The following is a 72,089-nucleotide window of genomic DNA, read 5'->3' as shown; positions in this document are numbered from 1 at the left end:
TTGTGGAGCACAGGCTCTAGGTGTGCGGGCTTCAGTAGTTGTGACGCACAGGCTTAGTTGCTCTGCAGCATGTCGGATCTTCCCGGACCGGGGATCAAACCCGTGTCCCCTGCATTGGCAGGTGGATTCTTATCCACTGTGCCGCCAGGGAAGTCCCAGTCAATAGATATTTTTTAAAATTGCTTTTAAGGGTTCTTTCCATGCCCTTAGTGGGTAGGGAAGGGATTACCAGGCTTGCAACCATGAGTGAAGTGTCATGAGAATTGGGAAGGCCTTTGCACACCAATTTGCACTCTGACTTCCCTCATAATAATAACAGCTACATTGAGTGATACTTATGTATAGAACACACAATGTACATCTCTATCCTTACAAAAATTTAGCAAGGTAGCCATCATTACCCTTGTTTTACAAATGAGAAAACTCAGAGTCAGGAATAGTTATTCCTTTTGGACAAGTTTGTCCAAATTCACACAACTAGTAAGTGACAGAGACAGGTTGTGCATCTAGTTTGATTTGCTTCCCAAAACAGAGCCATCTCCACTTCAAATGTCTCCCTGTGTTGTCCACCACTGGTTTCCTGAGGTTAGGTTTGTGTTCCTCAAGCAAGCTGCATATCATAGTTTGTATATATCAAAACTATACATAACAGGAAATTTTGAACATAGCAGTCTAGTTTTTTCTGGCCATTTTGGTCCCAAGGTCTTATGTCCCACTTATTTCTTTTGTAGTTGTTGGGTTAAAAACTAGATAAAAGGGGGCAAAAGAGGAAGATGCACACTTAACACTAGGGTCTTAGTGTTGGATCGTTTGCTGACAATAAATTTCATTACAAAAATCTCATGGCTATCTTGGAGATCCAAATGCAGAATCTTTTTATAGATGAGGAAAAGAAAGCCAACAAATTCACATATTTGTCTAATAACCAATGACCTCATCAAAGCAGAATTTCATTGCAATGTAAACAGACTCCTAATACTTTGTAAGTTTGAAGTGCGAATTAACTCCAAATTTATTTTGATCATCCAAACGTCACATTGTAAATTTTCCATTACTGTCTCCATTATTCTTCTCTTCTCCTTTTATGTAGGGATATATGAAACATACTCTGTAAGGGCAAACCCAAACCCTACTTTTTACTTTGAGAAGGGGAGAAATTTTAAATAGCATTTTTCAGTTGTGGTGATTTTGAGATCCCATGATCAGAATATTAACTGTCCTTGAAGTAGTAATTCCATTCCACAAAACCAAACCCCAAACATTCACACAAGTTCCTGTCAAGTCACATATTTAAACAAATTATTCTAAATAAATGAATGCTACAGAACCCCCGAAACAATGTGGTTTGCTCCTTTGATTTTCTGGAACATCTTTTTGCTATACTGTGCCGCTACATACTTATTTGCCTTCATGGTGGACTTGTTACGGCATGTTTAAGAATATTCATTACTCTTGGCAGTTATAAACAAAATAAATGCCAAATGGAGATGCTAATATGCAGGCAAAAAAAAAAAAAGTTCAGAGTGTAGCTACACCGTAGCTACGCTCACGCCCTTCTATACCAATACCCTTCCCCGAAAGAATTTCTAAATACTCTAGGCCCAGGCGCAAAGGACAAAAAAAGGAGAAGCCCCACCTTTGAGCCCAGTAAGGAGGTGATCCGCCCACCCACCAACCAATCCGAAGTCGTGTTCTCCACCTGCCCACGGCTTGAGCGACCATTTCCTTCCCGTCCGCTGTCCCCTTTTACGACAGTTTTCCGGCCTAGTTTACGGCCGTCCCTGCCGTATTTCCTAGGGCTCCCGCGTCTGAGCGGTTTGTACGTGCTGGGGGTGGCCGCGTCGCTTTGTGGTAGAGGCGTAGAGTTGGTGGGGTGGGAAGAACCGCGCTCCCGGTGGAAGCAGAGGAGCCGAGCGGGAACCATGGTGAGTTCCGCCTTCCGGCCTCTTGGGCGATCTCAGGCCGAGGCCTTAACCTCTGCTCAAGGTCTGGGAGGAGAGGAGCCGCAGATGTCTCCCTAATGCGACTCAGAGCTGGGGGTGTAGCGCCCCGGAGAGTCACCCTCTAGGACACAGAGCTGTTGCCTCACCCCTCTCGGGCCTTTGTGCCTGCCGTCCGTGGGGCTCGGAGGTTAGTGGAAACGCATTTGATTATACCTGCTGTTCCCCTAACACATCCTCGCAGTCCTTTCTCTACATTGCTCTGTCTTTCCCCTTTTCTCTTGCTGACACACCTCTTCTCTATTCCTGAACGTATTTGGCCGAAGGTGCTATGAGAAGCTAGTCTCTTAGTTAAGCCTACGTTTAACGGTGAATCAGAATTTACAGGAAACCTCTGTAAACAGTTCTCCCTTCTCTGGCAGAAACTTTATTTCCGTTGCTCTTGATTGAATTTTAATGTGACTTCACTTGCCCGGAGGTGAAAGAGAAGTTTTCAAGGGGAGGGGAATTATCCTTTTCACTGTTGTATATAAGTAAATAAGCAAATCGACTTGCCTTTTTTTTTCCTGAGTGAAAAATCCCATACCTTTTCAATGCATTGGATATAAAATTTGCAGGATCATTGGGCAGAATATTTTCATCCTAAAAGTTATTTCTCCCGTTGAAATAAAACTTGTAATAAATTGGAATGGGAGAATGGGCATGATAGGGAAGGGTGAGAATGAGAGAAATGAATATTTACTCTGCTTCCCTTTACCAGGCCAGTACAGTGGTAGCAGTTGGACTCACCATTGCTGCTGCAGGATTTGCAGGTTTGTTTATGGTTTGGGGGTGGAACTGAAGTAGAGGAGATTGCGGACTTTTTAATTATTTTATTGCTTTTGTTTTTAGGCCGTTACGCTTTGCAAGCCGTGAAGCATATGGAGCCTCAAGTAAAACAAGTTTTTCAAAGTCTACCAAAATCTGTAAGGCTTCTTATTCAACATTTTTGCCAATTCTTTGCTGTCTGTGTATGAAGCCTAGAGCCAGACATCCATGAAGTTCTAAGTGATTGCTTTGGACCCCTTCTCTTGCTTCCCACAAAGAAGGTTTAGAAGTTCTGAGCTTTGTAATGGTGCTACCCTAAAGAATCAAATGTTACATGTGACAGATTTGGGGAAGAGGTGTTAACAGTTTTAGTATCATGAAAGTTAATATCACTTTATTGCTCATACACCATTACCTTCAGTATCATCTGCTCTGCATCACAAACACAGAGGGATCTAGGGGTCTGAAGTGATCCATTTTTACTGTGTGGCTCTGGCACTCCCTAACAGAGATTACTTGGGTAACACTTCAGTTAATTAGGCTCTAGAGTATGACTGAATGTGATGATCATACCTTCTGTGGTCTAAATTCAGAACGAATATGATTTTGACAGCCTGTAGAGTATTGCTTTTTATTGTTATGATTGAATGTGACAGAGTAGGGTAATGGTAGGTTTTACCAATATAATTTCTGACATACCAAGGTCAGTGGATCTAATAGCCTGATTTTCTCAATATATATCTTAAAGTCTTGTTTTAGTAGTTGCCTTGAACCTCAAAATGTCCTTGAACCACTTGTCTCAAAAGATCTCTGAATCCTCTAAAGCACTTGTTCTAAAACATGTAGTCATATTCTGAGATCAAATTTTTATCTAGAACATGGCTAGCTTGGAATAATCTTCCCTTCACTCCCAGAAGAACTGGCTTTGAGGCACTGTTATTTTGTCTTGTCAAGACAGTTTAGATTGTCTGGGGGGGAAAAATATGGATGTTTAATGATCATTAAAATATTTGTTGCTATTTATAAAGTTAAAATACCATAGGAACTGCACTTAGTTTTCTGAAGTGTCTTAGTTTTTCTGCTGGTTCTGTGAACATTTATAGACATTTTTTAGCAGCTTTCAGTTTATTTTGATAATCTTTTCTTACAAATGTATTTCCGCTTTCAGGCCTTCAGTGGTGGCTATTACAGAGGTGGGTTTGAACCCAAAATGACAAAACGGGAAGCAGCATTAATACTAGGTGTAAGGTAAAATAATTCCTCACATTTTTAATATTTTTCTTCCAAATTTAGAGCTATAAGCAAGTGTAAGAAAGACCTTCTCTCTTTTATTAGGAGAGAGTTATTCTATTATGTACATTTTTATTTAATTTTTATTATTTTTTTTGGCTACACTGTGCGGCATGCGGGATCTTAGGTCCCTGACCAGGGATCTAATCCACACCCCCTGCAGTAGAAGCATGGAGTTTTAACCACTGGACTGCCAGGGAAGTTCCATCTATTACATTTTTAAGATCTAAAGATTCCCTACAAAAGTCCAATGAGAAGGTCTAATGACGCATGAGTACTTTTTAACTCATTGAAGGTAGATTTTTCAACAGATAATCACAGTGCTCAATATTGTTCTCTGTAACGGAGTAACAAAATTTTTTGTGATGAAATTCTGCCTTCATTTCCAAATACTTAAACATATTTAAACATACTTTTCAATAAAAGGATTGTTGTAATGAATAGTTAAAAGTTCAACTAAATTTTTAAGAATGCCTTATTTTTCTAAGGAGCTCTTTTTAGTTCTGTGATTCAGAATATTAATCTTCCTAGTGTGTTAGAGAAGAGGTTCCCAAATAGCTTTTCATACTGTTGTGTTGACTTACTCGTTTCACAATTTTTTTTCAGTTTCACAATTTTTAATTGACCTTTATATAGTTTTTTAATGTGACTCAGAACTACTCTGAAGTATACAATACCTTTTCCTTTTTAAATTAGCCCTACTGCCAATAAGGGAAAAATAAGAGATGCTCATCGACGAATTATGCTTTTAAATCACCCAGACAAGGGTAAGTATCATTAAACTATTGTTAACACATTTTGTTGGAGTAACTAATTGTTATTAATAGGATAATTTTGTATCTAATTCTTGGCTATTATAAGGGAAATGCCTAGATCTGTTTGTGAGCAATGTCTCCCAGGCTGGATCCATTTGTTGTTTAGGTATCTTAAAAGAGTAAGTTCTGAGTGAAAAATTTATAGACTAATCAGCAGATCTAGTAACTACTATAATTTGGAAGTAGTGATAAGCATTAACCGTGTTTTGAGATCTGCAGTTGTGATGTGACTTACAATAGTGAGTCTCAAATACTGCTACTACTACTGTTCGGGTTGGGGGGTGTCTACATTCTTACCTAAGGAAAACGTTGAATTTCAGTTAATGAAACTAATAAAACTTTTAACTTTTTTCCTATCCATTTAGACCTTTTAACTAGTGGTTACCTACTTAGAAACCTATAGGATGTACTTATTAGTTTCTGATACACTTCTAAGCAGCCTAGGCTGTGTTGAAAGATCAAATGGAATACCAAAATGTAGACCACAAAATCCATGTTCCAGTGTTTAAGTCCTTTTACTTTACAGGAGAAGCCTCTCATTAAGAAAGAGGGTTTTGAGCTTAAACAGGGTTGTAATTGGTTGGTATCTGACTGCATAACCTTTTACAAAACTTAGCTTATACTAACTGGAAGGCTCTTGATTGTGTAGGTCTAGGGTGGAGCCCATAAATTTGCATCCTAACTAAGCTTTTTACTGATTGCTGGTGCTTGCTGGTCTGAGGCCCACACTTTTTTGAGAATCACTCAAATCACTGCTGCAGTTTAGTAGGAAAGCAGATGTAGGGGACATCGTGAAGGGACTGTTGATAACAGGAAAAGGATATAAAGCAAAGTGGGGTCTTCCCAACTAAGCTCAGCACCTCTGAAAATTTCATGGTTTTAAAATAACACAGTACAATAAATCGGTGTTTATGACTTGTGATCATCATGAAAAGTTAACTTACACTATTTCAAAGTCACATAAGTATGAGAATTTTTTTTAATCTTATTTCTATCAATATAAGCTTTTTCAAAAGGTGCCATTTTTTGTGGAAATCTCCCTCCCATTGGTCAAATATATTAACCATGTTTTTGGTCATCCAGTTCCAGTGCCACAGTTATTTAAAAAAGTCAAAATTTCATTTCTGCTCATTTCACCTCTTAGATAAGCATAGGAATTCTTGAAGCAAGAGAATAGCTTTTCATGAAGCAGAAATTGGAGAGTCCATATTATAACTATTCCTTTTTTTTCTTCCTGTAGGAGGATCTCCTTATATAGCAGCCAAAATCAATGAAGCTAAAGATTTACTAGAAGGTCAAGCTAAAAAATGAAGTAAATGTATGATGAATTTTAAGTTCTTAACTCATTTATGTATATGAGTACCAGCTTTTTATAATAAAATGCCTCAAAGCTACACATTTTAAAAATTAGCATAAGCTAAATGAAAGCCTTGGTATAAATTTGAGGATTTAAAATCGGATTATAGAATATTTGTAGGTTAATACTCAATAATTATGGATAAATGCATGCCATTTGAAGTGTTCATTACTCATTTGTCAAATAATTTGGTACCTATTTCAAGACAAGGTGAACAAGATAGTCTCTCCCTGAAGGAATCCCCAGTCTGATGGGAGACTGATAAACTGATAATTAAAATACAATGTGAAAATAATTAAAATACAGTGTAATAAATATGATGGAATTAGCACAGGTTGTTATATGTTATAGTAGGGGCTCATATCATTAAGACAGGCGGCTGTTCAAGGTACAGAGGACTCCCCCAACCACTTAGAACCTTGAACTTAAAAGTGAATTTAGCCACAACTTAACCTAAGAAATTGATCTAGGTATGTATTTATCACTTTGTCAGTGATAAATCTGAATTGTTTCAGATTTCATACATTAAAAACTGTAACAGTATGATAAAGATTTGAGAATACAAGTCTTGTTTTTAATCGAGAAAGTATGTACATTTTATTTAGCTAACCCCTTAAAAGAGACTGACCATTTATAAACTACTTTAATTGGTTATTTTTTTACATAATCAAGTTTCACATTTGTTAAAACACAATTAGTGAAACTGAAAAGCTCTCCGTTATCAAAATATAACTAAGGACTCGAGAATTCATACACTGATATATTTAAATGACATTTCAGGGTAAATGGCTATTGGTCTAACAAAAAATATGTAAGGATCATAACCAGAGGACCTACCTAAAACACCGAGGTTAAAATAGCTATTTTGTGGTCAGCCAGAATACTTAATTTTCAGTTCTAAGATGATAAGTACTACTACCTACAATCTAAACTTTCTTAAATCATCCTAAAGTTCTTATTAATGGGGAACACAAAGATTTTCAAGGTCAAAATAATGGAGGTGGTCATATTTAGCACTGGAATGTGTTTAGGGACATGTCAAAATGGAGGTATATCTGCTTTTATTTTCCATCCCATTTCCTCATTCAAAATCTGATCAAGTTCATTTGTCATATTTAGAGTATGACAAAGCACTTGGCTGTTTCCAGGGACAAGGGGGTATGAAGGTACAGTTGATTCTTGTTGTTCAAAGTAGTTGTGTTCTATAAAGTCACTGAGAATACTAAATTAGTGAATCCTGAACCACGGTTCCTAGGGGTTTCCTGTGAGCCTCTGGTCACAACACTTTTGTCAACCAGTGAATATATAACCTTGTTTACAAGTGTTTCTGTTTAAAGACATCTTATTTAATATATGTTGATTCATTAACATTAAATTCACAGCCAATAACATTGTAACTCATGCCAATCCATCACAGCCTTCTTGCATTTAGGAACCCTAGGCAGCAGCACTTCACTATGCTTGGGGGCCATCTTAAACAGTGAAATCACCAATAAAAAGGACAAAAATGCAAACAACTTGGCATTAAATGGACCACGAAAAGGATGCTTATTTACGGTAGGAAAACTGAAACAAGGCAGAGCATTACTTTGTAGGTACCGGGTGACTCATTTTCACACTTTTCATGTCCACAACCGACCAGGAAATCACCGTGATTGTTGACTTTGGAGGTACGAACTTGAAAATAAGGAATCCGCTAATGAGGATCAACTGTATTCTGGCATACTAGCCTTTTATTTCAGTCCTTTGGACTAGTCAAAAAAAATGTTTATGAACAAGAGCTTTAATTAAGGAGAAGAGATATTATCAACTAAAAAGCAAATTTTTCAAATAGAAAATATGCCCAAAGGCATTCAAGCATTAACTTTAAAAAGGAAAACTTCATGTTGAAGGTGTACTTTTGAGTGTTTAATGCAAAAAACAGCATACCTGTTTCTAAGATAAGTATTGAGACAATGGAAACCACTTTAAAATAATACTAAGGAGCACAGCAGACCACATTTTTCTTTCATAGTAATGTTTTATTTTCTCTAGGCTTACCTTTTTCAAGTAGAAGAATCCATATTTCATTGAAAGCTGTTAGGCAAACCTACCATTTTTCTTGGGTAAAAAAGTCATCTTTTTTATGAGGGCTGTAGATCATGGTAATTGATGCAAGTATGATGATCTATAAGAGAGCCTTCATCTTTTAATGGTATTTTCTTACAAAATGCTTGTGTATTATTAACATTTATTGACTATTTACAATGTGCTAGCGTTGTGCTAAGCATTTCCCCCTTACCCAGTAGTAGTTACTATTACATTTTACAAGTAATGAAATTGAAGTTCAGTGAGGTCAAGATACTTGCCCAAAGCAACATGCTGGCTGAGAAAACTGATCTTTCTCAAACCCAAAGTTCTACGCTGTTAACCTCTACACTGTGGTACCTTTCACAAATCTGATAACCCAGGGATGTTTTCCTTGATGGTACTGAGATGTGTGTCTGGTACTTGTCATTACACTTCTACCTTGGGCCCTTTTTATCCACTGGTCCTTTCAGATATAGACTTCTTTAAAAGGGAGGAAGATAATGGTTGAATATAGGACTAGGGAATAGGAGGTACAGGTTTCAAGTGAAACTTCTGCTATAATAGCCAGGCAACTTTGAGCAAGGTATCTATGCACTTAGGGCTCTGCTTCCTCATCTGTTAAGAGGGGGGGAAAAAAATAACAGCCAACTTAAATTGTGAAGATTTCTCCACATTTTATGGATAGGAAATTGAAAAACTAGAGCAAATGCTTTCTGAAGTTGCACAGCTACTGAAACTATAAGCTCTGAATATTTCTCCACATTTTATGGATAGGAAATTGAAAAACTAGAGCAAATGCTTTCTGAAGTTGCACAGCTACTGAAACTATAAGCCCTGAATATCTTCTCCAATTTACTAGGTTCATTTATAATTTGGTTCTCTATGTATTAGTCCTTAATACATGCCTATTCACAGCCTTAATGTTTAGAACTGGCATACCAGAGCTTTAGTTTCCTTACTTAGCCTCTTCCCTTTTGCCTTCACTGGGCCTCTAGGTTGACAATAGATGAGTCCTATGCTACTTAATAAACTTTATAAACCTGCTTTGCTGGTGATGAAAGTAGGCTGTAATGGGTGGTCCTGAAGTTGAATCTTTTCCCACCCTTATTTTTAAGCAAATTCTCTTGCCTTCAGCTGTTTTACAAATGATGGGAATATCTATAGAAGCATTTAACAAGTCATACAGACCCAAACCATTCAAGAAATAATTGAGCACATGTATGAAAATAGATGGAACACAAGCCCATTTTCTGATTCTAGAAGCTTGGTTATATAGTTTTCTCTGCTATCCTTAATTTCCTGTGCTCTAAATCACAACAAACCGAAGCAAGAAGGGTAAAAGGCAGCTAGATGTAAAATGAGAAGTGGAAGAAACTGGATAACTAGTATCTTAACACAGGGTAAAAACCTAAACATGTTGGACCATGCCACACTAAAAAGCTATGTAGTATTCGGCACACTGAAAATTTATGTTCTACCTTAAAGAAAACCTTGTATCAGAAGTAATTTAAATTAACCCAGGCAGAATGCTTCATTTAAGAGTTAACCGAGCTTAAGTTTAAACACTTCAGGCTAAAATACTGAGTTCTACTGTTTCAGTGAGAATTTATAAGGCATCTTTGTTGTTAACAACCTATAAAAGTTGTTTTGCATTTCTGAAGTGTGTGATGGGGTCATATTTTGTTCAGCATAAATGATCTCCCAAACATGTTAATTACAATGAAAATTTAGAAACTGGCTCCAAAACTTAAAAGGACAGAATATGGTAGAAAGAAATCTATAAATCTGAGGTAAAGTAAAAGCACTTACTTAGAATGCTAGAATAGGTTTTTGGTTAAAGAACCCTGGACTGAGAGTAACCTTGAGTACCAGGAAACTTAAATGACTTAAGCTCTGCTTTTTGTTGCTGGCACTGTCGTTCAGTGTTGTGTATCTGCTTAGAGCCAACTGTTGCTTTAGCAATAGGATAGAGAAAGAGCTTCTATCCAGTGTTATCCTATTCTTCCTGACCCAATGACAAGGTTGTAGTCCAATGTTAGGGTATAATCTGGAACAAGTTAACACTTGCTGTGACCTTAGTGCTGTTTCAGTTAATGGAATTTCAAGTGAAGTATTTACGTGACATTTTCCTTCACAACCTGAAAACAGCAAGGTGAAAAATGAAGTTCAAAGAGGTTGAGGTATGAGCTCCAGGGAACAATTAAGCACAGATTAGTTCATCTAGAAAAACTATGGGAAAATTTCTGTAATGAAAACAGTCTCTAACCTAGAAAATGAGTAGCTACATTTGACAATCCATCAAGTAAAAAGGGTACGAAACATTCAGAAAATATCCCTGTGGTTTCACCCTAATTTGAGAAACTGCTAACTAGTATACTTAATAGTGGGGCTTTGAAATTGAGAATGTTAGTGAAAAATAATTCTGCCCTTTTTTTATCTTTAGATTGCATACAATATAGCTGGAAATGTCTGGGACAGATATAAACAGAAAACACACACCATTTTAATTCAGCATACTCCTTGAGAGTACATAAGGCTATGGTTAAGTATCACACAGTGTCTAACATATGATTACACTCAAGTTATATTATATTGAAAGGCCTTTATGGGATCACCTAATCTAGGCCTCTCTAGTTAGATGAAACGGAATATAGAAAAAGTTTGTACAACAAAGATAGTAACTCCCTTCTGTGCTTCAGTACCCTGAAATAGTAATATAGAAGATAGATGAATCTGAATCTAAAGTGACCCACTGATAAACCATTTTAAAAAACAAAATTAATATTTTCCTTATAGAGTATGCACCTCCCTCATCCAATAATTAGGGGTTTTCTGGATGATTAGACCCTTGCTTGGATTTCTGGAGTAAATGATTATACCTTAAAATGTATTATTAAGTTGAACCATAAGAAATTGTCTCTTCTGTGGGTCAAAACTGGTCAGCTCCCAGCAATTTCCTATGGTTCAACATAACTGACGTTTTCAACCAGCAGTTGAGTGCAGTTTCAAATTACCACCACTTGCCAAAAGTTTTACTATAGCAGATTGCAATTATTGCTTTATTGCAACAGTTCCCTGAAATAAAACCCAAATGCTGTCATAGGTTAATCATGGGTTATAAGTGAATATTATCCATTCAAGCATCCTAGTAAAAAACTAAAATTTTAAAATAAGCGATCAGCAAATTCACTATATCAGATATCCTTATAAAGGGTACAGGGGATCCAAATTGTAAATAGCAAAGATAGGGAGACTGAGACTCTACAATGAACACCCTACTTGTTGCCTTTTGGAATTTTGCTAAACCCACAGATCCAGTTCAAATCCAAGTTCCTTGAAGCCTTAGAAAATCTAAGTATGAAAGTAATTTTCCTTTATTCATTTCCAATAACTGCCAATCATCTGCTTACGGCACAAGCTCACTGTAGGCACAGCCTATGAGAATATTAACTAGTTGGTTTCAATCTGAAAAAAGTCAATCTGTTTGCAGAGGACACAAATGGTAGGTACTATTTCCCAATCTACCAGCAATATTCAGCTAACATACCAACTCTGCAGAGACCCTTCTGAGGTTAAACACGACTCATAGCAAACAGTAGCTACAAAAATACTTCCAAAGGTGATGGATCCCAGCCACAAAAGAACGGCTGACATGAATGGAGATCCAAAACAAATAGTAAAACACCAGCTTAGTGTTTTCCTGTTCTTTGGTTATTTTGCTTGTCTGTATATACCTGGACTTGCTTTTTAAAGAATATTTACTTAAGCTACTACCTCCCTCACCTTGTCCTAAGCAACGTCTCAGTTTTCATGAACTCACTGGTTTGATATGCTGTTACCTCCACATTAAAATAGAGTTACTTAAAATTAAGACTTTTATGTATCCCTATTATAATTTTAACAGTGGTGACTGACCTGTCAACAGAAACCCATACCATTTTGCGGAAGTTTTAGGCCCGTGGAAGGCTTAAAAGAGTGATGCCAAACCCAAGAATCCTAGGCTTCCCAAGGCTTCAGGAAAAGACCATTTTTACCCCCATGTAATCTCAGCTCTTAATTCATGATTTAGTTCAGATATCATACACGATTTCATATATGTATGCTGAAACAATAAGCTGCACAAAACCTTTTGGGGGGGGGCGGGTCTGGGGTACTGGCAAGCTTTCCCATAGCAACATTCCATGTAACTAGTAGCCAAAAAAAATTCTCCCCTCTCAAACTAAGTTTGGAAGGCTACCTCTATCAAGAATATTTACCTTTGGGGAGTGGGCTTTTCACTTCTGAATCTGAGCATGTGCTATTAAAAAAAAAAAAAAAAAGATAAAAGGCCTATCATGATTCTGCAGTACATATTTTTAAAGGACATTGGGATTAGTCATTTGTAAATAATGAAATCTTAATACTTATTTCTTAGAATCTGGTTATTCTAAAAAAACTCAGTGGGCTAAACCCACTTAAGATGATTTTGTGTTTCTTCCGTTCCCATTGAAACAGTCTTTACAGGAGGATTTTAGTGAATATTCTACCTGGAAGAACATGAAAAATCATATTTTCTTTATGCCATATTTACTGATTTGGGGATTAATGAAAATTCTTCTCATACCTTATAGTTAATTTGTAACTCTACTATTGAAGAGAAGAATAAAAAGGCCAACAATTTTACGTGTTTCTGACTTTGGTGGATTAAAAAAAAGACATTTGTGGGTAATTTTATTAGGATATGAAATTACTTGATATTATTATTCAATGTTCAAGGACTGCACTATTCACACTACACCTTAAAATTTTCAGTTATCAGGGTTTTAGGAAAAAGCATGTAATACCACATCTTTAACCTCAACAGTAATAAATTTCAGGACTAGGGTTTTATATACACTGACCTGGCAAATATTTTTAACTATAACCTGAATTGTCCTTCAGCCATAAATTAAAATCACTTAGCTTTTTTATGCACATAACAAATTAACACAAATTATGCACATAAAAAATACTTTTCAGATGCCAAGTGAAAGAGCTGTCTTTCTTCTTGCTCAGTAGTTTTATATAATATTGTAGAGCAACTCCCATAAACCCACAATTACTTGATATCACCTTGCAACACACTTCGTGTAAGTTTGTATCTTCCTAAAATTAAGACATCTGGCTAAAATATTTACAAAAAATCCATTCGTTAGTATGAGAACCTTTAAAATTATTTCCTTGAGAACCAAAAATCAAATTAGTGACATTTCTTATTTAAAAACTGCTCATTGTACTTCTTTATAAAAATAACTTTAATAAAGAATCAAAGGCAAAAGTAAAATTCTGGATTTTACCCCAGTGCCTTCCAGAAGTTGCCTTTGATTAGAATTTTGTTACAAAGACTTTCTTAATATCAAATCTCTGATCAATACCCTAAACCATTCTATTCTAACACACTAAATTTTTTTAAGTACTAAGATTTCAGAGGATTCATTACAAAATGATAAATTGACCAGCTAATATTTTACTACTACTTATGAGCAAGTATAAATGCATCTTAAAAAGCAATCAGAATACTACTCTAGGCCTTTAAGTAGGTCCAACTACTTTTCAACAGTTGGTATAAAAAGTAGAAAGTTAAAAATCAGCAAATGGAAGATCAAAGTTTATTTACTACCTGCATACAAAAACATATTGCACATCAAACAACCAAAATCCAAAAAAAAAAGGAAAAAGGGAATAAAAAAGAAAAAAGGGGGAAAAAAGAAAAGGAAAAGATACTCTACTGAAGACTAACATGTAGTTTATACAGAATAAACCTTCTGGAAATTGATCTTTTCAGTAGTTCAGGTTATGTCTGAATGGACATGACTAATTCAGCTTAGTGTTTTAACTAAAGCTATGTTTGATTTTTTAAATACTGTACACTTTAATAAATAAACCAAACAAAGCCTCAATGTAGAACAGTCACTGCCAATATCACCCAGTATCCCTGCAGATGAGAATTTAACAAATGTATTCCAGTGGCCTGCAGATTTTCCTCTACATACAGCATTTTCAAAACACATTAAAACAGACCAGTTTCCAGACTAAACTAATGAAGAAATTACAATTCAGTGCAAAATATCGTAGACTGCATTTCACTCTAGTTTTCCTCAGGTGAAGAAGTGGTTGCATATTATTAAAAATGTAACAAAAGCAGCTAATGCTTTCATAAAGAATATTCCCTTAGGGATCCCACCCCCCACCCACCTCCCCCCATCTCTGCCATATTTTGAAAACAAAATAACATTTCCTATAGCCAGCAACTTTTTTTAATGTTACATATACTATTCTCAAGGCACATCTGATGATATATTTTATAACACAGTAGGTGTCAAAGTATGTTTAACATATGATTTCTTCAGGATCCCTCCCCTTTCTGAATTCCAAATGGAGGAACTGAAAGTGCGATGTAAAGACTGGCGATCCATATTCTATCTTTGGCAAGCTTGTACAAGCACTATTGTAAAATGTAATGTAAAAGAACTGTAAACTAGGAACTTCTTCAGTTTATGAAACACCATTCAGGACTGCTGCTTCTTGAGTATTTTCTTCTTTTAAGGTATTAATCTTTTCTTCTCCTGGAGTACGCTGTAGCTTAGAAATTTCATCGCCAGAAGCACTAGTTGGGCCATTTATTGCCTTTTCTGAAGGACCATGCTCTTCAATCACATCTTTTGCCTGCCAAAGGGAGACAACTTTTTCAACTTCTTTATAAATGAAATCTATAGCTGAGGAGGAAAATAGCTACATAAACATTAATTAGCTAATAAATAATTTTAGTTTCACATACCACAATGGATCAAAGAATTAAAACATTCTTAAAATTCAAAACAAATACCAATGTACTCCACCTCTCTGGGCTTTTCAACTCTTTATCTCTAGTATCTAGCGGTGCATAAACCACAGGAAGAATCTGTACCTGTTTACTGAAAACTTGCACCTAATTTCATTTTAACCACTGGAAAGCTCACCATATAAAAGATATAAACATTAATACCCTAAGTAATGCAAATAACCACCTACTTACTCACCTTTTCTTTGGAACTCACATTTACATATCAAATCCCTTAAAATATTTAAAAGAATTGAAACTTAAAGGTCTTTATCCACCACTGAGAAGAGGTATATTCAGCCTATTGCTCCCCAAATTAAGGCAACAGTCTCTATGCCCAGTATCTTTGGGCAGACTGAATTTTACGAATGCTATTTAGAGTTCTAAATGAAAAGTATTTCAGGCTCAAGCATGCATATTTTCAGTTACCTGGGGCCAAAAACAAAATCAAGAGTAGTATTTAACTAAAATATTACTGGTCTAACTGGGGAAACAAGTGATCATACAAGTAAGTTAAGAAGTGAAAATAAAACTAAACCATACCAAAAACAAAAATAAAAACACCAAAACCTACAGGTTAAATTCTCCTTACCATTTCTTTCTTGTTTTTAGCCAAAGTTTCCCTTGGGAGGTTTCTTTGTCTGCTCTGAGACTCAGCTCTAGAAATATAATCTGCAACTGTGACTGTTGAAGATGAGAAAAAAATTACAGGTGTTGAAAAAGTACTTCTAAAGTTTATTTATGGATAAAGAGTAATTTTACTTTTAAAATAAATTAATGGTGGGTTACCCAATTTCAAAATTTTCTTAAGCTGGGTACCACCTCCAACCAAAAACTAACCCTGAAAAATGTGCCTGTGGTTTAGTGCTGACTACAGAAGATTTCAAGCTGGAGAGCGAGGAAGCCTAGATTAAAGTCCTCTTCAACAAGAGTCCAGCCATTTGCTTCTGGTTAGTCTACAGTTGTGGGGTAAGTCTGACATAGAAGTCCACAACCAAGAATAGGGAATGCAGCATTCTAAGCCCAGACAGTGTTTGCACTTATCAGTGGGGGAAAAAATGGGGCAAACTGGGTCAAATCGTGGTGTAGCATGCTTCAATTTGAAATTTTCATCAAAGATGTATGTAAAAGATTTACTCAGAAATTAGTTGTTCTGGTTTTGTTTTTTTTTTAACATTTTTTTTTAAAGCACAGTAAGATATCCAAGTGTATTTTATGGTTCCTTTTTCACATTTCACACTAGAAACCATTCTGAGTAATCTAAAAAAACTGCAAGCAAACTAAAGATGACAGAACACCAACCTAAAAATGTGGCCATTGATCATGGTGGGAAAAGGTCCACCATTAATTCAGTAACCACTCCCTTTCCCCATCTTGCCAATCTTTCAAGGGACTGACTGAAAAGGTATTTGTGTTTGCAATGGCAGTAGGGATACGGGGAAAAAACTAACCCAAACTAACACCCTACTGCCAACCCAACTGCAACAAACTACCTCTGGTCTGCCAGTACACTGGACTGGCCTCACTTTATACTGCAGAACTTTCTCTTCAAGGACTTACAACTTAGAATTCACTGATTTGAAGAAATATCAAAATAATCAGCCTCTTCCTTTCAAAGCATTTACTTTCCCTCAGAAACTGGTGAAGAAAAATCCCTGATTATGTGGAATACGGTGTACTTTAAATTATGGGAGCAAGTAAATTACGAAAAGAATTAAAACTCGGGTAAATTTAAAATTTAAAGTCACTACGTACGGGAAGAACTAGTCCATCAGGTTCAAATTATATGAAAATAAATCATTTTAATATAATAAAAAGCTGGACTGTATTTACAATTCATTTTTCTTAATCATGAATTAACATGCTGACACCTTTCTTTATAAGATCCAAGAACTTTCTAGAACTATTAAAATGAATCTTTTTACATCTCAAGGAAACAACTTAATTCAGAATACACATCTTTAGAAACACCGCTAAATAAAGATGTTTCATGTCTAAAACTGTCTCTTTTCCTCCAAATTATAAGAAACTCAGTGTGCTCATTTTGGAGCTTTATAAATGGTCATTTAAATTCACTGTAAATGAATTTATAAATACATTTAATAATAGTTTCCAAAATTGGGGAGAGGGATACTATCAAATCCACTTCATCATTATATCTACATACACAGAAGCAAAAGCATCCTAGGAAGTATTCTAGTTTGGAGAGCACCTTAATGAATTCATTGTTTCCATGGTTGAGCCCTCAGTGACACCTGGAAGAACTCAGCTACTTGGAAACCCTGATGCATAGACACACATACTACTAAATTTGAACACGTGACAATTCTTAGAACTCTTCATCCACTATGTACAGAGAATAGTATACTTTGATACAGTTTATCAATTAATTAATAGGCACTTAGCTGGAAAGGTAAAAATTTATCAGTGCCCCTCCCCTACCAAAGGGAGGTAAAACTAAAAATAACCTCAGTTAATTCAAAAAAAAACCTGTTTATAGCCAGTCTTTATAATACAAGACACTTAAAAGTTCAAAACAGATTAATAAGTACTTACAATATCTAGAAAAAAATTAAGGCAATTTGTGCAGCATAATTTGGACTCTAGAATTTAAGGGCTCCAAAGTTAATCCACTGGACACCAGTATACTGTCATACTTTTCTTAGTAAAGAATACTCACTGCTTAATTTATACCAAGGGCAACAAGAAATTCTGAGCAAATAAGAACAAATTAAATAATTGTTTATTTCAGAGAATGTTAACATTAACTTTGGATAGAAGCTGCCTTCGTAGAACTCCTTCCAGGGGCAAAGGAGAAAATGATGTGCTTTTTCCACCTATCCTATCTTGTGGGCGTGGGTGTGTGTGTGTGTGTGTGTTGGTTTGGGGGGCAGAGGGCATGCTGAGAAAGGCAATGAGTTCTAAAGAGGAAATCAGTACTTCCAAAGAACAGAGTAAAACAGGAATAAATGCAGTAAAGAACACAAATCATTGCGAAATTATTTAAAACTCTAAATTACTCAAGTTTCGATTAATACCATGCAGAAATCGCTTCCTCTTCTTTATCAAAGGCTTTTACGTTATTCCCTTTATGTCCTTTGACTTAGTAATGAACCACCATCCACCTAGTTAATAAATTATGTTGTAATTTATTCTATCTCAAGCCATACTACTAATAGCTTAAATTTCCTTATTTATAAAGTACAGCCAAAAACGGTATGCACTGCTATGCCAGCTTCAAAAAACAAAATAAATACAATCTCTTCATCTAAAAGATATTTCTAACACTAAAGAGAGAGAAAAGAAGAGAAAACTAACATTTCCTGGAACCTTCTATTTTGACAATATTTAATTCCTTTTAAATTTACAACTATCTTTAGAACATGAACTTTCTTTTTCCCAAGAATGGAAATAATACCCTTAACCAGTTTTCCCAAATGTCTCTACAACCACTAAACTTAAAATTCTAAATAAAGATACTGGAATTTACATTCTTTATTTGGGGAAAACACAAGAATTTGCTTTGGAAAGAATGCAAAATTGATTAGTTTAAAAGGGGTTTATTTCTGGTGCACACAGTTTCTTCATTGTAAATATACATGTGATTCTCCGTACAAAGGAAATGGAATTATGTTCAAGATAGTATAGACACAGCAAACAAGTTTCTTTGAAGTTACTAAAAATTATATCTACTTAAATTAACATTCTAAAACTAAGTAAGTACTATTAATTTGAATAGTTAGTAGGTGTAAGGGAAAAGGCATCACACTACAATAAACAAAAACATAACATGCATTCCTCTTACTAGGAAAAAGACACTTTCAAGTATTTTTTTCATTTATACTTTTTTTTTAAACTGTGGGTATGAGAAACCCCACAAAAATGAGGTGCTGAACCCAGATATAGTAAGCAGGCACCATGCAAAAGCTGCCCAGTTTTGCCAATCAACCTCAATCACAATCTACAACATAGTTCCTGGGATGGCAGGCCCCAACTCAAGAATGCAGAATCTGCCAAGTGGACAAAATAGCGGTCTTCTCAACAGTATTTCCATGTAAAAAAATTGAGACACAACATTAGTTCAATTAGACGGGTTTACTACACATTTACGGTGTGAAGGAAGAATGCATTTTCTTAAGAGTAGTAGTCGTATTAGTTGAGTAAACAATTTATGCAATGCACATCTTGAATGTATATGCACAGGTGTACATGTAAGTATAATATATTTAGAAAGCAGACACATGACATTTTTTTTTCATGCTTGTAACCTGGTGTTGTCAACAGGTCCACGCAAGTTACCTGGCTGTCTATCTTCTGCCTGACCCCTGAAACGACGCCTGCGGCTACGATTGCGTCGCTGGGGTTTTTTTTCACTATCATCTGTAATTGCAAAGTTCACCATGAACTATTCTGACAAAAACAAAGCAAAAAACAAAGCAAAAAAAATAAAAAAACAAAAAACTTCTTTCCTTCAAAGATTTAAAGAAGGGGAAAGAACCTTTTAATTAAACAGGAAAGATAAAACAATACACATTACTCACAGGAAAAATACTTTTGTAGTTTGAAACATTCCTACTACATAAAAAATGGAATTATCATCCAGAAATTAAGAGGGTTTTAACTCTTGATTAAACTCTAAGACTTAATTTAAATTATCATCATTCAGGAATAAAGTTTTCCTTTTTTTACCAAAGTTAATGACATTTTAGCCCTCTGGAAATCAATGCCTACTCAGTATACACACCTTCATTAGTGTCATTTATAATAACATTTAAAGAGGCAAACTGAAAGCCCAATTTTGGTTTAGAACAGTAAGAGTATTAAGTGCCTTGCAGTTTGAATATTTGTATTGTTTTAATGGCATCAAAGGGTACTTTAATAAACCCTCCCAGTTTCAAATTATTTGGCTATACAACTCTGAGAACTAGACATTTAAGACAAGACACAAAGCCATCTACCTCGTCTGAAGTAAACACTAGGAAAAATTCAATTTGTGAATTGCATATGTTTGGGATTTTTTTTTAAAAAAAGCTTCATACATTAACAATATTATACAATAATATATATCTTTTCCCTAAGTGCTTACATACCTAGCCCATTTTCATTAACTGAAGCTGTATCAGATTCAGTCATCCCATCCATCAGAACAGCATCTTCATCAGTCCTTCGTCTACGAGACCGCCTACGACGGTTAGTACTGTGATGAGATTCGCTGGCATCAGTGTCTGCAGTCTGATCTGATTCTGTATTATCAAGTAAGCTGTATGGATTGCTGTCTGGATCTTTGAGCACTATATGCATGTCAGAGGCAAGAAATATTTGTTTAAGAGAGCTGCAGTTATTAGGAATATTCTGACCTATATTGAACTATATCAATTAATGATAAGAAACTTCAATTTTCCCCCGATAAAAATATACCCTCTCTGTCTTCAGACAAAATGTTTTCTGTATCACTATTTTACCTGAAAAACAACAAATATAAAAACCTTTAAATGGCAATGAAAAATTAAAACAGAAGATGGGCAGACAACTTGGCTTTCTACCATTTCTTTTTGACTTGTTTTGAAAACGTATTAGGAACTAGTATATTATTACATGCTACTTTTTACATTCACATTCCTAGCTAATCCTGCCCAGAGGCTAGAGAAATAAAAATGAAAACAAATATTCAGCTAATATGAATCAATTCCACGAAACAGCTTTTTGTCTCCATAACTGAGTTCAATGTGGTTGCTGCTTCTTTGTGCCAATGTTAATGAACTATTTCCAAATAATACTCAACACCTGCACTCCATGACATAATAGAACTCTCTTACTATGAACTGAAGCAAGCAAAACAAGTCTACACAAAAAAGCATACTAAAAAATTTGAAATTCTAACTGGTTATAGGAAAATGTGGAAATGAATGTTGACTAGTACTCCCATCTCCAGAAAGAAAGAGGGAAGGTGGAGTAAGGTGGGGTGAGGGTGGGAAAAGAAAGGTTTTAAGATATAATTTATAAGAAAAAAAAAAATACCCATCTTACCTATGTGCATTTATTGCTTCCACCAATCAAATTATAGAAGAAATTCACCTAATCACGATTTTTCCTTTCTAAGTTTCCTTTGGTAACAGCTAGCAAGCTAGCATCTTTGCAAAAGACACTAAGTTTATCCATTAATCATAAACACTAGGTAAAGTACATTTACTTTGTAATTCAGCATACTATAATTTTACAAACCTTGGTAATAGTGAACAATGTACTAAAATATAAAAAACTATTTCCCTGGAAGTCTGTAAACTGAACTTAGGACTTGAAGAATATCACTAGAACTAGAGAGTACTTTAAAGTCCCATAAAAAGTATGATTTGATCCAGCCTTTTTTTAAAATTTATTAAGAGTGGTTTTATTAAAAGTTGCCATACAATAATACGTTATGGTTGTATCCCTGACAATTCTCAATTCTCCCCCCAGCCCATTATACTAAGCAAGAACATTCTGAATATTCTAGCTAAACTTTCACTGAGAAACACTCTATAGTGCTTTTCCTTATGTTGCTATGTGTATGTGTGTATATATATATATATATATATATATATTCATTCCACTATTTTCCTCAGACAGTTAAAAGAGAAACTTCCAAAAATGAGTGGCCCTGGTAAATGAATTAACGTATATGAAATTATACTGTTTACCAAGAAAGGATTCTGACATAGTATATAAAAGACTACCAGAACTGATGGAAGATTTGCCACCACGTGGTCCACCACGACCTCGACCCCCTGAAACACTTCTGCCTCTTCCTCCTGGGCGTCTCCTGCTGTCACGCTGATGCCGGCTCTCTCGGTCATCTTCTCCCGCCAATGACCAATCACTCAGCTCGTCTTTACGCTCAGATTCAGTTTCAGATGGGTTAGACAGCTCAGAGTTTGTACCTTGGGAAAGAAGAAAACGTAAGCCAACTATATTTCTATTAAAGAAAAAAGTGAAATTTTTCAACATTTCCTGCTTATCATCGTTTAAATAACCCTACTGATTAGCTGCTCCAAAGAAAGAGAAATAAAAATGTTAATGAATTTGAAATTTATTAAGAAATAATTAAATGTTAATATTGTATACTAGTAATAAAGTATTTACCTAGTCAGATAGATTAAAAATTGAACTGTTTGGATGCGCAGAAACATAGCCAATAGAATTTTGCAGAAAACATACAAAACATTACACATATACAGTATGAAAATGCACTTAATATAGGGAAATATTTTTTAAATTTTGCCCATTTTTAGGTTTTTAACAAATTGTTAGTATTGGGTTGGCCAAACAGTTCATTTGGTTTTAAGTAAAAATAAAAGACACATTTTTCATTTTCACCAAGAATTTTATTGCACAATGTATTCACTCACCAAGCGAACTGTTTGGCCAACCCAATATAATAAGAAATAACCACTATCCAATATTTAAAAGCAAATTTAATCATATTTAGAAGAATGAGTATTTTAACTGCATACTGTATTCTACCATTATTTCACTGATTCTAGGTGGCACCTTTTTTTCACATTTAACATCTCTGAAATAAGAATATTTCTTATAATTGATGGTCTCATGAACTGGGAGTGTATTTTTAGTAGCTCTACATAAAATTATGTTTTTCACACAATAATGTCTTAAGTTAGAAGAATACAGCATTTGAAATCACTGAACAAATTTTAGGTTACTCTGAGAAAAGACAGCTTCAACCTGACAATCAATGGAGTTGAAGCCATTATCAGTGAGACAAAAACTTCAGCATGACTTTAAAAGTTTACAGACTTTTTCTAACATCCCAATGACCAAATTCAATAGTGACCTTTTAAAAATGCAAACACTGTAAAGATTCTATGAAAGCCTACAATATCATTATTATTATAACACAATTAATGTGTCAGATTTATATGACCCAATCACTATCATACTCATTCCCACTTCTATTCTTTGCTAGTTCTGGGATGGCATTTTTTCATCCATTCCTCTTAGCACAGAGGTATCCTATGCTTTTCAAAAGTTCATTTTACACCTTTTTTTTTTTTTCCTGGCTGCATTAGGTCTTTGTTGCTGTGCGCGGGCTTTCTCTGGTTGCAGCGAGCGGGGACTACTCTTCATTGCGGTGCGCGGACTTCTCATTACAGTGGCTTCTCTTGTTGCAGAGTACAGGCTCTAGGCACGCGGGCTTCAGTAGTTGTGGCACGCGAGCTTCATTGCTCCACGGCACGCGGGATCTCTCCGGGCCAGGGCTCAAACCCATGTCCCCTGCATTGGCAGGCGGATTCTTAACCACTGCGCCACCAGGGAAGCCCATTTTACATCATTTTGCTTTTACAAAAGACCTACACAAATACCTGTTTTCGCTAGCCAAAAGAAATCAAAGAGGATTTCTGCTTTAGGGGAAAAAAAGGCACGAAGAGAAAATAGCCTTCAGCATTTGCTTTGCAGCAAGCCATTACAGAGGCAGCAAGCACCCCAAACAGTGACAGCAGCACCCCCCAGCTCCTTCCCTCAGGAACTAAACTCAACATCAAGCCAACATAGTTTTGAACTGTGTCAGTGAGCATCTGTGCTTTATCTCACGTTATTTTGTGCATCTATTAGCAAGATGTGTCCTAAGGTAATTGCTTCTTCACTTTATGCCATTTCAGCTTACAAAAGGTTTCACAGGAAAACTCTACTTTCTGATAGTGTGGGAAACCTATACATGCAAATCTATCTCCTTAAGAGCCCAGTTCAATGTCTGTAGCTTCCAACCAATTTAACTAAAAACTAAAAACAGACCTCTCCCCTTATTTCCTTAAAATTAATGTGTATCTATCATGAAGTATTGTCATGTATTGTTTTCTATTTTCTCCAATGTGGATTTACTTCCCACTTGGTCTACAATATAATAAAGGGGAGAGCTCTGTCTTATACCTCTAAATGCCCCCAGAAGCCTAGCAACATGCATATCAATTTTCTCTTGAGATGTGAATTTGCTGCATGATTTTAAAGTTCTTATGCTGAACTCCCAAATAAGAAAGATAAACTAAAAATACACTATATTAACTCCATAGTCATTTAATGATAAAAGCAAAACACAAGAGCTCTTCAGATGCACAAAATGCTAAGTACTAAAGTACAGGGATTAAAAAGTAAAGTTTAAAAACAAGCTTACCAACTTCCTTTCTCCTTTAAAAATAAGTCATCTATCCATCTTTTTTTCTCCATATGCCATTAAATATAGATGCAGCTAGTCATTATATAAGAATGGGTAAATTAGACATACATTTTAAGAAAAATATAGCAAGCTTCTAGTACTGACATTCGAATCTTTGTTAAGAAATGAGTCTCATAGTAGAGAATGAATCAAAACACTTATTTTTCCAAATGACAAAAAAGAACTTTGTTAACTGATATCATGGTCTGGTGGAATAAGGGTAGTTTACCATTTCATGAGTAGCTAAAAAACAAAACAAAACAACCAAAAAAACCTTGGAATGTATCAGAACTTTGGGATTTATTTACAAAGCTATATACCCTGCCTGAAAACATTACCAAGATTTGAAGTTAGATGAGTATCTCATTTTTTAACAGAAGTTCCTTTCGAATTATCTTTAGAAATACAGTGTAGTATTTAACTCAGTATCATAAGCAAAACAATTTTCTTAAGTTTAACCTAAATCTAATACTCAAGATAAGATACTCAAAGAGGGTGTCTAAATCATAGATAGATTTCAGTAGATAAAGACAGCTATTAAGGTCAAGAACAAAAAAAGCTAATGAACTGGCTAGTGTTCCACTTCCTTCATATTAAACATCTCTGAGATGGCACAAGAAACTCTGCAGATGTAATTAAGGTTAAGGATATTGAGGTGGGAGGATCATCCTAGATTATCCAGGTAAGGCCAAATTAATCACATGGATCTTTAAAAAGTAGAGAACCATTCTCAACTACAGAGAACCAGAGATGGCAGCACAAGGACTCTCTGTAATTACTGGCTTTATCAGACGGAGGAAGCGGGCAATAAGCCAAGGAACAGAGATTGTCTCTAGAAGCTGGAAGTGTCAAAGGAACAAATTTTTCCCTATAGCCTCCAAAAGGAAATACAGACATGCCAACACTTAGATTTTAGCCCAGTGACACTCATGTCAGATTTCTGACCTACAGAACTGTAAGATAATAGTATTGTAAAAGCCTCTGAAATTATGATTTGTTGCATAATCAACAGAAAACAAATACTCTGTTAAAATCATTGCAATCATTCCAATCTCAATTTTGTAAAATATAAGTTCATGAATCCAAAAAGTCAGGGTGGGGGGAGGCTTTATAAATGATCCATGAAACCGATTCAATTTGTAATGGCTCCAACAAATAAAAAGACCTGTTTTTAACAGAATTTTAACTCAGATTTTCCCCTAAAACTTCTAAAATCACCTTATGAAGATGGTTCACATCCTTTTAAATGAACACGTATGCTGAATTTAATATTAACAGCTAAAGCCCCACATTTTATCAAATCCAACATTAGGTCATATTTTGTGTGCCATTTAAAGAAAATGCTGCCAATTAAAGTTGTAAGACATCATCCATTACAATGGATGTATATAACTTCAGAGACGTTAAATTCTTATACAGCTTATATATATATATATATATATATATATATTCACCACCTAAGAAACCTGCTATTAAGCGGACAAGAACATCTACAACCAAATTCAAATAATTTTTATTTCTCTGGAGCCCACTTTAAGTTCAACAGCTATTTCAAGAAACACAATGTTACTAGTTTGCAAAGATTCAGAGGTAAGAGTGCCATCTACTGAACAATTTGCATAGCTTTCTTCAATCCAAATGATATTCCTCTACCATTCTCATTTAAATTTATTTCTACTGTCAACAAAAGCATTTTGCTGAAGAGTGACCTCTCGTTAATAAGTGGACTTCCCAGAGGCTTATAAAATTGTTCAATGAATTCGTCAACCAAAAAACCAAATCTCATTATTTGTACTAGTAATCTGTACCTCTAAAATCATTCAGTATGTACTTCATTTCTATTTAACTACTGATTGTCTTTTGTATTAAATGTGCTTTCAGGATTGTAAATAGTTCTCAATTCTCAGTCCTTCACATACTGAACACAGTAACTGGAATTTTTCTTTTCAGGCTTCAATACAGGGTTAACTTTAAAGTAATGAAAAAAGGGAAGGAAAACTTGACCATCCAACTCTACAACAAATGAAAGACAGTACAAATCTAATATAACTCTGGCATCATTAGATGATCCTTTGGTCAAACATGAAATGTGGAAGTGGAATCTGCACACTGTAAAGCTTTCATGTATTTGTTTTCCCTAAATGCCTTCTACTCTGGAAAAGGCTTACGGAATTTTTTCCCAAAGCAGTTAGGATGAGCATAGGGGAGTAGAGAAGAGAGAAGAGAAGAGAGAAGGAAAGATAGAAGGGAAGAAAAAAATCAGGTCACTGCTAAGATCCAAGTCCAAATGCAGAAAAATGGAACAACTCCAAAGCTGAAGACGAACTGAGAAATTCAGGATTAGAGAATTGTTGACAATCACCATCCACTGGTCCCTTCCTACATAGGTTAAGCCCCACCCTCTCAGTGAAACACATTTTAGAAAAATGTTCATTTATAAAATGTTAACTAGGTTCTAACTTTTAAAGCCCTCATATTATTGAAATGCTGTATTTCACAAAATAATTCCAGATGTGAGATATTAATATTCAAAACTGCCAAATGAACCAATATAGTATATTTTAAAAACCAGTACAGATTTGCTATATGTAATCGTGGCACAGTGATTAGTGTATTTTTTCATTTTTACTTTTCCTAGAGGGTAGGCAAAAGATAAATCCTAGTAGTATCACCACCATCACTAGGTTTTTATTGGAAAATGTATACAATTGTACAGGGAAAATACCTGAGAAAACAAGTTGCATATATATTTATTCTAAATATTTAGAACAAACATGATCATGAGCTATAAACTTAACAAAAACATGTTTCATTTCATTACACACAAACCTTTTACTTGAACACTACAAACCTTTTACTGTCATTAATATAAAGCATGCTGTCACTATTAAAACATGTACCTCAGAACTATCTCCTGCCCTCAAAGCCAAGATAAAGTGATGAACTAAACAATAATTAGCAGGACTTCCCTGGTGGCACAGTGGTTAAGAATCCGCCTGCCAATGCAGGGACACAGGTACAAGCCCTGGTCCGGGAAGATCTCACATGCCGCGGAGCATCTAACCCCGCGCACCAAAACTACTGAGCCTGCGCTCTAGGGACCGCGAGCCACAAGTACTGAGCCCATGTGCCACAACTACTGAAGCCCACACGCCTAGAGCCCATGCTCCGCAACAAGAAAAGCCACCGCAACGAGAAGCCCGCGCACCACAACAAAGAGCAGCCCCTGCTCGCTGCAACTAGAAAAAAGCCCACGCACAGCAATGAAGACCCAACGCAGCCATTAATTAATTAATTAATTAAATAAATAAAAAATGAATCCTAAAAAAACCCAAAAACAATAATAAGCAAAACGTATTGGAGCACCGAAACCACTACCGAAAAAAAAAAATTTTTTTTTTACCATAACCGGAGGTGTAATTAGGGCCCCGACGACCTCTGCCTCTTCCACTATAAGACCTAGAACCTTGTACAGAAGAGACGGTACTTTCATCAGTGGCATATCCTTTCTCTTTTTCAGGCCCTCTGGTGGAAGAAGGTCTGAAACCCATACCAATCTGTCGTAGCTGTTCATCAATCTGCAGGCGTTCCATTCTTAGCTGTTCTACTTCCTATAACCAAAACAAAAAAGGATAAATCTTACATGTATTCTTTTGTCTTCTTAAAGCCCAGAGCTTGAGCTATACTCCAGTCCTACGAATGAAAAAAGCTGTGATCTTGGGCAGTTATTCAGCAAAGTATAACTGTATTCCTAATGAACACAATTTACAAGGTCATTTGCTAATTCAATTCACCAAGCATTTACTAAATGCCTGAGCATCATGTGCCAACCATGCTAAGTGCTACAGGTATTCAAAATAAAGACAATGACTCTTCTCCTTCAAGGGAATGTTTACACACAAGCATTAGAATAACCTAGGGGATGTTCAACAGACAAGTGCTGAAATAACCTATTTAAACAGCTAATAATTACACAAAATTACCAGATCTAGCCTTCAAGGAGTAAAAACTCTGCTAAATGAGGTAAGGTACCATTTATGACAGGTACTATTAATAACCTACTTTCCTATCAAAATAATGACACTTGAGTTCTGACCTAGATGAACTGGCAGACATGGTCATTCAGAGAATGAGGCCATTACAGGATGTGAAGGTAAGGTGTCTAGAGAAAGCTCTTGGCTAAAAGGCAGTAGAGTATTGGAAAGATGAGTTTTAAAAAAAGGAATGACATTATCAGGGGTGCTTTCAAAATATTAACACAGCAGCCAATGATATGAGTGACTAAAAGGAAAACATAACTAGAGACAGAGCAGTTGAGATACTATAAACAAGAAAAAAACAGCAGGAATAAGAAGAGTAGAAAATGACAATCCAACTTATAGGGAATTTCTTTTCTAAAACCTTTTCGCTTTATTCATCAACCCAGACAGACTATATTAAAAACAATGGTTAAGAATTATCAACTGATATCTATGGGGGTAGTACATGTGATTCAGAGAATATCAGTTACCAAGAAAGCCCACCTTCATTCCTGGTTCTGTGTCCTATCTGCATCAAACACAAGAGTGACCATGTCTTAAACAGTACAGAAAGAAATGTAGAAGTACAGCGGGAAAGAGAAAAAATGTACATGAGGCCAATCATTTTACTACAGCAAAAGACTTTTAATATTCTCACGCAGAAAGAAAGGGCAAATATGAAGCTGAATTAACAAAAATATTTAAAGACTTAAAATTTACTACAAATATAAAATTAAAGTTTAATGTGTAGAGCAACATGATATGAACACTATACAAACCTTTAGATAAGCAATATGATACTCTAAAAGAACTTGCACATTTCCAATGCTTTCTTTAGTGCCAACAAATACAAATGGAACCATCCCCTGTAAGAAAACACAACATCCTCAGTATTTAATATTTATGTTTTCTAATTTCTAATTCAATCTAATCTTTTAAGTATATAAACCAACTTTTAAAGAAATTTTCCATCAAACTGGCATGAATTTTCAGACTAGATATATCACTTCAGTAGTGCTTTCCTTAAAAACATAATAAAACCCATTAGCCAGGTTATCCCTATAATATGTGCTCAGATAGCAAAACTTTCAACATGTGTGTAATGGAAGGAGTACTTCGTGACCATTAATAGAATTACCATCTACAGACTCTCAATATTCACGCAATGTAAAGAAATTACTGATATGGGCAAGTAGTCACCAGTTATTAAAGCAAATGAAAGGATTAACCCAGACCTGGTTTACTTAGCTGAATTTCAAAAGAGGAAGGTTTAAAAAAGTGAGGAGGAGGAGAATATGATGATGATTTTTTTTTCCTTTAAAGAAGTAAACTTACAGCTTCCTACTGGCTAAGGGCAATGAACAGATCCTAAGTAAACTCACCCAGTCACAGTGTCTTTCCTCATTTTCTTGATTTTACAGAATAGTTCCTAACAGTTATCTAAACAAACTGGCTTAACTTTGGATTCTAAATATGGAATTAAGTGTGGCTTAACTTTTTATTCTACGTAAGAAACTACTATGTGACTTATTTTCAAAATAATTTTTTAAAAATTTAATTGAATTTTAGTATGGGAGATCAAAAAGAAGAAATGCACCAGGACAGTTGCTAAGGCTACAGTACAGAGCACAGCTATCATGGAGCTTAAAGCTGTAGTGACTATAAGGAAGTAATTACAACTAGGAAGGCATGAAACAAGGGACTCTAACTTAAGCTTATTAGGAAGTGAGAAAGTCTTGACAGTGTCCTCAAAAATTCACATGCAGAAAACAGAGGATACAAAGTGAATAAAAGACAGGGGAGGGGAAGAAAAGAGATCTAAAAAGTTTTAATCACATACTGTATTTCTGGGACTATATTATTTACGTTCATTATTTAATGTTCATTAAAAATTCACTTTAAGAAATATCCCAATTCTACAGCTGAGAAAACAATTTGCTCACCAGCCAATTTCATATCCAGTTACTTAATTCCAAATAACATCCACTTGTTAACTGCCAGAATCTATGCTAAGGAATAGGATAAAGTCCCTGTTCTAAAGGTAATCATAATCTCAGAAAAGATAATAAACCTTCCGATAATAATCTCATTGTACAGCATTAGTGATATGAATTTAAAAAGCACAGGAATATTAGGTAGAATGTGAATTATGCCATCCCAGATGTGGAAATTTAGGGGAATTCATAAGAATATTATTGTCATTTAAAGTCAATATTAAAAATAAATAAGACTTTTACAAAGTAGATAAAAAAGGTAAAGTCTTTCCAAACAGCTGATCTGCAAGGATTAAGAGAAACAGAATGCCTTGACCCCCAACTGGAGATAGTAACCAATAGTTACCTCCAAAGAAAAGGAGCAGTAAAAAGGCATCCTTAACTGCACGTATTTTACAGACTATTTTAATAGGTATTATAAACCATTAAAAAAAAAAAAACTGGAGTAAAGAGTAAATGATTATTACTGAATATATGAGTTTACATCTAAGTTATTTCAGTGAAATTTCTAGATTTAAAAATATTTTTTAAACTGATTATTTACAGTTAATAGGTGACATTGAGACAAACTAGCACTCAGAAGAAAACAAAGCTGATCCTGCTCCTGATAACATTACACCCAAAAAACAAAACAAACAAAAAAAAAAACTGGAGGGAAAAAACTAGAAATGCACTTCTGAACAATCTATGACCTGCCAAACATGACACAAAATTGCAGAAGTCAGAAGGCAAAAATATTTGCCACATACATAAAAAGACTAACTTACTCAAAATGTAAAAGCTTACACACTTCAGTAATAAAAAATGACAAAAAATATGCAAAGGACAATCTGTTTATAGAAAATGTCTTTCAAGCAAATGGAAAGATAACATGTACATCTTCTGGAATGGCACTAATTAAACTGTGATAAAACTCAGTATTGGCAAATATGTGGAAAACAGACATTTTCTATACTGGTGGAGGAATGTGTGGGAAAACTAACAAGATCTAAAAATTTAAATGCCATATACCCTTTGATCTAACAAATGCACTTCCAGGAATTTACCATTCAGTCACAAGGGATCTTTGTTGCAGCATTATTTTTAAGAGCAGAAGACACAAAAAGGCAACCTGACAAGTCTAAAATCTATGAGACATGATGGAAGAGAAAGACATGGACAGGACATAAATATAATTTATTTTTTACACCATACCTTTCTGTGCTATTCTAACCTTTACATAAACCGTGTTTCTTTTACAAGTAAAAACTCAAATCTAATCTTAAAAAACCTTAATTAACTGACTTCAAATATTTACCAGGTGCCTACTCTATACAGTTCATTATGCTAGGGAAGAAGGGAGAATATGAGAATTTGATTTCTTGACTTCAAGGAGCTCCGTAACCTGGTTTGGAGACATAAGATAAACCAGAAAACAAAATTTAAGACTTAAAGAAAATCATTAAATACACAATTACATAGACAATAAAAGCTACGGTATACAGGTGGAAAGGTCGTATCGGGCTAGAGATGAGTCACCAAAGACTTCAGAGTAAACAAGTTATAAACTGAGTCTCCAGGGGATTTAGACAGCTTTTTTTTCCTTTCTTTTTGGCCATGACACACAGCTTGTGAGATCTTAGTTCCCCAACCAGGGATTGAACCCAGGCCCACAGCAGTGAAGGTGCAGAGTCCTAAACACTGGACCGCCAGGGAATGCCCCTAGACAGCTTAAATTGTGAAATGGTGGCCCCAAATAAGCCAATATCAACCTTCAGATTTGTTTTCACATGCAATGTTTTGAAAATTGAAAAATTTTGTGTACTGTTTACGTTTCCAGCTTCTTTAAAATATGGGAAGAAACAGCAACACATAATACATGCATTCCTACACAGCAACCAGATTAAACGTGAGAAGCACATTTCTTTCCTCCCTTTCCTATCTTGTACATCCCAACGTGCTTCGTAATTTACATAATGTGCTTGGTATCTTTTAGCATTTAAATTTCTTAACTCTGGCACAGAAATGGAGGTAACAATGACCAAAACTACAAACAAAGGAAAGTACAATAACTTCTTAATTTATGAAGGAGGGCCTAGAAGAATTAGCTTGCAACAAGATGGTAAATACTGGAAAGCAACTGGGAATAAGTCAAGCTAAGGGAAGACTTAGATATTAGTATCAAGTTAAGAAATTTATAATTGAGTCATTAATGACCTTGCCCAGTAAACACCTTGATCTTCAGATCAATTTTAGGCAGTGGTTGTATGCCAAATGGATCACCATTATTTTATATATTAAGTATAAATGGGGACAGTGCCAATTATAACAGTATGACACCCTCGATTTTAATCCTCATCTTAAAGTCAAGAAAAAATGGGATTCCCCCCCCCCATTTGGGGCATGGTGCTTGCTTAAGAATAAGTTAAAATTACTTGAGGTTCACAGCAGTTTTTGAAGCAGTGTAGGATGAAATCAATCCACAAGTACTCATTTGTATAATAGTAAATCATTTCTTTTCTCTCATTTGTTTTTAAGTGTGTATTTACCTCCACATTCTAACTAATTAAAAGGAATAAAGGAAATGGTATCTTTCATAGGCATCTTTACAACATCGAATACCAGCTGTGAGGCTATTTATCTGAGCCAAAATCTACAATTTTCTCTGTGTCTCTCTCTCTTTTTTTTTTTTTGAAAAAAACTTACTCTGTCCGATAGGCAAACAAACTCTCTAGTTATCTATCATGCAAAACTGAGGAAGCTGTGAATGTACTGCTTTCTGGGAGATAATCTGGGGGAAAATCCTTGCCTTATGTTCAGACATGCAACTTATACAGAGTTGACCACTGGAGCCACAAAGATGAGAGATGCTTACAGTGGTGGATGAGAAGGAAAAAAACAGCACTGTGGACAAGACATCAACATGTAAGAAAAAGACTGAAAAAGAAATTTCAGAAAGTTGGCATCAGAATTACTAGCAACATAAAGCTTAAAGATTTCAATTAAAAAATGGTTAGGGCTTACAAATTCTAAAAAAAAAGGTCAAGAAGTGTTACTTATCAAGAATTCCTTCACAGCTGACTGTTTTGTTTAGAATATCAAATTCTTTACACTCTAAGTACAAAAAAAAGAACTGTTAGGATTATCAGTCTTTTTTTTTTTTTCCCCCCAAAAATTGGCTTTTTTACTGACGTACTGAGAAACCAACCAAGAGCCCAAGGCCAACAACTGAAAGATGATTTGTTTTCTAAGTGTGTTAAGCAACATTATAAGGAACAGAACTTTTTAAAAAAGAAAAATCTGCTGCAGAGCATAAGCAGTTCACCGGATATAACTTTCCTAAAACAATTTTCAAAATATAAAAAATAGTACTGTAAGTCAACCAGAAAACAAATGGGGGGCGGGGGGGGAGGGAGACACAAAACACAGGCAAATTATGTTTTAAATACTTACATCTTCTCTAGGTAGTTTATTTTCATTGTCTCCTTCAATTCTCACCCGAACCACACCAGATTTGTCTACTATTTCTTGAATAACTTTGCCATTCTTCCCAATTACTTTTCCTTTAATAAGAGAAAACATATATAATGGTAAGTTAAAAACCAACACTGCTTATCATGTCAACACCAGCCCAAATAATTTGACTTACTATCAAATTATAAAAACCAAGCAAAACTTCATCTTCTTACTCTCAATTAACTCACCCTAAAGACCACTGAGGAACTTTATCCTTGGTATGAAACCTCCTTCTCTTCGGTACGCCTAAGGCAACTACTATTAACTGAGATTGACAGTGCCACTCACATGTAAGCCATTTTCAATGTCTAAATATTTTTTAATATGTTCTATATCATTTTTCTATTTTTAAAATATCAAGTCCAACCCATTTATTTCAAAAACTTAGATATATAAATGAAGGCAAAAAGAAAACTTTTATTTTGGCATTAAACACATCAATTTGTTTACATTTATGACATATTACATATATTATTATTCAAACAACTAACAAAGTCATCAATCTGGCTTTTATTTTCAAGTTCCTATTTGTTCAAAAGACACCTGTGACTTCAAGATTCTTTTAAAATGAATATTCTCTTCACCAAAATAAAATGTTGATATTTAACAATATTACATTTTACACCTGTAAGTTTTTAAAGTACTGCAGAACTGTACATGTATATAATCTGCTGTCTTCCTAGATATGAAATACTGTAAAATGACATAAAATTCAAATTATTTACCTTCTCCACACTTAACTCGTAAGTCTGTCACATAGCAGTTATTGAGTATCCAATAATTAGAGGAGAAACTAAAAGGAGGACACGAAGATGCTCTTCCCCTTAGGAACTCACTTGTTATAAAGCTAACATACACCCATAAAGTAACAAAGCAATACTGGGTAGTGTTACCTGGTAACAGAAGTAAATGTTCAAGTAACTATCAGTAGATGGAATAGATGTATCCTAAGTTAACAGCAACATCTTATTTGTTAAGTCCAAATCCTCAATTAATTAAAATTTCATACTATATCAGCAATCTATTTCCACAATAAATTAATTTTGGTTGTAAGAGGTTAAAATATAAGTTTCTCCTACTGCATGCTTGAGAGAACAGTTCCCAATAAAGAATAAATAAGGGGAGAAGGAGATAAATAAGGAAACAATGGCAACAATAAGCCAGTCAATACAGCAGACACTATTATAGGATTTTCAAACCTCCTTGCCCAATAACCATAAGTTTAAAAGCAGCAGCAATTGAACAGGTAAAAAGAAAAAACAAAGGAGTAGGACAGGGAAGTCACATGATGTATGTCTTCTCTGAGCAGCCCTAGCAGCAGCATATAAAAGCAACCTTCATGTTAACACAGTGAAGCTCAAGCAGCAACTCCATCCTTGACCCTGCTAAAAATAAGCAAATATCTTTTCGAAAAAACAGATTGATATATCATACCCCCCCCCCCAAATCTTTACCCCTTCCTTCTTGTGAACTATACCAGTGCTGAGTGAATATCCATCACCCTTCTGGGGTCTGTGGCAAGGACCTACCTGCAAGTTTTATTTAGTCCCACCAGAGACCATCAGTATTTTAACTGATCATTTCCACAGTTTAAATTCCAAAGCATATTGACAAACTGAAGCAAACCTGTAGCATAATGAGCACTGAGCATAAATGCTGAAGGGACAGAGTAGAGAAGTGATTAAGGAAGGCTTCCAAGAGGTGAAAAGTTTCAATTAATTTTCAAATCAATGTTCATGTAATACTTTTGATTTGGGAAGGATGGGAATGGTCAACAAGTCTAGAACCCTTGGAACCTGAACATGTGCTGGAATCCTCTCTGAAACTTACCTACCAAGTAGTCCTCATTCCCATTTACGTCTCAGTCCTCTTTTTTTTCTTTCACTTGGACTAAGAATGTACTATTTTTCAAAACACTGCTTCACCCAGAAAACATTTTGGAGGAAGATGTAGTACTACTATTATACACACCAACCAACTGAAGTCTTTACTTCTGAGTATTTCACCAATGCATAATAGTTGCTAATATTTATTTTCTAAACAGTAAACAAATAACCCAAATCACCAAAGCCAACCAAGCCAGGGTGGAGGAAAAAAAGACATGACAGGTACTCACATCACTGCACAGATAAATGAATAAAGAGAAAAATCTGAGAGCTACAAATACATCCAATTTCCTTATTTCTGAAATATCAGGAATTTTTACTTAAAATTAACACTACCACGAATTCTACAAGACCAAGGCTATCTTCTATAGAATTGTTGGGCTGGAAAGAACCCTGACTCCCTTGGACACACTCACCTCCAAATCATTTTTACAAGTGAAGAAATCTTAAGTTAAATTATGTTCTGTAAAAGCAGCAACCAAAATGTTAGTACTGATAGCTGTCAATAATAGAGTATTATATAAACAACAAAGCGGATCATTTTCAAAAGCAGCTTTCTTGTCAAAGGCAATTTCATTAGGCAACAATAAACATTTGGTAACTTTTTGTATCTTAACATTTATTAAAATTATGTACAATTCCTGAGACTTACATTTAATTTTAACCTCTCAACTCATAATCTCCAGCAATTCAGTGTACAGTGAACAGTGGTTTCTAAGAACAGATTAAGTGGAGCTTACTTAACGGGTAGTATATCATACCCATCCAAACGTTTGGGCAGAAGTGAAAAGATTTTTATACAGTTGAACACCACGAAACTGTCCAAATTCTTGTGTTGTACACTATTATCCCAAGTGCACTACTTGTTACTGGCCAAAACAAACATCTTTTTTAATAGTGGAAGTGTTTTTTTTTTTTTTTTTAATTTTCACCTACTAATGTTTTACAGAATTTGACAAGTAAAACATGTATAGAATCTTCCTATAGGCGTAACTATATATAAATGGAGCCCAAGGGGCTCTAACTATTTCATTAAGGTCAAAAAACTAATGAGATTCAATAGATGACCAAAAAAAATCATAGAAAACCATTCCCCTAGTAAATTTTGCTACATCATGTTGATGCTTTATTTATGCCGAACTTTTAGGATAATCACTAAGTATTTAACATGTGACCAAAGCTTCTCCCATATGTCTCAAACAGCATTTTAAAGGACAGACAGCACAGATGTAGAGGATATTAATAACAAAGCTGTTAAACAACTAATCCCAAACTATAATGCTGATTTAACTGCACCTTCAAATTCAAAAATTGTCACTTAACTTATAACCCATGGGCGCAGCAGTTTTCACTGAGTGTCAAAAACTTAATAGTGAAACCTCCCCTCATAACATCATCACCATCCTTCTCTCCTGCCTATGACTTCTTAAACTTTAGTCTATGCCTTTGCAACAACTATTACTTACTTGAGGCCTACTGTGTAGAAGTTTATTACCCTATTGTTAGTCCACTCTTACTTTTTCTTCTACATTAAACAAAAAAAAATTACCACAAATACCTTCTCAAAAAGTACTATGACAATTTTGATGGATATATGAATGATAAAGACATCAAGCAAATGAAAATATTAAGAGGCCAAAGGATGAAAAGGCTTAAGAAAAACTATGACAAACTGTTATAAAAAAAATACTCTACATAACTTTAAGATATCAGAAAACGTTAATTTTCAATTAAGTCACTGTATGTAATTAAATAACATTTAACTTATTTAACATTTAGTAGAAGTACTTACCAACAAGATTCCTAGGAACCTGAATAAAATCCTCCACAAATTCCAAAAAACCTCTAGCCTTTTTTACAGCATCAGCACTCTGGTTGGGAGAGAGGGGAAACAAACATGAAATTCAACCTTGAAGAAACCCACAATCTACAAAAAAAATAAAATAAGAAAAACTGAATTATTACGCTCTAGTACAAGATTCTGCTCAGACCACCAGAGTGACATTTCAAGTCAAGTAATGCATGAAGTACTTTTCCAAAAAAAGTCACAGTAATCATTAAACAGCTAGGAAAGAGTCTTTTACAACCAAAATGTTAGACATCTCTAAGGTCCCTTTTAAGCTCCTGAGAAAATTAACAAGAGAGTTTAACTTACTTACATTAGCCAAATTTTAACCCAATCCTAAATACATCTGGCCCACACTCCTATGCTGAATTCTCCAGGTGAGTGTTAAAAAAAAAAATTGTTCATGTTGTCTGTACTATCTGCATTGTTTTTTCATTCTCAACATAAATGATTTAAAAGGCTGTTTCTGCAGACGCATTTAAAAAAAAATTACCTACTGATAACATCATTAAAATTCCTAATCGCTAATGGTTATGATTTTAAAAGACTAGAAGATGGGGGGGGTGTCTTCTCCAAAAGGAATTTATAGTTCTAGTAACAGTTAACTTCCACTTCTAATGTTTGTCCTTTAATAACCATAGGTCAAGTATATTGTGTGCTCACTGTATTATACACAGCAAAAATTTTAAAACCGTATTTAATCCTCATAAACTGTAAGGTAAGCACTATTATTATTCTCATTTTACAATTCGGAAGATTATGCAGGGAAGCTGAGTAACTTTCTCCAAGCCCTCTCAAAGTGGTAGATACAGAATTCCAATTCAGGCAGTAAGGCTCCAAAGCCTTTCATCTTGATTACTTTGTTATATGGCCCACTTCTAACGGTTTCGGAAGTAAAAATCAGGCCTCTAATAAGATTTACTATATGACTCAAATGAAGAGTCAAGACTTGAAATTATCACCCCCAAAAAACTCATTTACTCTAATGTGAAGGATGGTCTCAATGAAGAAAAGTCTGATTTATTTTTCAGATTATTTTCCTGTCCACACAGATGGCACAATTAACCAGTGACAAAATATTATTCAAATTCAAGTTCTACAAAAGCTATTCTAGGGCTTCCCTGGTGGCGCAGTGGTTGAGAATCTGCCTGCCAATGCAGGGGACACGGGTTCGAGCCCTGGTCTGGGAGGATCCCACATGCCGCAGAGCAGCTGGGCCCGTGAGCCACAACTACTGAGCCTGCACGTCTGGAGCCTGTGCTCCGCAACAAGAGAGGCCGCGGTAGTGAGAGGCCCGCGCACCGCGATGAAGAGTGGCCCCCGCTTGCCGCAACTAGAGAAAGCCCTCGCACAGAAACGAAGACCCAACACAGCCAAAAATAAAATAAATAAATAAATAAGTAAATTTACAAAAAAAAAAGAATAATCCTCATTTAAAAAAAAAAAAGCTATTCTACTATATGCTATTTATAACTGCCAGTGCCCGACAGTAAGCACTCAAAAAATATTTGAATAAATTATCTGTAATGCACATAAAACAGAGTAAAATTCAGAAGCAGTTGATTAAGGAACTTTTGAGAAGAGTACACATTAAACACAACCTTTAATCCCCCTATATACATGTAACGATTGCCAGGCTGATTAATTTAAAGCGTTACATCCTTCGGAAACTGAAATTCCAGACAATAGTTAACATGTTATAGGAAAGTTACCCAAGGTGGGGGACAAACAGCTTACCTCACCGTAGATTCTAAATGTTCCAGTATCTTCATCTAGCTCAATAGCTGTAACTCCAGGAACCTTTCTAGCTTGCTGTATGTTACTACCATGTGTTCCTATTGCCAGGCCCATCAAATCTTCTCTCACAACAAATTCCTCATGAAAAGCTGCTGCAAGTTGTTTTGTGCACTAGTAAAAGAGGCAAATTAGAATTTATTATAAAAGATCAAAAAAAATTTTTGTACGCCCATGTTCATAGTATTATTCACAACAGTCAAGAGGAGAAAGCAACCCACATGTCCACTGAATGGAAAAACAAAATGTGATATGTGAGTACCACCAGAATTATTCAGCCTTAAAAAGGAAATTCTGATACATGCTATGACATGGACAAACATTGAGGACATGATGCTTAGTGAAATAAGCCACTCACAAAAAGACAAATACTACATGACTCCACTTACGGAAGGTATCTAGAGTACTCAAATGTATAGAAACAAAGTAGAATGGTGGTGACCTGGGGCTGGGAGGAAGGGGAAATGTGAAGTTGTTTAATGGACACAGAGTTTCACTTTTGCAAGATGAAAAGGTTCTGAAGGTTGATCAACAATGTGAATAATGTGAATACACTTCTCAACACTATCAACTGCACACTTAAAAATGGTTAGGATGGTAAATCTTATGTTTATTTCACTATAATTTTTTTTAAAAAAGAAAAAGAACTAAGAAAAAAAGGAATAAAGGAAATTCATTTGGGGTCATATAATGGAAGGGGAAAAAAGGTTGACCCGTCTATCTAATCATGGTCACAGAAAACAGTAATTCTAAAACAACTTTCCAGAATTACTGATACAGGAAGCTCCCCAATTCAGATGATTCATGTTTCAAAACTCATTCACATATCCCCTGTTTGGAACTTTTAAATTAATAAGGGCATTAGTGTACTTATCCTAAAGATAAACGTACCCTAATTTCTCTAAGACAGTGTGTGTGTGCACAAGTGCGTGTGGGAGGGGATGGGGGGAACACATCTCCTAATAGTGTGGCAGCGAAGAAGAGGAGAAAACAGGAATACCTTAGGATGGAGAGAAGCAATGATAGCCTCTTTTTTAAAACTACAAGCCATGTATCCTCCTCTCTTCTTACCCAGGAGTCGTTACAGTGAACCAGTTACTAAGGAAGTGCATTGTGACTGATACAGGACAGTAAAAACCAGCAATAAAGTTCTACTGGAAATCCCTAGTGAGTTTTTAAGCTCTTTGGCACCTGTCATCCAAGTCCTAACAAATAACTCAACAGGCATTTAGCAGACAAAAGGCTATGTTTGATAAAAGTAATAGAAAAAAGTAATTCTTCTAAGGACACAATGACTCCAGTTATTAGCCATGAAACAGGTCCCAAGTTGCCTTACCTAACAGTCAAGTAGTTTCAGCCGTGGAACTTGAACAACATACTCATGAAACTAAATGGAACACGCAAAAAACCTTTTACAAAAGTAAACCCACTTACTTCTAAATGCTTAGTGGCCTCTTCATTTCTGGACATAAGCATCAACTTCGTACGAATACTTCGCAAATGCATGTCACTCAAAATATTTACTCTCTTCACAGTAGCTTCACTGGCAGACTATAAACACACAAGTTAATCACTCAAAAACTTAAATCCTTTTTCAAGGTAATACAAACACAACCTTCCACATAAGGCCTTCCTTGATTTTCGTCTACTATACTTCTCTCCTCACCTAACATGCACCGCCCCCCGCCACAAGTTAATCTTACTTTGCTTTCTTAATTTCCATATTACTTAGATCTACTCTTCAAATTATGATTGGGGGGCGCGGGTAGAATCCAGGATCCCATACATTAAGGATTTTATGATGTAAAGAATATTATACTGATTTTTCCTCCTTACTCCAGGAGAAATTTACAAATTAATAATTTTATAACTGCAAAAAAATTTCTCCCACACTGTATTTTAATAAAGTCACTATAAAACAAGTTAGCTTTTATCTTTTGAAATATTTAATTATAAAATCTGTACAATATTCATTATCTACCTTAAAATATGGAGTTACCTTACCAGTATCATTAGCTGTGTGGTTTCTGGATGGTAAAAAATTCTGCATGCTCCTACTGCTTTCTTAAAATCTTTATGTGCATTTTCATTAGCACACCTAGGGAGAAAGTAATTCATGGGTAAGACCTAAATAATAGGTTAAATTTAGAGGGCAATTATAATGAAAACTCAGTATTTCATTTTGACACCACCCATTAAAACTTTTGTTTGTTAAAAAGATTTTCTATCAAAGTTTTTGACTGGGCGTCTGGGGAAAAAAGTTTTTTGTAGCACTGAAAAATCCTCTTGATTCACAAATCAATTCAACAGTAAACAAAATTACTCACGCCTCTCTCAAATCCTCAGGAACATCCACTGTGCATTTAAAGAAGGTATTTTTTTTGACAGTTTTATTTTGATTGACAGGCCGAAGTCGTTCAAATGTGACTATTTCATTGTAAGTGGCATCACAAGCAGCATATTCAATGACATAAAACTAAAAGACATCAAAATATTTTAAAAATCCCATCTGAACAAAAATAATGAGCTTTAAATGAAGTTCTAATTACCTTGCTCAGTTTAACCAGTAGACCCTCCCCCTTGTGGCACAAATACTAAGCACAGCTTAGTTACATCAATCTGATTTGCCTAAACCAGATTATACATTCTTACAAGCATGAACTATGGTGGTCCTCACATGCCTGCGTTATTTATACCTCTGGAGAGCAGTTTTGGTGTTTGCAAATCCAGAACACAAATATAAGTTACTGGTCTCATGACTTTTTGAAAGGCATGATTAACTATTTCTGAAGTAGGCTTTTAACAACTAAGAGTTGGAGTAACATTTACAGAACCAAGAGTGGAGGTGTTTCCTTGGAAATCAGTCACAAAGCAAGTTTCAACATCACTTACTTCTCCTTTCATCATTCGAACTTTAGCCAACCACCATCCACATGGTTCTTGATCATTTGCTCTTGAATACACCTGGCAAGAAAAAAAATGCCCTTATTCCTTCATCCAAAAAGATTTCAACACTATAGACAATGACTTATTATAAGCGCAAACTTCCATTAAATTCAAGAATCAAAAATTTTATTGTTAAGAGTAATACAAAGAACAGCCCCTGCTCACCGCAACTAGAGAAAGCCCGTGCACAGCAACAAAGACCCAACACAGCCAAAAATAAATTAAAAAAAAAATATATTGTGAACAAAGTGAAATTGGTGTACTAAACATGATTTAATAAAAGTTATATACGCTTAAATTTTACTACTGAAAAATAAAACTGAACCCTCTTTGGGCAATTTGGCTCCTTGGAAATCGAATTCCAAATTCAAGAGGGTTTACTAAACATAAATTTTTTTTTTAAGAGATTTATTTATTTATTTTCATTTTTATTTTTTTGGCTGCATTGGGTCTTCGTTGCTGCACAGGCTTTCTGCAGTTGTGGCGAGCAGGAGCTACTCTTCATTGCGGTACACAGGCTTCTCACTGCAGTGGCTTCTCTTGCTGCGGAGCATGGCTCTAGGCGCGCAGGCTTGGTAGTTGTGACTCGCAGGCTTGGTAGTTGTGACTCGCGGGCTCTAGAGCGCAGGCTCAGTAGTTGTGGCACACGGGCTTAGTTGCTCCCTAGCATGTGGGATCTTCCTGGACCAGGGCTCGAACCCGTGTCCCCTGCATTGGCAGGCAGATTCTTAACCACTGTGCCACCAGGGAAGTCCCAATAAGTATTATTTTAAAGAAATGCTTCTTACAAGACAGTTTTACATAGTGTAAAACATAGGTCTTTCAGTTTCTGTCAACACTGTTCATCTTCGAGCATGGCATTCTGATGATTCAAGTATCAGAAGTAAGGATAAGCTAGAACCTTAATAAGATGTATTTTAAATCTGTTATCAGTATTTATAAAATGTTGAAATTAAGAACTGTTTTTAGAAAGTTTTTAAAATTTCTTCCTATTTTAAAATTCCTTCAAGGTATGACATTTAAATCCCTTGCTGAGGAACTTAAATGTACTAAAAGTCTTTGAACAAAAAAAAATTATACACACATTTAGTCCATCTAGCAGAGTACATACCTTACAAAACCTCCTATGCAAAAAAAACCCTGTATCTTATGTATTCTATAATTATCAGGTATTTTAAAATATAATACATTAGAAAAGTTTCCATTGAGAATTAGACTTATTTCTTATGACACAGCAGTTTGTTTGATATATTTTCAATACATGAGAAGGGGGGGGGAGGCTGGGAAGAGATGACTAAGAAACACAAAAATCTTGATTAAACTAAGGTTGCCCCTACACAGGTGGGCAGAGAAATCTACCAATCAATACATGTTAACAGCCATTTGTGAAATAATGCAAACAACTACTGATAGGCAAACAGTTTTGGAAAGCCTGAAGCTTCTATCAAGATGATGATGAGAGTAATCTTCGAAGTTGTGGAATACTGGAACTAAAAATAAATAAGCCAAAACTTCATGATCAACTTTACTGCACACCATGATTAGAGAAAAGCTATGAGGGAAAAAAAAGCCTATATACCAATGAAGCTCCAGTGAACTCAATTTTAGCTTCTGCATTTCTTATATGAGTAAATCTAACTATTTCTTGACTCTATCCTTTCTTACAGATCTTCCAAAAAATAAGAAATTCTTACTTTTAGAGTAGAATAAAACTCATTGTCTTGCAACTGTTATTAAGCATCCAATGAACCCTTACATAAATCTAAGACAGAATCCAGGAACCTTATTTTTCCTACATCCTAAAATACTCTGCCATCTTCTTTGACTAGAAAGAAACAGACAATGAAGAAATGCACATTAGTCAATCCAATTGGTTAAACATGAGTGATGTAATTATAGGGCAAAGATGATAATATTCTATTCGATAAAATTAGAAGCCGTCAAAAGTTCCAAAATACAATCGACCCTTGAACAACAAAGGGGTTAGGGGAGTCAACCCTCCATGCAGTTGAAAGCTGAGTGTTACACAGACGGCCTTCTGTATATGCAGTTCCACATCTGTGAACTCAACCAACCACTGATTATGCAGTACTGTAGTATTTTCTATTGAAAATAATCTGAGTGGGAATTCCCTGGCGGTCCAGTGATCAAGACTCTACACTGTCACTGCCGAGGGCCCAGGTTCAATCTCTGGTCAGCGAACTAATACTTCCACAAGCCGCATGGGGGGGCATCCGAGTATACATGGACCCATGCAGTTCAAACCCATGTTGTTCAAGGGTCAACTGTATTCTTAAACCATTGCATTCTGATAATTCAAGTGTGTAAGATGAAAGAGAAGAAATGATAAACTAGAGCTTATCAGAGATGGACTTTAAATCTGATATCAGTATTTACAAGATGGCTATGTTCTGGACTTATGCATGATAGCTGATGAGCAATAGGTTAATATTCAGAAAACTTTGCTCATTTTAGGTATATGTATTGTCAAAAACCAGGAAAACATGAAATAAAAACTTGGATTTCTTTGTTTAAATGCTTATTAAAATATCTAATAATGTTTATCTTCACCATCCTTTTATTCTTACTTCTGTAAATTTATATGTAAAATGACTTAAAAATATAAAAAACAATAAAAATGGCCCATTAGACTCAAATGGTAAATGTTGACTATTTTCCCTAGTATACTGAGAATTAAAAACCAAAAAGAAAACCCTGAGAACAAGGAAAGTGCCCTTTCCAAGCACTATCTTAGAAAGGCAGTTCACCTAAACAGACTGGCATATCTCTTGTTGATCTACAGTGGATGGGTGCCTCAAGCTTGAATGCTGAAAAATGGGTCTTAAAATAAACTACCTGTTCTATTTCACCAAAGAATAACCGTCTAGGAATCTGGTTTTCTATGTAAGTTTACCTACAAAAAAGAATAAAACATTGTGGACTGTCTTGCAGCTTTAGTTCTCATTGAACACTAAAATGCTGGATTCCATTTTATACTTACATCCATCTCTGTAAACTTCATTAATAACGGATCCCTGAAAGACAAAGCCTCTCTCATAAAGCCAAATTAATCTAAGTTCCTGGCTCAAATCAAAATGCTATGAATTTGCCTCCACTTTTGTGTTGTGGGTCAAATAACATCCTTTACAAAATGAACAGTGTACTCAACACAATAAAGTCATTTTAATAACCCACCCAGTGTTAAGACCATGCCCTAGCGTACTATGTCCGAGATGTAGTTTACTGAATTTATTTATGACTACGTCATTGGAGTAAAAAGCACCTCACAGAAATTCCCTTCAGATTTCAATTCACTTAAATCCCCAAACTATTCCAAGAAAGCAATTCACACTCTAAGGCAATGGCCCTCATTTCTCTAACATTCTAAGTTTCTTCAAATCCAAGAAAGAGCTTAAAAAAAGACTAAGGAGTGCCCATGAGAGACCTAAAAACACAACAGTACCCAGATTGAAGAAGGCTACAGTTTCATGGAAGAATCAAATTCCAAAAGCCTATTTCAGTATTCTTTCTACCAAATGAACCCAAGTCAAACCTTACTAGCCTCCAAATTCTAGCACACAACCAAATTATGACTTAAATGGAATTCCAGTCTGGATCCTAATGTTATCAGCTTTTCATTCAAGTTAATAATGTTCAACGATGCCTTTCAAAGTTATAACCAAATAGGAATAATGTGAACACCAGCAGACAATTTCTACAGTTTTTACCTAATTCTAAATAATGTTAAGCATTAAACTGAATGCTTAATCATAATAACCTGTCTTACAACTACATGAAAAACGTTTATTGAGTACTATTCATATCTATTTCATCTCATTACAATCTATGAAGAAATAGAAAATGTACATTAGGAAAGCAAGCTTAACATCTAGAAAACACTAATGTGATTTATCTACTTACACAACAGTATTATCTCATTAGTATCTGTGGCTGATACTTAACAAATGGGTTTCATAAGTCTTGGAAACTGGCCAATCCCCAAAAGAAAAAGATACAAGTAATAAAGAATATGTTCACCTATTCTTTAATGTATGAGCATTCCCAAGCACTAAGACTAACAATGCTGACTTCATATTATGAGAAAGACTGACTAACTACAGACAGCTAAAATTTTCAGACTGGTTGCAAGAATCAAATTGAAACATTTTAAAAGGTAAGATGTAAATTATAATGTATATTGTATTTGTCATATAAGTAAAATACTAAATTTAAATAATTGTAAGGTAAGGGGGCTTCCCTGGCAGTCCACTGGTTTAAGACCCTGCACTTCCACTGCAGGGGGGCTCGAGTTTGATCCCTGGTCAGGGAACTAAGATCCCGCATGCCATGCGGCATGGCCAAATTTAAAAAAAAAAAAAAAAATTGTAAGGTAAGGGAGTGTTCTACATCAAATTATGCTTAATCCCTTTATCAAATTTCTCTCAAGGGACCTATCCCAGGATTATAACTAAATTATAAAGATGCAGAACCATAATGTCTATCTGCCATAAAAGGTGGAAGAAAAGGCATACATCACAAGAACAAAAACTTGCCCATCTGTATTTCAACCAGAAAACTTCACAATTCAAAAAAAAAGTTTTTATATATCAAATATGTTAAACCCAAGAGGAAAAACTTAAGAAGTCTTATAAAATTATCTATTAGCTTGAGATGTCAGGTTTCCTATGCAACACGTTTGTGTGTGTTATTAACTTGCTGAATAAGGTAGGCATCTTATAATAAAAAATAAGGCCCCTCACATGTGAAATCACTGGGGAAAAACTCTTTCTACTGCCCTTCCAATATCCCAGAACATTATACTATATATCCAGCTTAAGAGAATCTAAAGAACTCTTCATTTTCCCATCATCTCCAACTTTACAAGCTGAGCATTATTTTCTTAGCAATCTTTTTTTTTGGCCATGCCACGCGGCTTGTGGGATCTTATTTCCCTGACCAGAGATCGAACCCAGGCTCTCAGCAGTGAAAGCAGAGTCTTAACCACTGGACCACCGGGAAATTACCAATTTTCTTAGCAATCTTTTGTTAACAAAATCAACTATTAAGCAGACACTTGTCAAAAAAAATTAATTAAATACTTTAAAGATTTAAAAATATATGCCACTTTTTAAGATATCAAACACAAAGCCACCAATTAGGTTTAAAAATAAACCTTTGAATCTTAGACTTTTCAAAACCAACTTTCTATTATAAGCCATATAGTGTCTTCTTGAGGCCACTACCAGACACTAATTTACGTTTTATAATTTCATCTAAGTCTCATAAATTGGCTGGAAAGGGCAAGCCTGAAGTAGCCAAACATGTTTGTAAAGTAATAAAATTTTAGAGTAAGCCATGTGAAATCGCCAATATTTAACCATACCTGACCTACAAGAATGGAAAGTTCATATGGCTGAATTTTTTAATTATTATTTTTTAATAGAAGCATAGTTGATTTACAATATTGGGTTAGTTTCAGGTGTACAGCAAAGTGATTCAGTTTTGTATATATATATGTGTATATCTATGTCTGTATATATATATACGTGTATATATATTCTTTTTCAGATTCTTTTCCATTATAGGCTATTACAAAACATTGAATATAGTTCTCTGTGCTATACAGTAAGTCTTTGTTGTTTATTTTATATACAGTAGTGTGTATCTGTTAATCCCAAATTCCTAATTTATCCCCCACCCCTTCCCCTTTGGTAACCCAACTTTGCTTTGTATGTCTGTGAGTCTGTTTAGTAAATAAGTTCACTTATGTCATATGTTAGATTCCACATATAAGTGAGATCATACGGGGACTTCCTGGCAGTCCAGTGGTTAAGACTCCGCACTTCCAATTCAGAGGGCATGGGTTCAATCCCTGGTCGGGGAACTAAGATCCCACATGCTGTGTGGCGCAGCCAAAATATTTAAAAAATTAAAATTTAAAAAAAATAAGTCATCATAAAGTATTTGTCTTTGGCTTACTTCACTCAGTATGATAATCTGTAGCTCCATCCATGTTGCTGCAAATAGCATTCTTTCATTCTTTTTTATGGCTGAGTAGTATCCCATTGTGTGTGTATATATATGTACGTACGTGCGTGCGTGTGTGTGTGTGTGTGTGTGTGTGTGTGTGTGTGTGTGTATACACACCATATCTTCTTTATCCACTCATCTGCCAATGGACATTTAGGTTGCTTCCACGTCTTGGCTATTGTAAATAGTGCTGCTGTGAACACTGGGGTGCCTATATCTTTTCAAATCAGTTTTCTCCAGATATATGCCCAGGAGTGGGATTGTTGGATCATATGGTAATTCTACTTCTGGTTTTTAAAGGAGTCTCTATACTGTTTTCCATAGTGGCTGCACCAATTTACATTCCCACCAATAGTGTAGGAGGGTTCCTTTTCTCCACATCCTCTCTAGCATTTATTATTTGTAGACTTTTTGATGATGGCCATTCTGACTGGTGTGAGGTGATATCTCATTGTAGTCTTGGTTGCATTTCTCTAATAATTAGCCATGTTGAACATCTGTATGTTGGCCATCTGTATGTCTATTTAGGTCTTCTGTTGTATGGCTGAACTTTAGATAAATGCCTGGACAGCTTAATGAAAAGCTCCCTTCTGGATCATTTCTGTTCTAAATCAATTACTAATGGCCAAATCATAGTCACCTTTCCATTCTTCAAAGAGGAAGGGTTCCTAGAGCTGCAAAAGAACAAGAGTTGGGAATGTGGCACAAAATTGACAACACCCTGTAATACAGCATGACATATTAGAAAGAATTAACATTCAGGACAAAAACTTACATTGGTTATTCAACTTTCTAACCTTCAGGCTACATGAACCTTGGAAAGGCTAATTAAAGTATTCATAGAGTTTAGAAGAGGCCCTCAAGAGACTATTATGTCAAACTGATAGAATGTGTTTAAAAAGCCAGTTAGTTATATATATATTATATGGGTTAGTGTCAGCTGTTATCACTGCTATTATAGTATTTACGACTAGCAGCACAAAGAGAACAGTAGCCAATGACTTAATTAAAAAAAAAAAAAAAACAATATACTATGCAATAAATTACCCTAAAAAGAATCAAGTTATATTAAAAACCTAAATACTCTTTAAAAAAAAAGGGGGGGGGTGCATCTCTGTAGAAGTACTAAAATGGGTTATCTTGGAGGCCACACTGGGAAAACTGGTAGATCTGAATCTGGGAAAATTGGCAGATCTGAATAAGTAAAAATATAAATTCTTAATGGCAAAAGTACTAAAGTACAGCTTTTTAAAGAATGCCTGGGAGAAAACACAATATATAACAGAAACTTACCCATAAAATGTACACATTTCCAACATCGAAAACTACATGGGCAAAAAATAAAATAGATAATAAACAGAACAAGGGGCTAACAGCCAATAAACTAATTTAAAAGACACTCCATATCACTAGTAATCAAGGTTCAGAAGATAAAGACAAAAGCTTCCTTCTATCACGTTTATGAAAACTTACAGATGAGATTAATAATAATCCAGCCAGTCAATCTATGAGGAAACAAACACCTTAATGTATTAGCAAAATTATGAAGTGGTCATTCAAAAAGCATTTTTGGAGGACAAAATGGTATAGTTTGGTATTATCAAAATTTTCAATATACATGCCTTTGATTCAGCAATTGAACCACCAAGATTTATACTAACAGAAAATGATTTACATAAGGACATTAACTCTTGCTTTTTATTGGAGGGGATAAAAGCAAAAAACAACTGTCAATAATTTCAACGACTTCTAATTATGATACACCTATACTAAGGAATATCATGGGGTGGTGAGAAAAAATGAGGTTAAATCTGTATGTGCAGACTTGAAAATGTCTACAGAATCTTAATTAACTGACTACAAAAATCACAAATAGAATGTATTCCCAATTTTTGTAACTTAAAAAAGCACACATATTCTTTATAAATTCAAAGAAAAAAAATCTAAAGACATCTCTTAAATAAGATTTAAGCTGGGGTGGGCAGATAAGCACACCTACATACCTACACTAAGAGGAAAGGTTCACTTTTTACTTTATGTAACTCTGTATCATTTCACTTTTTATATTAAGTTTTGTTACTTTGAATTTAGGGGGGGGAGCTTACATAAAGTTATTTGGCACAAAATATAAAGTACTAACAACCATAATTCCTAAGCATTCATTCTATGTCATAAGAATAAATTCCTAACGCTGGCAAAAAAACAAAACAAAAAAGAACAATAAATCCACAGGTGGCAAGATTAATTTTAAACTTCTTCCCTATATGAATTTTCAAAAATTTCAAAAGCACAAAAAAATTACAAAGTAACAGTAATATCTTAATTCCAGACCATGATTCTCATTAATTTTAAGGAACAAATTTCACCAAGACTGAACCATAAAACAGAAAGTGAAATAAAACACTCTGTAATCATCAATTTCCAAATCATTCAATAAAGTTTTGTATACAACTGGGGAGGCAAGCCATAAAGATGGTCCAGGAACTGGACAGGATCTTCCCAGATTGAGACTGAGGAAAGCACACTGTAACAACACCCTCAGCACTCCACCAAGTTTTTCCTTTAAACTGAGCCTTTACATTAACAATAACTGTCTGAACAACAATTTTTAAAATATGAAAAGCACTACTCACAGAAATGACTGCCACACATGTGGCACCCTGACACAATTAAGTTATAACATGCTTTGATTTAGCAAAAGCAGAAGGATGCTTGCTCTAATTACCTAGAGCAAGAATTAAAATCTAGGCAGAATTTTAGAATGTGAGTTCAAGCTGTTAGGGGTTAAAGCCCTACAATTTGACTTTCTAGCCTAACATCTACAATTAACTCAAAAGAAAATTTACCTTTAAAAAAATTACGAAGAATAAAAGTGGCAAGTAACTGAGTTCATCTGCAAAGCACTCAGAACAGTGTATGGCATGAAGTACGTACTGTTAAGTGTTTATAAAAACATTTATTTAGATAGCTGTTTCATCATTAAAGATTGACCCGTGTTCCCAGTTCTCCTACCCCAGCCTACATAAATTAGGTACAAATGAGATTTGAAAATCTTTCAACACTATCAAGGCAACTCCTTGTGAGAAATACATTTAGCATATTTGAGCTCCTTGGAGGTATCAATTTCTTAAAAATCGAAAATCAAATTTTCTATCTCCAATAAACTCATTATGCTTCTATTTGACAATTATTTCCAAGTTTCTTTTTACACAACAGCAGGCATGTTAATCAAAAATAAATATAAATAAATAAATAAATAAATAAATAAATATGAAGACAGACATTCAAGATCTACTAAGTGACATTCAAGATCTACTAAGTGTGAAAAAAGCAAGATACAAAGAAGCAGTACAATTTTTATTTTTTAAAAGAGAAAAAAGGAAGAGCCTTGGAATATGCAAACCATGAAATGTGGTTTTTATCTCTGGGCAGTGATTTTGTTTTCCTCCTTTTAAATTTTTCTGAATATTTCTAGAACATTCAAAAAGGCAGTATGCTAATTATATTTCATATTGTTACATAGGAACTATATTAATGATCACTACAATAAAGGACAGCTACTAATACTGTACAAAGATACTGAGGAAAAAGCACAAGACAAAATGGCAAAAAAAAAAGGAAATAATGACCAACGTTCTCTCCGCCAGATTCTGTGCAAAACAACTCAAATGCACTATCATCTTTAATTCTCAAATTATTTTCACTTTAGTCATTAAAAACAAAAAAACTTGACCAAGGCTACAAACCTAAAAATGGTAGCATTGAGACATTAATCCCAGTTCTGGCTCCAAAACTCAAGCATTGCTACATTACACAGCCATTACCAATAGAAAGAATGGAGAAAAGGAATTAGATTTATTCTCTATCAGCTAAACAGATTTTCCAACAAGAATATTTATTTAAAACAAAAAAATATGCACACAAGAAAATAAACTTATAAATACATACCTCTACTTCATCTCCTTCACTAATTTCTTTTTTTATATCAGGTGGTGGTGGTAATCTAACTTCATTAAATGGAACCTGGCGTTCCGGTTGCCAACTGAAGGATTAGAAAAGGAATTAACAACTTTAAAATATATTATTCTAATAGCCCCTAATACAGAAGCTATGTAGTCTATGCTTAGTGCTGTATACTTTTCAAATCAATCATTTAGCGTTCCCCAAAGAAAAACCTCTGTATTAAATCTTTTTCCAAGTAGTCTGCTGAGGTAGAACAGATTTTGCATGGCTCTTGATGAAGTTTATAAATAGTTAACATCATTGACAATTATATATTGCTTCCAAATTACTCATCCTAAGGTAACAGTACATACATTATTCTGCAAATGAAATAGGGTAAGTTCAGAGTAACAAACTGCTATAGTGGGATCAACTTATTACAAACACTTTTACCACTAAATGACTTATTAAGGAACACAATTTTAGAGATTATAAAATATAAGCTGCATAATTTCTTAGTGTACATGTTCACAGAAATACAGAAAACTACTCAATTGTTCTGAATAGCTAAATTATGAAAAATTTTCTTACACAGAATTTATTTTCTACAATGAACACATACATTGTAATTAAAACCCAGAAAAAACTTACTTTTAATCTTTGTAGCAAATACGAATGTATTAAAACTACTACTTGAGCTGTTGCTTAATTTTTTGTGGGCTGTATTTTATAACTAAGTTGATAAAGCTAAAATGCTTTCCTACTTTAAGTTCTAATAGGTCATCCACATGCCTGGGAGGTACACCAGCACGTAAAATGCTCCTATGGCTCCCCTGTGCCAACGCTGGGCAAAAAAAGAGACAAGTAAAAGACATTTGAGTGCTTTCTTTCATCTTTACTGTCTAAATGGCAGCTGCTCAAAGACAGAAATCATCTCAACACTTGTTTCTACAAGAAACAGCTGTTGGGCCGGTATCTATTCAGGCAGTTACAGAAGCAGCTTAAAAGTGAAAGTTGACCACTTTCTTTTCTGACCTTCAATTATACAGTGTTCCTTTATAACCCTTCCTAACCAAGCCCACAACACCGTCTTTAACGTTTTTAGCACAACTTACCTAACCTTTACAATACCTATACAACTTTTTATTATTCCTTATGAATAATCAAGCAATTAAAGACAGCCTAATGCTTATCTACAACATGATTTCAAAATTCTGCGTTTTTAAGAAGCAAGCATATTATAATCCCATTCGTGCCGTCTATTTTTGCAAAAACTACTTACTGATTCACATCCACATGTGATTTGACAAAGAAAGGGGTCATGGAAAAAGTGCCAAGTGAATTGTGAGCAGAAAACCAGGTGAAGTCATCAAAAACTAAAATTATTTGAACTCAAAAAGATAATCAAACCAATGACCCCCACCCAAAAGCACACTCATTTTCCACTGGCAATAGAAACAGCCAAAAGCAAACAGTCTGGCACTACCAATCTTCAAAATTAGGATCTCTATCAATAAAAAAATAACTTACTTGTTCTCAAAAACAACTGTGAGGGAGTCTTCATGAACATCTTTGATAAATCCCTATAAAGAAATTAAAAGGAAATAAATATTCAATTAAATGTTAAATTAACTCTAAACCACTATATTAGAGCTACAAAAACAACATGGAGTACTGATAATAACCCAGAGCTTGGAATAGGCTAATCTGGGTTTGATTTCCATCTCCATCATTCATGAGCTGTTTGACCTTGGCAGTTACTTAACCTCTCTTTCATGATTACAAATAACATTAAATGACACTGTACTACTGTCAACCAGAAAGGCAACATTCTCAACCTTAGCCAAATGCTTACACACTCTGAACCACTTGATACTCAGCAAAAACTTTTCAGAAATGTCTTTATCATACTACACTCCATAATGTACACTATAAACTAATTAAATACACACACTTGCAGTACTTGGTTAAAACATGGCAAAAACGAATACATCTGTTTACCTCATCTACCTCCCAAAATATTTAAACACTATGTATCAGATATTATTTTAAGCAAATTAGCAAACCAAAGACTAAGAAACTGACGGTGGAAAAACCAAAAAGCAAACAGATCAGCACTACCACCCCAGAAAATCTTTGGAACTCAATACAGAAAGTCTTACAGAAGAGAAGATAACCGATGAGGCTGAAAATAAAAACATTTTATTTTCTTTAATAATGTAGGATCACCCATCACAGAATGTATATAAGTCATGTATCTAGTCTCTCAGCACCCTCCTCCCACATTTGCTACTGAATTTTATGATTCTGTAATTTGGCCTTGATCTCTCTCCAGCTAGAAATGCCTGTGATCGACTTAATTGTGTGTTATGAGAAATTTCAATGCATATACCTTCATGTGAGGTCTAAAACTCAAGATACTTTCCTTTCAAGAGTGCTATAGTTGGAGCTTCCCTGGTGGCGCAGCGGTTAAGAATCCACCTGCCAATGCAGGAGACGTGGGTTCGATCCCTGGTCTGGCAAGATCCCACATGACAGAGCAGCTAAGCCTGTGCACCACAACTACTGAGCCCGTGTGCCTAGAGTCTGTGCTCCACAACAAGAGAAGCCACCGCAATGAGAAGCCCGTGCACCACAAGGAAGAGCAGCCCCCGCTCGCTGCAACCAGAGAAAGCCCGCGTGCAGCAACAAAGACCCAATGCAGCCGAAAATAAATAAACTTATAAAAGAAATATAGTGGCTGCCAGAAAATTTAAAAAAGAGTGCTATAGTAGCTCTTGCCTTGCAATTCTGAAGACATTTTTTGTTCTTCTTTGTCCTCCCAAAACTAAAAACTAAGAGCTGCCATCTAGTTCAAGCTGTGATTAGCTGATCACGCTACAACAATGACTTCCTGGCCAGTTTCTCTATTTCTACTAGCTCATCCATACATCTACTTTCAGCAATCATTTTGGTCAGCACTTTCATAGCTACGTTCCCAGCAAATCCATCTCTGTTATACCCTTGCCATTTGTAAGGACTATTTTCATAAACTGAGAATTACCAAATTCATGAATATTAGAGTAAAACATCTTTCCATCAGAGATTAGTCATATTTATACTTTCACTGACATTTTCTAGTCCTTCACAAACAATTTTCAGTTTGAAATGTTTCATTAATCTTTATCATTTCTGTATAATTTATACAGCGGATAAGTGCAAATTAGAGCTCCAAATCACTGGGAAATTCTACTCCTCATTATAATAAAAAGGTTTTTTTCTATCTAAAAATCAGTGCTTATACTGCTCCCCACCCCAATTTACATCCACCACAAACATCAGCATCAGCTTTGTCTCGGTGCACACACTGTTCACACACTTTAAGAAAAAATACAGCTCTGGAACCTACTCTTACTGCTAATATCTTTCAGGCAGCAGATTAAATAAGCTAAAAACTTGATACCCAAATAAAGTGTATTTGGACTGTAGTGAACAGAAAACATGTTCTAATCCCCAAACCCTAGATTCTAGGGATAAGGGGTTTCTAATGGCCAGATCTCTATAAAAATTGATGCACTTGATACAGGACACAGTCAACATTTTTCAATTCACCAGAATAATGGTAGGTCCCTATATACTCAAGAGATGGAAAATGGCAGGGTTAGGTCTTTGCCAAAACGTTTGAGAGTCAGGAGACACCAAATAACAATGGCAACATTTTCCTGCACATGGCATGGGTGGAGGGCGGGAGGGGGGCGGCATTATGACTAAGTCTCCATAACTTCTGTCTTTCTTGTTAGTCCAACCTTTGGGGATTTGGTCTCTTTTCCTATTCATACTCATCTGGCCCAGAACCTGTATTTCTTAGAATACTCTGACATTTCTTTTTCTTCTCCCCATACATATACAAACATGGAAGCCCAAGCCATCATAAAATGGTCCCTTAATTTGTTCATTCACAAAGCCTGGTATATATTTACACTTGAAACTCTTAACTATAATTTAAAATAATCATCGATAAGTAACAAGGCACTTTAAAATATTTAAAGTGTAATCAAAATATCTTAGAATGCTATCCCTGACAAAACAACAAACAGAGCATCATATAATAAAAACCCAGGAATGCCAAAAATTATATGTAAATTAGGAGTAAGGCAGGAACAGAGGGAATAGCAGGAATCTGAGCCCTGGAAACACTAATTGAAGAATTTTTTTTTCAAATCCAATCTAGCCTAAAATAAAAATTTAAAAAGAAAACTCAAAGATTCAGTAAGGTGGCAAGTTAACCAAATTAGCTTTTCTAGCTAAAAATAAGCACTGGAAAATAAAACAAACAAAAAATATTCTACTAACAGCAAGGTCCTAGAAATGCCCTCAACAACAAAAAATTGTACACGACCTATGTGCAGACATCTGTGAAACTTGACTAATGAATAGAAATAGACCATTTAGGGAAACGTAAAGCACTCTTGATATTTTAAAATTTTCAACATGCCCCTAAATGGGATCCTACTAAAACACAAAGGAATGTGTAATTCTGTTGAGGGAATAGGGAGTTAACCTTAATAAAATTACATCAAAGCCTATCTTAAAAACAAACAAGAAGGCATTCAGTAAGGCAACTTTTAAATGGGGGTAGAGAATAATGAGAAAACACTATCCATACCAAATACTGAAAATTATTTTAAAGCTACAATAATCAAGACAAAAAAGACAAGGTGCTTGGCAATTTTGAGGTGGGAGCTTCAATGTCCTGTGGAAAGAACAAGGTGCATTCCAGATATCTGCCTAACTTAAACACACATTTTTGAAGTTACAGAACACTACAGCTGAAAAAAACGTTTTTCAACTCGATGAGGGTAGTCATAGGGAGAAAAAATCCTATTGATAAGCAATAATACACGCGGTATGAATGAATTTCAAGAATTGACAGAATGAGATTATAAATACAATCAAAAGTCAGAACAGATGGCTGTGGGAAAGCCAGTCCAAAGAGAAACACAATTTCTTTTACAGACCTTCCAGATCCCTCATTTTAGAGAAAGAGAAGCTGAAACTATATACATCTATATAGCCCCAAAGTTTTACTCCCTAGGAGGTTGTAAATGCTGAATTTAAAACCTCATCTTCTGGGACTTTCCTGGTAGTCCAGTGGTTAAGAATCGGTCATGCAATGCAGGGGACGACAGTTCAATCCCTGGTCTGGGAACTAAAATCCCACATGCCGCGGGGCAACTAAGCCCGCACCAGGCAACTACTGAGCCCACGCACCACAACTAGAGAGAAGCCCAGGGACCACAATGAAGACCCAACACAGCCAAAAAATAAATAAACGTATGTTTTAAAAAAAATAAATTAAATAAATAAAACCTCATCTTCTGTCTTGAACTCTCTTCAATTAAATCATTATCAATTAAATAACAAAATGCTTTTGCTAATTCCCAGTTTTAAACTCTAAAAGGTTACCTCTAGCAGCAACACTATTATGAAGAAATAAGGCACCATTCCTAAAAAGCCTATTTAAGGCAAAGTCCCAGAACAAAATATCAAAATCTAATTTACAACTGGAAAGGCAGCTACCTTGTTTAATATACTAATCAATTTATCAGAAGCTTTGCTTAAGTGATGATGGCCTAGCAATCTGCAGAGATCCATGAATCCCTTTGAGAACATTCCCACTAAACTCATTAGGAACTATCATCCTAGTCTAAAAAAATTCCTTTGAAAAGTATCATTTCAAGTTCACCTGCTACTTCAGATTTTTCAAAAATCCACTAATGACCTCCCATTATTGTAATTCATTACAACACTAAATTCACATATCTTACAAAGGGGGAAGTAGAAACTTAAAAAATTTTATACTGGGACTTCCCTGGTGGCACAGTGGTTAAGAATCCGCCTGCCAATGCAGGGGACACGGGTTTGAGCCCTGGTCCAGGAAGATCCCACATGCTGCGGAGCAACTAAGCCCGTGCGCCGCAACTATTGAGCCTGCACGCCGCAACTACTGAAGTCCACGTGCCTAGAGCCTGTGCTCCGCAACAAGAGAAGCCACCGCAATGAGAAGCCCGCACACCTCAATGAAGAGTAGCCCCTGCTCGCCGCAACTAGAGAAAGCCCATGCGCAGCAACGAAGAACGAACGCAGCCAAAAATAAATAAATTTATATGAAAAAAAAAACCTTAATACTCAGCAAACTATTACCAGAAGTCAGACAGTCTGAATCCTCAAAATGAGGTTTAAAGTGGAAGCCCACACCCAAAAACCCAACACTTACGCCCTAAAGCTGTAACTCTTAAACCTCAAAATTCTTGTTAGAAGAGTTTACTGATTGCCAATAGACTGAGCAAAAGAGGCCAGCAAGACACAGAACAAGCTTCCTAAATGGAGGCTATGTTTTCAATGACTCTTATCTTAAGTGGTAAAGCAAGGATTCATCATCAGGAATCAAACCTCTAGTTCACATTTATTCTCCTAAGCAAGCAAAAAGTTCTCACAGTCACATTACTGCCTCCTTCAAACCTGATCAAGTATTCTTATATAATTTAAGATCTTCTCTTTAAAGTCTTTCTCAGGATCACTGGTATGACATTTAAAAATTTTATATTTATTTGGCACAACAGTCAAATAACTATATTTTAGTTGCCTTTTCCAATGTATTAAGACATTACAGTTGATGGCTCAATTATTGAAGCAAATTTGTGATAAAATGCTGTATTTCTAAAAATAAACTGATTGACATAGAGAACAGACTTGTGGTTGCCAAGGGGGAGGTGGGGTGGGGGAGGGATGGATTGGGAGTTTGACATTAGCAGATGCAAACTATTATATACAGAATGGATAAACAACAAGGTCCTACTGTACAGCACAGGGAACTATATCCAATAGCCTGTGATAAACCATAATGGAAAAGAATATGAAAAATATATATATACGCATAACCGAATCACTTTGCTGTACAGCAGAAACGCATTGTAAATCAACTATACTTCAATAAAATAAATTTTTAAAAAATAAATAAAAATAAACTGTTTAAAATAAGTTCTCAGTACATTAAGAGGCACTGGAATCAGTTTGCTAGATCCTGTAGGGCCTTTCCTCTGACTGGGTAAACTCTCCATTTTCCCAAACTCCACAGTTAAAATTTGCTGCTGTGGATAAATGTAATTACAAAAATATAACTCATGAGAAAAGAAAAGTTAATAGCATAATTTATGCAAAATTCACCTCAGGTTTTTGCTTTTCAAGAACTGACAAAATGGATGATGACTTGTTATTCTTTGATCAATTATCAGTTTGTTTAGTGATTCATTCTCTGGCCCCAGTCTACTTTCCCAGCCCAACAATTCTAACAATTGTGCATTCCTGCAATCAGGATGCTTCCTACAATTGATGGCATCTTAGAATAGCCAATAGCTGAATGGCTGCCAGGATATAAACGTCACTGTTAAGCATGCTCAAACTTGGTTTGCTTGCAATTTTCTGTGGCACTTGATTGCAACCCCTCAATAGTTCATTCAGCAAACCAATGAAGTACCATTTTAGGAAGGATTTAGGTTTCTTACCAGAAGGTTGTTCTGTTGACACCTTCTGATAAAATCAAGAAAGCACCAGCATCAAAACTTGCAGAGTGGGTGAAAATTCTTTTAAGAAAATCCTGGAGATAATTGAGAGCTCTTTTAAAGTATGCTTGCAACATCAATGCTCTCCATGGCACTGAGGAAGATATTGTGAGAAGAAACACAATCATCTGAACCTGAAAATGTTTTAGCCAATTTATTTTGCTTCTATTTTCCTTATGTATGCAAATGTTTAAAGATAATCTTTCAGGTGATATAGAAAAGAATTTTAAAAGATAAAACTACCACTCATAGATCAATTGGCAACATTTCTTCTTTTTTAGTGCCTCTTACAACTGATGCCATTTTTAATACAATGAAATTGTATGGCTCTTCCACTGATTTCCTAAATCTACATATGGAAAAATAACCTGTTCCCTGGACTCTAAAACCCAACTTCCAATTATATACACATCTCCACCCATGGCTTACTTTTATACCTAAAATCAATCAACATGTCAACAGTCAGAATCATCTGCTGTCCTGCTTTTGCACTCTACACATGTATGATCCATTTTACAGGATTAAAAAAAAAGAGAGGAGGGAGTGTGAGGGAGTGAGGAGCAGTCGGGGGTGCGTGTGTGTGGGTGTTGGGGGGTGAGTGTGTGTGTGTATGTGTGGGTGTGTGAGGTGAGGGAAAAGAAAAAAAAAAAAAGAGAAAAGTGAATACAGCAAACTATTTCTTAATCAGAGTTCTACGAGAATACAGCCCAATCACCAAGTCATTCATTGTGTGTAATGAACTTCTCTCCCATGTATCTAGAATAGTACTAGCCATGCACAATCCTTGGAAGAATTGAGAAAACGGTGTTCCTCTGCTTTATAATTCAGATGAGAAACTATTAGGTTGAGAAAACTGACTTAGGGACTCCCAGACCTAAGCAATTTTACACATGAGTCTCAGTCTGCGAACTGAAGGAGTTGAAGCTTCTTAAACTAAGGTAATTCCTAGGCACTCAAAGGTGTGCCAAGAGTACTTAAAGCTACTCCTTCTCCCCCTAAAAATACTACGGTTAATCTTCCTGGAACTTTTATGTCAAGTAATTTAAAGAATTTAATAAACAAACTTTATGTTTCTGGACTGTGTATACAGTTAACAGATACAGAAAGAACTCCTTATTAGGGAAGGGGAAAAAAACACTGAGCAATACAATATACTGGTTTTACTGTTAAGACTGGTCTCAGATCCACTACTTACTATGTAGTAGGTAAAAGAAGAGAGGGCCCAGAGCAGTAAGGTAAGGAAAATAAGACTCTTTTAACTGGCTTTACTTGCCCAAAAGCAAGTCACAATATCCTCCTTCAGGAACTCTTTATGGTCTTCCCAGAGCACCCTAGAAACTTTTTGGAGCAATTCTCAGAAGGTTCTATCAACCCTGAATGGGACCCAGCTCTCCTAGATGGTGGAGTTCCTCCCATCCCAATGCTAGAAGTGAGGAAGATCTGGCTGATGAGAACAGTACCTAATTTCCCCATGTGCAAACAAAAACAAAAACAAAAACTTTAAAACAGAGAATTATTGTTTAATACATGGTGCTACCACAACTGCCTATGATATTCAAAATAAGACTTGATGTAGTAAATATGAAATAAACAAATAAAACACTTTAAGAAAACCTAAGGAACTGTATGTATAATCTGGACACAGGCTGTCTTAACCAGGCTGGAAACCCTGAACCCTTAACAGGGAAAAAATACTTCAGTATGTAAAAAACAGAACTTCTCTATGGCCAGGGATACCAGAGAGTTAACAAATTATAGATGGGGAGGGGGTATTCATATAATGAGTGCTAAGAAATCTCAAAAAGCAAAAAAGGACATCCCAGAAGGAAAATGGGGAAAAACAAGTGATTTATGGAAAAGCAAATCCAAATGGCCAACAAACATTAAAATTCACATGTGGGGATTTGCAAATCAAAGTTGCAATCTTTACATCCAAGAGATTCACAAAAATCAAAGATTATAATGCCTATTTCTGGCAAGGATGTAAAAAAAAAAAAAGGCTGACATTCATCAATTGAGAAAATACAAAGTGTTAAGCCTTTCGGAATGTAATCTGTTAACATTTATTAGAGTTAACAGGTAAAAGTTCCCTTCCACCAAGATATCTAGCTCTTTGAAACCTATCCAATGGAAACACACATGGAGCAGCAAAAAACTGAAAACAAAGTGTCTATTAACTGGGGAATGGCTGGATTTCACAGTAATTCTTACGATGAAATATGTAACCATTAAAAAATAAATTACAAAAAAACAAACAAAACTAATACTAAACTTTCATTGGGTTATTTGTATGGAAATATGTTAATATAAATGTTTCAGACATTACATGAAATTTCTAAAAATCTTATATTTGTATTTGTATGGAAATATGTATGGAAATATGTTAATATAAATGTTTCAGAAAAATAAAAAATAAAAAAAAAATAAATTACACTCCAACAAAAAATGGCCAAGATGATCTTATTTTTTTAGATTATCTTATTTTTACAGAGCAGTATTGAAAAACACCTACGTTTGTATCTGAATGTGTATCTAGGTACATTCTATGAGTATGAAGAAAAATCTGGCACGATGTATACTTGGCTACAAACAGGCTACCGAAATGGATTGTGAATGAGAGATCACGTGGAGAAGGGAAACCAAGGGAAAAAGAAAAAAAAGAAAAAAATTTACAATAAAGCAAATATGTATATGCTTATACATATGTATAAAATTATACACTTGCATATACATGTATAAATATTTTTAAAGAGCTGAGATTATCTTTAATACTCCATCAATCAGCACTACTTCCATACAGCACATATATAAACACATTACCACTCCCCATATCTTTTTAATTTTTCCATCTCTAGTGATCTCAAATCCACATTCTAAGTAATAAACTCGTTTGTTTGATGTTTACATACAACACCTAAAAGATCTGGGTTGTTATTTGATTCCCGTAACGAGCACATTCAAGACTGCTGCAATCAAAAATTTTCTTAACTTCAAACAATACACACTTTTTTTTTTAAAGGACCTACATCTATGTCTGGAAATTATTTCAAACCAATGGACACATGTTCTACAAATAAAATCCAAAAATTTACTAATTATGTATTACAGAAATTATTGCATCATTATGAAATAAGTCCTTTTAAGGAAAAAAGTTACTCAAGGCAAGCCTTCAGCATCCATTAGTACTGAACATTTAACTGTTCTGAATAAAAAATGACAATGAAAATGCGAGGATTTCATAAGAATACATAAATATCTACTAATGCTTACATACTAGTAATGTTCTTGGTTTATTAATTTCACAAGTTTATAATATCCAACAGTTCCTGAAATAGAAAGACTCAGAGGTTTCAAATGGCCACACAAAACTATAATGACTTTCCTGTTGCCAAGAGTTGAGTTTAAGTTCTCTATAATTCTATATATGCATAAAGTTCTGGGACATATCTGAGCTTGACCAGGATCAATGTGTAAGCCCTCAAAAAAAAAAAATTTAAGTTCAGTTTGAATCAAAATCAGAAATAATTTAGTTTTGTATATATGCATTTATACAGATATTAACAAGTCAAAAGAGTGTCCAGACACCAAGAATGACTGATCCATTTGTTCATTCAACAAGTATGTACTGAAGGTCTACTAATGAACTAACTACACATATCAAGTCACTGGAAAACTTCAGACTTGAAAATAACCTGGAAAACTATTAAAGCAAAAAGCTATGAAACAAGAAAAGTTCTACTTTTTTTTTTTGGCCATGCTGTGCAGCATCAGGATCTTAGTTCCCCGACCACGGACTGAACCCCTGCCCCCTGAATTGGGAGTGCAGAGTCTTAACCACTGGACGGCCAAGGAAGTCCCAAGGAAGTCCCAAGAAGTTTTACTATTATTAATTAGCCAGAATAAGAAAGGCACGGAGATAGGAACCCAAAAGATGAGATTCCTGATTCTTAAGAAATACTGACAGGGAAATGCCATGTTGCTTTGCCAACAACTATAAATCTCATAGTTATTACTGGGGAGACCTCTACTCATGCTCCCAAAAAAGCTAAGCAAAATATGCTGAGGCTAGAGTATGGAAGACAAGTTATAACAACTAACATTTAACTTAGATTTAACTTTGGTTCAATTTTGCCATGGCTATCAGCCTCTTAAATGTAAGGAAAAATAAATTGAAGAGATTGTTGTACGTGTAAATATATATTACACGTACAGATTAACAAAAGTAATGCTTTGCATTGCTTAATTTTGTTTTGCTCAAGCTATTCTTTATTTGGTCCTAGAAAATTTAGATTTGGTCCTAGAAAATTTAGATTTGGTCCTAGAAAATTTTACACCAGCATCACAACAGAATTTACTACTATTAGCTAAACATCTGCCAAAGAATTTTCTCAAGCCTTTTGATAACTACTGTGTCACATCTTAAAATTTGAACAGGACGTTTCATACATATATAAAAAAGCATTTCAAACATTTCCCAAAATACCTTACACATAACAAACACTATAAAGCTAACAATTAAGGATGGTATAAATCACAACTATCCAGCACAAATTATAACTTGAGCCATATATCTAGTTTTAAAATTTCTAAGTATATTAAAATAAGTAAAAAGCAGGTGAAGTTAATTTTAAATAATTTTAACCCTATATTTCCAAAATATTATTTCAACACGTAACCAAAATTTTAAAACTCTGCAGTCTTACATTCCTTTTTTCATACTAAGTCTTTGAAATCTAGTATGACTTTTACAATTAAAGCACATCTCAATTCAGACTAGTACATTTCAGCTCCATGGTGAGTGGCTACCATTGGAAAGGGCAGATTTCTGTAATGTGAAGCAAAGCTCAAATCATTTCTCCAGGAATCCTCCCAATTCAGTCCTCTTGACTCCCATTGTATTCATCAGAATAATTTATAATTAATAATTTGATAAGCCATATATTCGTACTTGGAAAAAAAATCACATAATGGTTAGAGATCAGGCCCTCTGGGAGTCCAAAACATCATTATGAATCTTGAATCAGCCTATTAATTTTACGGATAGATTCGCTTAGCCTCAGTTTCCTCAAATGGGGTAACATTATCTCTTTCACTCTGACTGAGAGGACTAAATAAGATAAATTCATGTAAAGTACCTACACAGTCTGATAGTCTGAGTGCTCAACAGATAATAGCTGTTATTGTTGTTAGAGCTAGATAGGACCTTAGTGAACTAACAATCTAGCAGATTCCACCACTTGATAAATTGTCAAAAGAAATCCAAGTGCCTCATACTGCGGATGAAAAACCTAAGCCCTCACAAACTAGCTAGTACGAGAATTAAGGGTCAATCACAGAATGCATACTGCTCTTCAACTACAAAAAAGCAAGTTTGCTACATCCTTAACACTGTGGTAGAGAATTCAGTTCTTGAGTTGTTATTATCCAGTCAAGTGTCTGCCTTGTCTTCCTAGCTTACTGCCGTGAGATTTCCTTTGGCGAACCTCTCATGCTATGCTGAACTAGGCAACTGGAAGTGAGAAGCCCTGGTGTTAAATCTCATTTCAGCTACAGTGTAATTGGGACGTTATTTAATCATTATTGGCAGTTTCCTAATATGCAAAATGAGGATAAAAACACATACCTCATGCAGTCCCTGAGAGAAATCAGGAAATACATGTACAAGCCTCAAAGAATACACAGTAAATAACAGATAATAGTAATAAACAAATAATAGTAAACTATTATTTTACTCACAGAATATACACAAATATCTGATGATATAAAAAATATAAACATGTATAGAAAGAAAAATATGGAAAAAAGTATGTTTTCTGTAAGTAAAGCCAAGGCCTTGACAACAAATTCTCTAGATAGGTAAGATTACGGTTTTTTGGGGGTTTTTTTAATAAACTTATTTATTTATTTTTGGTTGTGTTGGGTCTTCGTTGCTGCACGCGGGCTTTCTCTAGTCGCGGCGCGCAAGCTTCTCATTGCAGTGGCTTCTCTTGTTGCAGAGCACAGGCTCTAGGTGCGTGGGCTTCAACAGTTGTGGCACATGGGCTCAGCAGTTATGGCTCGCAGGCTCTAGAGCGCAGGCTCAGTAGTTGTGGCACGGCATGTGGGATCTTCCCGGACCAGGGCTCAAACTCGTGTCCCCTGCATTGGCAAGTGGATTCTTAACCACTGCACCACCAGGGAAGTCCCGAGATTACAGTTTTCTTTCTTTGCTTTTGTGTTTTCAGATGTTTCATTAATTACACATCGTTCTTGTAATACAAAAACAAAACTCCACAGGAAAAGTATTTAAGTATTTAAATTTAATTTTTAAAAATTAAGTGGCCTTTTCACTTAGTTAAATCCTAGCTCTTCTACATATTTAAAAAACTGCATTTTAAAACATGTACAACAATAGCTTCAAAATATCTGGAACTGTATGTTCTTAATTTAATAGTGTCCCCAGTAAGAGAGCAACCATCTTTTCCTCAATTACTAATCTCCACAAAGAAATCAACAATATTCTACACTAACTTTGAAGTCAGTACATTTTCAAAACACAACTCCTTTACTGTAACTCTACAGACCATCATCATTAGCAATAATAAACCTATTGCATGATTTAATTACTCTCAAATTTCATTTAAATATTAAACTAAAGCAAAAAGGAAATTTTGCAAATATCATAGCACTTTAAAATGTTCTGTAGTTGATCAATTACACAGTCAAAACCAGAAATCACGGAGCTCTAAAAGTAATTCTATCTTCTACAGAGAAGGCCTGAAAATTCATTCAGCCATCTTAGAGATCACACATTTCCTTGGAACACCATGGAAACTTTCCTCTCCAAGAGCCAGAAACTGAGTGACTTACTTTCAACTTCTATTTAAAATTATATTCTGCTCACGGCTATGCAAGCTAAAATGCTATTACAAAGCTTAAGATCATATACATCAGTTATAAAGCATTTTAATGACCCCAAATGGGCACAAGGCTTTTTTGGGGTTAACGAAAATGTTCTAAAATAAGATTGTGGTAATGGTTACACAACTCTAAATACACTATCAGAAAATGTAAATTCCATCTGAAAGCTTTAAAAAGGAAACAAAAAGAAAAAAGGCATCTTACATGACCAGTAGTATAAACCCTATGCTGCCGCACTCCAGATAAAAAAGGCTACAAAAGCGAATTTTTATATAAAATTACATCCCCCATCAAGTGCTTAATTACCATATTTCCCATTCTTCCCAACCCCTATAGAGTCATCTGGCTTCAAACAAGAGTATACCAAGTTTTTATGTCTGTAACTACCACAGATCCACTGTTAAGTAAAAAGCGCAGGATGCAGAACAAAGTATTTAGTATGCAATCATTTGTGTAAATATTTGGGGGGAAAAAAGAGACTACTCTATTTTGGGGTTGAATCTTCTTCACCGGTTCCAATTATTTTGTGCAATGAAGTTTCAGTTCCACTAAAAATCTTTAATCAATGTCTACAGCGCACTGCCTCAAGCATGATGATACTGGCTACTAATCCCATGACTTTGAAGTTCTTCAATGGCAATTCGCATTTACAGCCAAGTGTGTTGGGGGAGGGCAGGGCAGAGAAAAGGGGAGAAAATGAGGAGGAAAATCAGAGTCACCTGTACATTGAAAACCACCACTGAAAGAAAAAAATACACCAAAATGTTACCTGTTGTTATCTCAAGGCAACTTCTGTTTTTTTCTGATAGTTTCTAAAATCCCTCACTGACCATGTATTATTTTTTAAATTAAAAAAAATTACTTAAAATAAAATTACTTCCACACTAAACAAAAGCCAAACTGAAAACTCTACACAGTTTTCTGTATGATTCTGTTTAGGACATTCTGGAAAAGGCAAAACTATGGGGACAGAAACCACCCCAGGTTCTGGGGGTGTGGAGAGAGGATGACTGCAAAGGGGCAGGATAGAAATTAAGGGGATGGTGGAACTATTCTATCCCTTCATGCTAGTGGTAGTGGCTACACAACTGTTAGCATTTATCAAAGCTCACATAATTGTATGTCAAAAAAGATGCACTTTACCATATGCAAATTAATCTCAAAAAATTCATGTAATTAAAATTAATAAAACTGTTTCTGCGGTAAGCCAATTTTTTTCCAAGCGGACAGTTTCATGGGATAAAAAATACTGCAGACTACTGAACTACTTCAAAAGCCTCATTTTATACAAAAGACTATAGCCCAGGGATATTTGGTCAAGGGTGCATTGCTAGACAATGTTAAGTAAGCTGAAGTATGTACAGACCTAGAATTCCTATGTGTTTAACTTCAAATGCAGGGCTCCTTCCACTTCATCATGCTCACTCTTCCAGAGTTCGAAGACCGTAGTTTCCACAAAGTGCATGTACAAATGGATTATGGCAGGACATAAAATTCCAAACGTTCAAGTGCTATCTCAGTAGAGACAACGTGACTAGAGTCCTTCCCAACCTCTGCCAAAAAACCACCTAACTTTACTTTGTTAGGCAAAAATGGGTAATGGAATCAAAGTCTAAGAATCAAGCAGATTTTGTATAGTATGGATAGGTATCAACAACAAATACTTTGGAGTTCCAAAATGGGGGCATCTGATTCGTGAATTGACAAAAGCAAAATAAAACAACCAAAAAACTTTGGGAAACCAAAGTAAGATGGTAAACAATCTTTACTAAAACATTCAAACTGACGATCTTATTATTCAACCTTATAAATTAAAAATAAAGTATATGTATAGCAGGTGAACAACATAAAATATACTTGGATAAAAAGAAATGGTGTTGTATCTACCATCAACATGCTAAAAATAATTTGTTAAGGCAAAATAATCTTTTCTGTATTTCGATATGCCAGGAAAAAATGCATACCTCCATTACACAAGAATTGAATAGCCAAATAGTAAAAATGATACAAATATGATGAACCTTATCTACCCTTAAAAGGAAAAAGTATAAGCCCATTCTTTGTGCACTGTGCCACAACTGTATCTGCAGTCGTTCAGAGAAGGCAACCATTAGGTTTAAGAACAGAAGGGGACTTCCGTGGAAGTGCAGTGGTTAAGACTTCGCCTTCCATGCAGGGAGTATGGGCTGGATCCCTGGTAGGGGAACTAAGATCCCACATGCCTCTCAGCCAAAAAATCAAAACATAAAACAGAAGCAACAGTTGTAAAAAATTCAATAAAGACTTTTAAAAAATGGTCCACACCAAAAAACATCTTAAACAAATAAAGAACAGAAGTTAATTAAGTATCTACTCAAATTTTACTCAGGTCTTTCGTCTGACACCTAGTTGTAAACATAGACTGATAATGTAACCAGTCACACATTAAAGGACTCCTTTCCACCAAGCAGTCCCTGTTTCTACTTTATGCTAACCACCTAAGAAGATTCAAACTTGTAAATACTTACAGAGATCCTTCAGACGCCAACTGTGATTCCCCACCATGCTATAACCACGTGATAGCTAAACCAATTCCACATAGATAATTAGTAAACTAGGAAAGGAAAAGCAACGCTGAAAATAGGAATTACGACCACCTAGTAAAATAAAATTCTGTGCGGGATAAAAGGCACGCTGAAACGAAACCCAGTGAGAATACATTCTGCGTACTCACAATACTACTCCTGTATTAGGAGAAGGCCCTTCATAAAAATAGCCAGGACTCTCAAACATTTGAGATGCTGGCTTAGTGAGATTGACTGACAGACAACAGCTGGGGAGATTTTGTATTGATCTCGTAACCTCGTGGCATACTTTGGGAGAAAGGGAGAATCGGGAGAAAGGACCGTTATAAGGGCAAAACTAAACTGTAAGGATTTCATTTTCATTTATGTCACCCCTACACTGGAAGCCCCTACTAAATTCCTCTACTCTCGAATTCCTCTTCCGTTTTCCAGACCCGATCCTATAGTAATGCACCTCCTTCCACCCGATGGAAACAAAAAACCTCGGGGGGGGGGGGGGGGTGCGGGTCAACACCTTCCCAAAACACTGGGTAACCGATAAAGAAACTAGTCACCTCCCCACCTGTGTCTCCTTAATCCGTTTCACATTTTAAATCTTAAACCCTAGAACTCTCGCCTTTTCTTCCGTAATAGAGGAGCTCAGGCGCCGCCCAATTTCCCAGGCCGCAAAAAATATTTCTACCCGCCACATTTCAAGATTTTCTAGTTTTCTCCTCGATCCTAACCCTCAATCCGGCACCCGCTCACCCTTCAGACACTTAAGTTTATTGGCCCGAAACCCTAGTACAAAGGTGAATTCCTAAGATTCCGCGACGCGCCCCCCCAAGGGGGTGGGGAGGGGTCGGAGCAGCGGGCCGAGGCGCTCCCGCTCGGCCCAGTCCAAGGGGCGGGGGAGCGGCTGTGACCACACAATCCCACCACCTCCTTTCACGACTGCCCCCAACCTCCCGGAGCTCGGGCCTGCTCCCAGGGAGCTCCCTGCCGCCATTCGGCTTCTCCTCACCGGCCCGCCAAGGGCCACACTAGCGTCCAAGAAGAAGATTCATAAATAGGAATACGGAAAAGATATCCGACGTGTTGTTTCAAAACATAACGGAGCCCGGGCCCCCGAGACCGTTAAACCGCGGGTGGAGGAGGGAGAAGCGATGAACCTAGCGGCCTCAGGCTTTGGCCTAGCCGCCCTTTTCGACCCCAAACCTCACTCTCCAGGACCACCAACCCTCCCTCAAACCTGCCCCATCCCCCAGAAGACCCGACAAAGCGGCAAAAGGGTCGGTACCTTGTAGAAAGCCCCGTTGGAGCCGCGAACCTCCACCGTCAGCTCCGCCATGTTGGAACCGCAAAGGCCGCTGGGAAGAGATTCTAGAAACTTTCCAACCAGAGAGGAGGAGGGGGAGGGGCGTGAAGGAGGCAGGGGGGAGGGACGGGGAAAACAGGGCGGGGACTGGGATCCCCCGCCCCACACCCCTGGGGTCTCACCGCGCAGTCCTAATTCTCCCAGCGGGATCCCCCCTCGCTCCTTACATCACTATCCCCCGGCTCCGCCCGCCGCCGCAACATTCTGTTCGCCTCCCGACACAATCGCCCGACCTTGTTGACCCGCCCCTACGTCTCCGCCCCCCGGTGCGAGCAGCTTACCCGCCCCAGCCTGTCCGGGCCTCCAGCCGGCGGGGACTGAACTGGACGGACGGGCGCCGCCTGCCCCACGCCTCTGCGTTCTGCCGGTTTCGGGCATCGTGCCCTGAAACTTCCTTGAGGTGCTGGTAGCCCTGAAGTAGCTTCCCCACCTAGAGAAGCCCCCACTCTCGGGGCTTCAGACGCCCACTGGCACAAACTTTGGGGGAAAGAGGGAGCCTATAAATGGACATACAATGGGCTCTAAACTCTCTCGCCTCGGTCTTGAAAAAAAATCGGTGGCCTCCTCCCGACTCCACACAGTTCGGCCCAGCTCTCTCCCCACCTGTTACCACTTTAGCTGTTTAAAAAGTCAAACTAAGTACGTCCAGTTCAACTTAGCTGTGTTCACAAGCCGCAGCAAAATGTAGGGGGTAATGTCATTGTTAGAAGGTGATCAGGGAAACGAGAGAGAGGGAGAGCAAGTTTTCCCCTGCTGCAGTGCACGCGAACTTCCACAAACAGGATCAAAGCAGACCAATTTGGCTTTTCTACCAGAACCTACAGCAATACCGTAAGCGTTATGATGGAGATACTTTGAATATTTGTTTTAACAATAAAAGTTTTTCCCAAACCAAGACCTTTGGAAATAATACTGGAAGTATTCTTTTCTGTGTGTTGTATTACCGTTTTGACAGGAAAACTCTGGAAAAGGATGCTTTGCTGGCACTCTACCGCCTCAAGGAAATGCCCACTGGCCTAGCTCTAGCCTTTCTGGGAAAGGGGGCGGGGTGGGGGGTCCTTTAAAAATGTACATAACGGGGCTTCCCTGGTGGCGCAGTGGTTGAGAATCTACCTGCCAATGCAGGGGACTCGGGTTCGAGCCCTGGTCTGGGAAGATCCCACATGCCGCGGAGCAACTAGGCCCGTGAGCCACAACTACTGAGCCTGCGCGTCTGGAGCCTGTGCTCCGCAACAAGAGACGCCGCGATAATGAGAGGCCCGCGCACCGCGATGAAGAGTGGCCCCCACTTGCCACAACTAGAGAAAGCCCTTGCACAGAAACGAAGGCCCAACACAGACATAAATAAATAAATAAATAAATAAACCCAAAAGTTAAAAAAAAAAAAATGTAC

General features: G+C 35.9%; 2 protein-coding genes across 6 annotated transcripts; one reads left to right on the top strand and one right to left on the bottom strand.

The window, feature by feature from the left end:
* The first annotated feature begins 1,774 nt into the window (after window positions 1–1,774).
* Window positions 1,775–6,540, top strand: DNAJC19 (DnaJ heat shock protein family (Hsp40) member C19). The gene is made up of 6 exons (XM_007195368.2): window positions 1,775–1,925; window positions 2,701–2,752; window positions 2,832–2,905; window positions 3,916–3,995; window positions 4,734–4,804; window positions 6,093–6,540. Exons 1-6 carry the CDS (start codon window positions 1,923–1,925, stop codon window positions 6,161–6,163), a joined length of 351 nt encoding a protein of 116 aa, XP_007195430.1. The 5' UTR covers window positions 1,775–1,922; the 3' UTR covers window positions 6,164–6,540.
* A 7,352-nt stretch (window positions 6,541–13,892) lies between these two features.
* FXR1 (FMR1 autosomal homolog 1) lies at window positions 13,893–70,862 on the bottom strand. 5 transcript variants are annotated; one of them, XM_028162086.1, is made up of 18 exons: window positions 70,619–70,708; window positions 53,805–53,857; window positions 52,281–52,374; window positions 42,249–42,320; window positions 41,684–41,832; window positions 41,361–41,454; window positions 40,791–40,907; window positions 39,300–39,470; window positions 37,509–37,587; window positions 33,768–33,877; window positions 29,121–29,207; window positions 27,876–27,933; window positions 27,726–27,788; window positions 21,831–22,034; window positions 20,208–20,408; window positions 19,417–19,497; window positions 15,710–15,801; window positions 13,893–14,963 (listed from the first exon to the last, which is right to left on the bottom strand). In XM_028162086.1, the coding sequence occupies exons 1-18, from the start codon at window positions 70,667–70,669 to the stop codon at window positions 14,793–14,795; spliced, it is 1,947 nt and encodes a 648-aa protein (XP_028017887.1). In that variant the 5' UTR covers window positions 70,670–70,708; the 3' UTR covers window positions 13,893–14,792. The 5 variants fall into 5 exon arrangements, with proteins under 5 accessions (XP_028017887.1, XP_028017885.1, XP_028017888.1 ...); XM_028162084.2 differs by having other exon boundaries at window positions 27,726–27,933; window positions 70,619–70,862; XM_028162087.1 differs by lacking the exon at window positions 19,417–19,497.
* Window positions 70,863–72,089: the final 1,227 nt, after the last annotated feature.

Source organism: Balaenoptera acutorostrata, chromosome 4 (assembly GCF_949987535.1).
Source record: "Balaenoptera acutorostrata chromosome 4, mBalAcu1.1, whole genome shotgun sequence".
NCBI lineage: Eukaryota > Metazoa > Chordata > Mammalia > Artiodactyla > Balaenopteridae > Balaenoptera > Balaenoptera acutorostrata.
The sequence above is the reverse complement of the archived record's forward strand: the minus strand, read 5'-3'. Positions and strand labels throughout refer to the sequence as shown.

What these genes read in the sequence shown, in the direction of transcription:
- DNAJC19 (XM_007195368.2), top strand. An exon ending in GCATTAATACTAGGTGTAAG is followed by an intron (nt 3,996 to 4,733) that starts GTAAAATAATTC and finishes TTTTTAAATTAG; the next exon opens with CCCTACTGCCAATAAGGGAA. An exon ending in TTTAAATCACCCAGACAAGG is followed by an intron (nt 4,805 to 6,092) that starts GTAAGTATCATT and finishes TTCTTCCTGTAG; the next exon opens with GAGGATCTCCTTATATAGCA.
- FXR1 (XM_028162084.2), bottom strand. Translation starts at nt 70,669, where the DNA reads ATGGCGGAGCTGACGGTGGAGGTTCGCGGCTCCAACGGGGCTTTCTAC. An exon ending in ATCATATTGCTTATCTAAAG is followed by an intron (nt 27,934 to 29,120) that starts GTTTGTATAGTG and finishes TTTTGGTTATAG; the next exon opens with GAAGTAGAACAGCTAAGAAT. An exon ending in GGCAGAAGATAGACAGCCAG is followed by an intron (nt 15,802 to 19,416) that starts GTAACTTGCGTG and finishes CATCTTCAACAG; the next exon opens with TCACAGTTGCAGATTATATT.